The sequence below is a fragment of the Anas platyrhynchos genome, chromosome 3 (assembly GCF_047663525.1).
Source record: "Anas platyrhynchos isolate ZD024472 breed Pekin duck chromosome 3, IASCAAS_PekinDuck_T2T, whole genome shotgun sequence".
Lineage (NCBI taxonomy): Eukaryota > Metazoa > Chordata > Aves > Anseriformes > Anatidae > Anas > Anas platyrhynchos.
The window spans coordinates 116,211,390-116,283,478 of NC_092589.1; the positions used below are offsets into that span (position 1 = coordinate 116,211,390).

At 37.0% G+C, this 72,089-nt stretch overlaps 1 long non-coding RNA gene across 2 annotated transcripts; it reads left to right on the forward strand.

Annotated features, from left to right (window-relative positions):
- Positions 1–30,345: 30,345 nt before the first annotated feature.
- LOC110351728 (uncharacterized) lies at positions 30,346–36,425 on the forward strand. 2 transcript variants are annotated; one of them, XR_002399514.4, is made up of 4 exons: positions 30,346–30,646; positions 30,735–31,005; positions 31,315–31,444; positions 35,325–36,425. It is a non-coding gene; the product is annotated as an uncharacterized lncRNA (long non-coding RNA). The 2 variants fall into 2 exon arrangements; XR_005265057.2 differs by lacking the exon at positions 35,325–36,425 and having other exon boundaries at positions 31,315–31,534.
- The last annotated feature ends 35,664 nt before the right edge of the window (positions 36,426–72,089 follow it).

Genomic DNA, 72,089 nt, shown 5'->3' on the forward strand with positions numbered 1-72,089 from the left:
TCTCTCTCCCATTGTAAACCATCTAGATGGACAGAGTGACAAATAGATAGACAGGCAGCCTGAGCTATCAGGTGTTCAAATCTCCTGTAAAGTTTCTAGAGAGTACGTTTTAGGACTTTAGGCAGGGACCAACTGCATTACTTCTATGGCCTGCATAAATTAGATCAAATTACAGGATTTCAGTAGTGGTTTGTTTTGTTGTTTTTTTGTTTGTTTGTTTGTTTTCAGTCCAGGTTCTTATTATTGTACTTTGACAAATAATTTCAATAAATGCAGGAAAATTAATATAAAAGAACAAGATTTTAAATATATATATATACATATATAAATATATATTTATCTAGTAGTCTTTCCTTTAAGATGTTTTGGACTTGTATTTTATGCATTTTCAGGGTGAAAGCAAAGCTTGGAAAATGCTAATTTCCTCAGCAGAGTGCTGCTCAGAGGTCTCAGACAAAAAGAAACAAGTGCCCTGCAAATCATCAGATATCACTAAGGTTTGAATAAACTTATTTGCTATATCCGTTCAGTTTTGTACTGTGAGAATCCCTCCCTGCTTCTCTAGCTGTCTCTAGCTCTGAACCCCTGGAGCAGGAAGATACTGCCTTAAAGCTATCGGGATTAATTATAACCAACTAATACCAACTTTTTATTTACCCACACAGTTTTACAAAGGTTTATAGCACACCTGAAACAATCCCCAAATGTGAGCACATTTATTATTTAGGAACACTTGCTCAGATTATAATTTTAGTTCTCCTACTCACTATAAAAATGTCTACAGAATGAAGAATGGGGTGTAAGAAGACAGGAGAAACATCCCAGAAGAAGCATCTTACTGGCTCTAGGGCAGATAAAAAATAAATAATAAATAATAATAAAAAAAATCCTGCTAGTCTTTATTTTTAATTTCTTGGCCAAAGCTATCTTTTTTTTTTTTTTTTTAAGGTTTTCATGGATTTCTGTTTGTTTTTTTGTTGTTGTTGTTGTTTTTGTTTTTTGTTTTTGTTTTTTTTTTTCCCTTATTATTATTATTTTTTTCAAATAAAATGTCCAAAACTCCTGAAAATATTAGGACTTTTTAGTTTAAAGTATGGAGTTTGAGTTTTTTCAGAGCAATGTTTCAGGAGAAAAAAAAGAAGCTCTTTATGTTTTTGTTGTTGTTGTTTTTCTGGTAGAAAACAAGGAGGCCCATCTAATGCTTATTTTTCTCCTATTCTAATCATCCAACCTTGAACTCTGTATTTCTTGGGTCTTCACTATTGTGGTGGTTTTACCGTGCTGGGCAGCTAAACCCCACAAACGCTCTCTCACTCCCCCTCCTTTAGATGAGGAGGGGAAGAAGTAAAGCAAAGAACAACTCACGGGTTGAGATAATTTAATTAAAGGGAAATAATTATAATAATTAAATAAAGACTACCATGAACTAAACAATTTAACTAAGGGGAAATAAAAAGGGAAAGGGGAAAGGGAGGGAAAAAGGGAAAATAAAAAGAAGGGAGGAAAACAAACAAACAAAATAAATGAAGGCTATATGGAAGTGCAGAGGAAAGAAATTACTCTCTACTTCCCACAAATGAGCGATGATTGACCACGTCCTTGAAGCAAGGCCTCAATGCACGCAGCCGGCGTTTGAGAGGAGGACCGACGTCTTCCAAACGAGAACCCACCCCTCCCCTCTTCTTCCTGTTTCCACCTTTTCTTGCTGAGTGTGACATCACATGGTATGGAATATCCCTTTGGTTGGTTTAGGTCAGCTGCCCTAGTGATGTTTCTCTCCTCACCTTTTGCCCACCCTCTAGGAGGGTTAGAGAAAGGCCTAATACTGTGCCACTGCTGCTCAGCAGTAGACACAACACTGGTGTGATACCACTGCTGTTCCAGCTACAAGTACAGAGTACGGCACTGTATGGGCTGCTGCCGGGAAAGTTAACATTCCAGCCAGACCCAGTACAACTATACATCCCTGGATGTGTTGCTATCTCCCTGATACTGATTTTTCTATCCTAAAATTTAAAACAGATCAGATGTATTGTGCAATTAAAGTCAGCTGCTCTACTGATGATGAAGAATAACTAAGCTCTGATCTAAGAGTTGGACTTGATGATCCTTAAGGGTCCCTTCCAACTCAGGATATTCTATTCTATTCTATTCTATTCTATTCTATTCTATTCTATTCTATTCTATTCTATTCTATTCTATTCTATTCTATTCTATTCTATTCTATTCTAATGGTCTATTTAAATGTTAAAATATAGGAGCTGTCTTTTTCCCACTTTCTACCTATGCTGAAGCATAATATGAGAAGGTGTGCAACCACATGTTCATCTGCTCCTCCTAGAATACTGGGCAATAGGAAAGACAGGCTGCACGCAGTGCAGCATCCATCAGGGTTGTTGATGATTGTCATAGTAGGAATAAAACATCCCTGTCCTGGAGGTGATCAGGCTGGTACAGTACACTTTCTGATCTGCAAGCATCACATGCTGCTGGTGGACTGTTTGGTCCAGAAGCATTTATTGTGTCGTTCATGAGCACAATTTACAGCATAACCAGCACTAGTCAAGACTTTCTATAACAAAGGTGATCATATATCTCTCATAATAAATTTAAGATTATGCTACTGTACCTATGCATCTATCCACAACTGTACCTTAAAATAATGGGCTCATTTTCTCTGACATCAGGGTTACACATATCTTATTAAAATAAATAAAGGAAGAAAAGAAAAGCAAGCATTTCTTACTTTTACTTTGTTTAGTGTAGACTAGAAAATTCAAGTACTTGATCATACAAGACAGACAAATTATATTTCAAGCATCAGAGGCCATAATCCATCTCCTTTTATAGCCTGACTTTCTCTCCTAGAGCAATAGTTGAATGTGAATTCACCCAGTGTTGTTTTCTAGCCAAACTGTAGTTGCATCCATAATATCACATGCTTCTTTATACTCACATGCCCCCAGATTTCCATTCTCCTTCCTAAATGTCTTGCCTTTGTACTTAAACAACTTAATAAGCCCATATTTTCAGTTGATTCTACACTGCAATAAAGACTATACATTCAAGTTATTCTAGCTGCTTTCTTCTGTAAGTGCATTCTTCCCCTTTATCTGTGTTATCTATTCATTAAATATGTATCTTTCTACTAGAGTTTTTAATCACCACAGGGATCTTTTCCATTTCCATGTGAATGATTTGTTCTTTTTTTGTGCAAAGAGGAAAACACGCTTTTAATGTAGAAAGTACACTGCATGTTGTACGACTGATTACATCTTTCCCCAGTCTCACCCTTCCTGTACATAAATGTACTCACATCACACATCTCAGCTCCTGAAAGGACAAAAAGTTCAAAATGGGTGGGAGAATCCATGCTTAGCAGATGCTTTTCCAGTACTTCAAACCTTACTTAGCTCTCTACCATGAATTAAAATATTAATTATGGCAAGCTCTTTAAATATGAGCGTCTGCATTTAAAAAGAAGGGAATTTAGCACAGAAGAAAATAAGGTACTAGCTGCTGTGGAAATAGTTCAGACTTGTGTTGTCCACAGCCTGGGATTTTTGAGAGCATTCACTGGTGTACATGTGCCTTGGGTGCTGCTTTCTGCATCCTTTTGGACCAGTTTGTCCTGTGCTTAGGGAGACCACTTTCTAAAAATGGCTAAATAGCAATCAAACTGGACTGCTTTGGGACACTTACATAACTATTAGGTCAAGTTTTGCTTGAATTTAGTCAAGATAAAGCTACCCATCTAGTCTAAGCAACCACTCTATTCTTTCTGGGTAGTAATTGTGTGTGCTAAGGTTCTCCTAAAGGTCATAGACTTAGTCTGAGGATGGAATGAGTGATCTTCTGAAAGCTCTTTTCTCATTCAATTGACTGAGACCTCAACTAGACAATTGGCTGAATGCTAATTTCTATATAGCTACAATTAAATAGGATGAATCTGACCTTTGTGTTTTTCTTGTCCCCAAGGCTCAGTGACCCTAACTAAGAGCAATAAGCCCTGGAAGCTAACAGCCACATATTTATGGAGGACTACAATCTTTTTAGCTTGAAGCTCTAGCCACCTGTGATTTTCTGGCCAACTGTCCTCTTGATACGCAATCAAAGAGCATACTTTTAGGGGAATGGACATGTCATTGTAGAATACAAATAATAATAATTACAAAAATCTCCTCTGAGATCTAGAGGAATTTAAAATATTTCTTGATGTTGCTTGTTTGTGGGTCACAGCATTCCTGAGGGCCTGATTCAAAAACTAATTATTCTCTGCGGCTCTAAGGCTTTCCTAAACAAATAATTTATTGGTTGGAAAAGAGAAGCAATATGAAGAAGGCTTTTATATAAGATAGACTCTCTGTGGCATTTAGTCATTGGATAAAACTACTCTTCCAGGGAGGGAATATGAGGAGAAGGAATTTTTTATCTATGTCTGGATGAAAAGACAAGGAACAACATCCTGATATAGCTTTAGCTCTCACCTCTTTTTTGTACCTGCCTTGAAGACAGAGTCTTCTACATTCTTCTACATTCATCTCACCAAATTTAACCCTCTAAAAATTGGCAACTAGTTTCTGTCTGTACAAGGAGATTCCCAAATGGTTAACCATACCAACCCAAGCAATCCCATAATTCTGTTGCTTACAGAAATTTGTTTGGGAGCTGGGAATATTTGAAGGAACAAATTCAACCTCTAAATTGGAGTTAGTTTTCTTGAGGTTGAAAGAATTGGACATCAGGGCAAATTCAGGGGATGTAGTCAATTCATTCTTATTTGGTTTTGAAATTAAGTTAGACATTTTCCCCCTTAAAAAAAAAAAAAAAAAAAAAAAAAAAGTTTAGTTCAGTTTAGAAGTTCAGCTTCCAGGATATATTTTATTGTCCTAGTCAACTGAAGGTAGTAGAGTTTGTGTAGTCTCTTTTGAACACTCCATGATGTTACTTATAACACTTAAGTTTTCCCATTTATTCTTCCACTTTATGGACCATAGAGAACACAATAAGTTCATCATTGTCTCTCACACACTCAGAACATTTGCAGCTCTTCATTAGTGTGCTGAGCACCATGGAAGTTTGTGTTTGTTCATTTAGCTAATTTAAAGTATCCTAAATTAAAAAAGCTAATTTACTGGAACAGTCAAGTTCGCTTATTTTTATTTAGAGTTATTAATCAAAAGAATCTATTATAGCTTTTACTCTGTGAAAGTCATAATCTATTGGCCTTAATCAGTAATTTAGATAATTTTCTATAACTTCCCCTTATGCTTTTGAAATGAGAGATTAGGAACTCAGTAAGAGCATGGAGTATGAAGTTACCCAAAGTTACATCTAAAAAATCCAAGATCTTAATTTAATGATAGCTTGATTTTGGTTTTATTTAACATTTGTTTGTGGGCTTTAGTTAACCTTTCAATTTTATGAACAATTAAAAACAAAGGAAAATAAGCCCTTCCAAAAATAGAAGAATCTACTGAGGCCAAATGGAACATCAACATTTTGCAAAGGACAAAAAAAAAAAAAAAAAAAGAAAAACGAAAAAAAAATACCTTAAGGCTACTTAAACACTCAATTTACCAAATTACCCCTGTTTAGTGTAATGGAATAAATGGCATGCATAGAGGATTGCTGTTGGCAGGATATCATTAGAGCTAAAAAGGTAATGGGCCCTGAATAATGCCCTGAGGAATCCTGGATACTGCAAACTGAAGATGAGTGACCATCTATCAGAAATTAGAGAGAAGAACATATACACAGCAAAATCTGAATCCAAAATCTGAACTTAAAATTTTCTTGCTTTACAGTGAGGATCTTACCTACAACAAATACTTTATTGCCTATTGAAACCAAGAGAAAACTACCATGGAATTTAATGGCATGGGGTAGCAGTGTACAGAAAAGCATTTATGACCAGAATTCATTTGTTGAACTGTAAATGTCTACATATGAAGTGGTCATCCAAGCTTGTCTCTGTAGCCATTTGGGCAAGAAATAATCATTTCTGTGCAATCGACTTCATGTAGAAAAGTAAAATAGTCAAGTTGGATCACTCCACCACCATCGGCAAGTTCCTGTTTTGTTACTGACCTTAAGTTTAGGTGAAATTTAATCCTAGTCAGCATGATTATAGAGTGGGAGAAATTTGTATCAAAGCAGGTCTGAAAAAAATCCTTTGGGCATTATATATGTAAGCCTTAGAAACTCAATACCGTATGGATGTTGTCTTGCACTTACATGCAAAGACAGAGTCTTTGCATTTTAGGCAATTTATAATGCCTAACTTGCCTGTGCAGGAATGATGTTGAGACTGCCTAAAAGACAAACCCTTTTTCTTTGCCTGCAGGGCTTTCCTGCTGCCTCTTATCCTCCACAGTGTGGGAGTATTACTGTCCTGCTGTCACTGAGCTCAGGACACAGGTGTCATCTTTGATAAGGTCTATAATGCAGGTCCTATCATCATGCAGATTCTTTCCATAGAGTATAAGATATGATCTGTCCCATCCACTTAGAAAGCTGAAAGACTTCTCTGAAATACCACCATTATATTTCTCAGTTGCTGAGGGATTTCTTTCTCCTCCTGACAAATACAGTCTTGTACTACCAAGAAGCTGTCCAGAAACAGCTTGCAAAGGTCATTTCCTCAGATTTCCATTGGACTGCATAATCAGCTTTTATATTCTCTTGCTGTCATTCCCTTTTCTTTTGTCCACTGTGGGTATTTTATTTAATTATTTTATTATATTTGTATTATTTTGTTTGGGAAAATGAAGATTGATTCCTAGATCAAGTTCAACTGTAATCATAATTCATTTGGGGTTTAGCAACACAACCAGGAAAGAGGATGAGAAAAAAGATTTGATTTAACTGAAGACTTTACTTAGCTTAGTAAAATGTATGTCTTTACATGAACTTTTCCATCTAATGTAAAAAAAAGATTCAGGTACTTTAAAAAAAAAAAAAGTAACATCTGACTCACATCACTGTCAGAGGTTATCCTCTTTTAATTGAACAAATGAGTAAGCAGGGTATTTACTTTAAACATGAAAAATCAGTGCCATTCCTCTCTTTCACACAAAGGGGTTTGAACCCTTTTTCTTTCACATCATAAGAGAATATTTACATCACTACTGTGCAGCATACTCTGAAGTAGAGCGCTCTCAATCATTCCTCTTGGTGCTATTTCTCTTTTCATAAAGAGATGCAAAGAGATGGGACATCCACTGGAGCATAGGCTGAAAAACAGCTGTCCAGCCTCCCAAGCGATTGTCCAAACACCAGGACAGAGAGTGATGAATATTTGAATGTTTTAAACAAGGTAAAATTAATCCAGTAATGGAATATAGGAAACTGTTACTCCAGAATACTGTAGAATATTGTGATGAATATATGTTCAAATACACTCAAATATCATGGAAAAATAAACTTGCTCCTAACAGTTACTGTGTTAAATAAAAGACATGAGGAAGCATGGTTACCATTTTAATCTGACATTCTTTTTAGAGGAGTTTGAAACAGCCAAAATAATACCATTTCTTCTCGTTTTTGAAAGTGTTTAAGTACTTACTGGTTTTATGCATTTAAGTATTTAAAGTATTTGGCCATAATAATAATATTCCCACTGAATTTCTCATTATTAGCATTCTCTTGTTAATGCTCAGATTACGTATGTACTTCTATACATCTGAAAAGTCTAGATTTGGTGTGGTTTCATTTTTACTCCTCTTTATATGACCAAACTTATCTCTAGATTTCATGTTATAGAGGAGTTTTCTCATTAACCTTCCTTTACACCCCAGGACATTGCCATCATCTTGAAGTAATGTAAGACCTTCAGCTACAAAAATTCTGCATTTCCAGGGAGGTATGGAACAGACCTTTGACTTTCCTCCTCTAGAAGCCTGTTATAAGATGTCAGAACATCTTTTGTGATTATGATGAGCTTTTCCCTAAAGAGAAGATGTTCTATGGAGTTTTGAGATACGGATTTGTGGATGTTTTCAGAGTCTATGTTCTTACTGTCATATAAGGGACAAAGTCTGCAGCCAGCTGAGTTCGAAGATAATCCTGTTAAATCGTGCCAAAGCAGGGGATCATGCCAAATTCAAAGCAAACACCATTGACAAATGAAAAGGAGCTCAGTTCTATCACGACATCCATCCTCATCTGACAGGAGAGGAGCTGGGCCATGAGTGTGGAAGCAAGAAAGAGGCAGGCCAAGGCCAAAACTGGGGCACCGTCAGAGCTCATTAATGTCATGATGACTATGAGAAGCCATACGTTATTTAGACAAACCCTGCGGCTATCCTAATTGACAGCATTCAGCTCAAAGCCACCTTTACTCCCTGTCCAGTGGAGTTCGCCATCATTATAAAATTTATCTCTCTTGATATACCCCTGTGAGGAAGAGACTGGCTACCCCATGTAAAAAACAGGTATAGAAGTAACAAACCATTTGACTTATGACACACAGGAAATCTATATCCAAGACAGCAACTGAATGCAGATCACCTATTTTTTAAATCTGGTGTGTTTACACCCGTACCATCTTTTCAATATGTTATGCATGTTCTAGAAATATTAAGTGAATGAATATTACATGGATTAGCAACAGATTAATAGAATGATAAAAAATCAAAAAGCAATCACAGAGTCTTCGCATACACATTGAGCTTACTTAAGTAAGTGCTTTGATGATCCCTGAACATAAAAATAATTTGAATTGCATCCTGAACATACATACACAAAACCTACCTCTTTCTTTCCTGCTCAACTTTAGTGTGTTCTAGTTCTTAAACAGAGATTGGTGATTTCATATTCAGACTAAATTGTCTTCTTTTAATACATGCCCTGGATTTCAGTCAGAATGATCAATAAAAATGGCAAAGTAAAAAATATTAGCCAGGGTGGGAAAAAGATGTTGGCCATCTTGCGGAAGACTCACAGCTAGGCAGTGCACGGACTATATGCCATTAATTTTCCTTTAAGTGGGATCTAATATTGTTTTTCATATTTTGTTTTTAAACACACATTGATATACTTCAGAGGGTTTTTTATCTAAAAAGACAGATATCATGTAGTCTTTATCCATCAGTGGCTCACAATGTGCTTATTGAATGCTGATCCAGTCAAAAAGGACAGCTTAGTAGGAGAAAATCTCTGCCTGTGTACATTAAAAGTGAAAGAAAGCAAGATACTAACCTAAAAACATTCTTTCAAATTTGTCAGTCAATAAATCATGAAAAAAAATAAAATAAAACAAACAGCTTCTATAGTTTAAAATTATGTAAAGGTAAATCACTTTATTTACATTGATTTGAAAAGTTGATTGGTGAAGACCATCAATGTTAGAAGTCTAAGCATGCAAACAAAAATAAACATCAATTAAGATTCCATTTTTGTGATTCTGTGAAGATCTGAAAGTTCATTTTGGGTTTCCTAAAGATTAAAGTGGAAAAAATATGTTTAAAATAGGTTAAAATATTTGTCAATCAATAAAGAAGATCACAGTATATTACTTCTGATGAAATAGATACAAACAACAGACAACCCATAACGGAGAGTGTAGGGAAAACTAGCAAACAAACTTATTTTTATGTGAAAACATCATGAAATGGCATAAATGCTGGCCCCAAAACTAAAGAAATTAAAAAAAAAAAAAAAAGCCAGCCTTTTGTAAAGCAAAAAATGCAGTAGCAATAAAGGGACACATACTGTTCTTATTATGAAAAAGAATGAGTATAACGAAGGCGAAATGAAGAAATAAATATAGATACAAAGATTATTACACATACAGGTAACAAATTGAAATATTATCTGGTCTACATAACTACATGGTGGAAAAGCAGATTATATTGATCTATATGATTTCATTTATCTATCTACCTGTCTTATTTTACAGGTTCCATTATTACAAATAAAAGAAACATTGGCCCAGCCCCACAAGAACTTTTGAACCATTGAGCTCTTTGCATCCAAGACCAATAGAAAGTTGATTTGTTTAAATCACATATTGAGAGATAAAACCAAAATATTAAGTAAATCAAACTGCTTGTTTTTAATATATGAGTTCTCATTTTGATTTTAGCTTTTTATTTACTTATTTTGCATTTCAAAGTAAATACTCACTTTGTACAAAAAGTAATTAAGATCTTTTTATATGTTAGAATAGATTTTTTTTGACATTGCAGAAATGTCTTCCAAAACATTAAGAGCATGAAATTAGTCAAAATCAAGCTTTTATTATGAGTCAGCAGTAATTTAATGACCTACAGTTATTTAAAACTGTAATTAGAAGAAAATGTGTTTGCAATCTTCTCAGCTATCTTAGAAAGTTTGAGCTAAGAATGATATCTAAGACCCTGAAATGACTGAAATGACCCTCAGCATCCCTACCTTTTTCATGTCTTGTTGATGATGACTTCAGAGCTTCAGTTCCACTATCTGAGAATTAAAAATTACTTTTTCTAAACAGCAACCAATTTGGGGAAATGTCTTTTTTGAGATTAGATTAATAGGACTGAGAGAAAAATGATCTATATCCGTGAGCTCTAGTCAGTCAGGAGGATGAAGTCTCTTTTCAACCAGTATCCCATTGGTGAGATCAGTCACTAAGATACTGGAAACCTGTTCACAGCTTTTCTGTGCCTGAAGGTATGGAGCTAGGTCAGACATCTCAATAATGAATTTGTCAGTGGGTACTCTTGACTATGGCAAGTAGGGACTCTTGACTGTAGAGCAATCAAGCATACTTCTCTCAGGGCAGAAAGAAATATCTTGATTTTATGAATTTTCTTGGAGCCTGGTTGAAAAGCTTCTGTTATATAATTTATAGACATAATTTACCTCTCTTGTATTTTAGCTCAGTATCATGATGATAGTTTCACTGCAGATCATAGAGAACAGAGTCCTTGGACCTATACAGCAGTAATTAAAACTCCCTCAAAAGGTGTGGTTGTCTTTCCAGTAATGAAGTAAATTTTGTGTTGTAACGTTATTTTTCTTGGCATGGTTTCATGTCCTAACTTCACTCACAGATGGAAAAAGTTTTTCCTGTGGATAATCCACTGTAACAAATACTGGATATTCTTCTCTGGGTATTCATTTTGAGATGACTCTCAGATTATTCCTGTTCATTGTACTAATGAGAATAAGATCCTCATAGAAACTAAATGACTATGACAAAGAACAGGTTAGACTTGTGCAAGATGTTGAATTTTGCATTCCAGGTTGGAGGAAATTAAAACTTGATCATCACCTAGAATGACTCATATTGCCATTTCTTTGAGAATGGAAAATAAGGGCACGTTTTAGATCTGTGTGTATCACCCACTTCTGAAATAGCTGGAGTTGTGGGCTGTGTTGACAACCACAGCTATCCTGATGAACCTCTATCTTGAACACCTACAGATGGAATGAATGCCCTTTCAGAGACCCAGAGAAGAAATAAAGCTCTGCATTGGCAGAGAGGTGGTTGTATGGGGATATAGACCTTGTTTTATAATAGACAATGCATCAGTGTTGCAGTTGAATTTCTGGGGTGGATGGGTAGCCAAAATGTCCCATCTACCCTCTGGCACAGAAGCCACCCTGTGTTCAAGAGCTGTTTGTGGTTCCACTTTCTGCTGTTCAGTGCAGCTCTTCTTGTGAGCTTTCTAATGTTTAGTAAGAGATAACAGATTAAGCCAAGTGCAGAGATAATGAAATATAAATTAGTAGGTTTGCCAGCCTTTATCCACAGCACTGTCAGAGTGTATTATCTGGTATATCTAGTTCAGAGCAGTCAGTTAAATTTCCCCTTATCAGAAACTGAGTGTGAAGTGTGGTAATGTTGCTAAGTGCAGAACAAAAATCTCTCTTTTTTTGCATCCCATGACTGCTCCAGGCAACATTCTTGGAAACCTCTGAGTAGGAAGGAAAAGAAGACCCTGAGATATATACACTGTGACAAGCCAGGAGGCTAAGCTCCACCGGTAAACCGTCCTGTGAGCGGCAGTCGCCTGTGGCTGTGACATTACCACACTTTGCTCAGCTTCAGAAAGGGAAATTTAACTGACGACTGCTATGAACTGAAGCCACAGTCTAAACCAGATAATACACCCTGACAATACTGTCAGGCAAAAAAGGCTGTGTTCCCATTGATTTCATCGCATTGGAGACATATTACCCAGGGCTGTGTATGTTTGAGGGTATATGTGAACACTGTGGGAATATCAAAGGGAAAGACACACTGATTTGGGCAGAAACAGGCCTTGCAGAGATAAATCCCTGAAGTGCACTGAGTGAAATACATATTATTTGGCTAAGCAGGCATGGCAAAAATATTGATTGTAATTATAACTTAATGCTCAGTGTTTGTTTAAAGGAGTACAAAGCAGGGAAAATAACATTTCTTACATCTCTGTGTTGTTTCTGATGGATTGGAAGTCTAATTTGCCTACACATCCAGCAGGATACAAACATCAATGACAGACAAAACTCAAAAGGTTCAGAGTTCAGGTTCAGCTCAGAAAGGATCCAAGCTTCTCTTAACCTCTTGGGTCTTGGACTACAGATGCTGCATAAACAGGCTTGTGATCATATGAAAAAAGGTAAATGTTTAGTTCCAAAAGATATATATTAAAAAATACATAATAATAATAATAATAATAGATTAAAATGGTTCTCATACTTCAGAACATATGCTAGCCACTAGTTATTAGGCTTACCAGAAAACTTCTCCATTTTTGAAAAGAAAATAAATTCAGTTTCTATGTTTTTAATATGTTTTTTTTTTGTTTGTTTGTTTGTTTTTTGTTTTTTTTTTTTTTAACTTTTACCTAGCACTTGTGTCCTTGCAAGCTATGGACATTACAGTCAAATGCTATGTTGAAAGTGCATCTTTTAGAATCTCAAATAAAGTGTTTTGTCATAAAAATGTCGAAGGTTCAAGAGGATCAAGGCTTACTGTTTCACAGAGACTTGATCCATGTGTTGGACTGTGGGAGTCAAATTTTTTTTTGAGGGCTTAGTTGGGAATTTCTGGATGGCAGGGTCTGAAGCTTTCTCTTACAGTGATAAGCACATTCCACTCTCCTGCAACAACATGTATTACAAAATAGGAATAGCTTGTCACAATCAGGTGAGTTAATCTTAAGACTTTTAGAAGAAGGTGACCAAGCCTCATGGCTTTTAACTTGTGCCTACCACTGTAATAAGTCATTTCATAAAGAAAAGAAAAAAAAAAAAGAAAAAAAAAAGTTCAAACAAATTAGTTTATTAAACCTTTTATAATGGGAGTATTTATCAAAAATATGAAGCAGGAAATAATAACAGGTGCCTAACTTCATGTAAAGGATATCTTACTACATGTAAAGGTATATACACAATTAATTCACTCTTCATTTCACTGCGGTGAATTCCAGCTGCCTACGCTGTCTCTATCTTTCTTAAGAATTCAACAACTTCAACCGCAGCACTCTGCAAAAGCGATAAATTAGGATCCAAGATGAACTGATGTTTCATTTGAAATGTTTCATGCCAGTTTGCAGCTTCCAAATTAGCATGAAACAGCACCAGAGGAAACAGAGGGATTCTCCTGCAATGTACAAAGAGCTATGTGAACTTTTGAAATGCCTGAGATCTCATTACTGACAACATTTTGACCTCAGAGTTTTCATCTACTGACCTGGAGGCTGCCTTTGGAAGTAGAAATGCAGATTCCCCATTCAGCATGACTCCATGGGTTTATCAAGCTAGATGATTATTTCTTATTTTAATACCCTTTTTTTTTCAAAATGCAAAGCAACAATATGTGGCTTCAAAAACTGTGGAAAAGTAATTAAAAATGATAGATAGGAAAGTCAGATAAATAAGCGATCATCTAGGAAAAAGACAGACAGAATGGAGTCCTTTCTGGGGTGCTTTTGGTAAGCTTTTATGTTTTGTTGCTAAGCCTGTTGAATCCCATCCAGAGATCTGGGATTAAAAGCTCTACAGAGGCTTAAATTACCAAACAAAAAGCAGGGAAAGAGCAAGAGCTACTCGTCTTCTGAAGCTACCTCTCATTACTCTTGTGACCCAGATTTATTGGAAATACTATTCAGCAGCAAAAGGGGGAAAAAAAGTCTGAGATAAGGTAATAAGCAAATACTAAGGAAAAACTTGCTGTTTATTTGGGGGAAAAAAATAATACAACATCCCAGCCCCACTGAGATAAAACATTGTTTAAGTCAACAAAAAGAGAAGTTCATCACAATATAAAATGTTTGTATAAACCTGTGCACATTATTTTAAGAGACTTTATGTCAAATTTGGGAGAATAGTACTACATTCTCATTTTTGGAGTCCCAGAAAAGGCTAAGTAAAAGGCTAAGTAATTTGGAAAGTAATTTCTTAGGACTCCAGATTATAATTTTTATTCTAATAGACAGTCTGGAGACAAAAGGATCAGCAAAATACTTTATTTGAAGAACATGGAAACATGGAAGAGTCAGAGTCAGCACAGCAACAGGTCTTTTTTTTTTTTTTTTTTTTTTTTTTTTAATCTGATGCAGATTTTTAGCTTCTTTGCAGTATGTATAAGACTTATGATTTTAAACACTGATCCCCTTGTTCGTTTGTGGGATTGTTGTATTCTGTTGCAACAAAATAATGCTCCAAGCAATTTCTTCTCTCAGTGTCGTTTTCATTCCATTTTGCTCCTTGCTGGAAATTAGCTGGATGCTGTTGTTTAAACAGCTTTTAAAATACAGAGTGTAAAAGCCTCACCTCCAGACTCTGCAAGACTTTCCTAACCGACTATGACTGAATGGAAAATTCTGCTGCCCTGATTAAACTTATATGTAGAGGTGAATAAAATATAAAAGAGGTCTTGAGCATCATCTTTTATTTAGTGTCTTGTCCAATAAGTATGATCATACTTTTAAGGATCACAGTATATTTTTAGACACCTTGTAAAGCACTCAAGCTTTTGCTTAGAGTACTAAGAGTGTATGGTTTAATAAGCCAGTTGACAGAACATTAGTGACATCAAAGTGTTGGAAAAAACTCTGTTTGCTTGCTCTTCCTTTCATCTGAGTTTAAAATACAGTGCAATCAACAGGATTAGGAGGAAAAAAAAAAAAAAAAAAGAAATATATGCATGCAGACCAAGTGCCTGCGATGAAAGCTATGTGATGAAGTGTTTGAAAACAATGCAGAATTTCAGAAACCAGGATATTTCTCTCCATCTAAATGCAAGCCTTGGAAATACCAAATTAATGCCATCTGGGTATTGTGTGGATAGCAAAGGCACCCAGCATTTCTTCCTTCTGCCATTAACTCTCAGCTGGCCAGGGTTGCTCTAGAAGAGAGAGAAAACATCCAAGCTTATGTGTCTCAGGTCAGACTAATACCCTAGGAGAGATGGTAAATGGTGATGTTCAACAGATCATATCAGTAAATAGACACCAACCATTGGACACATCTCATCTGAATTAAAGTGTCCGCAGGGCTGGTCTCTGCAAATCCTTCAGAGATGAATGGCCACTTACAAAAAAATAATTGATCTGACCTCTTTGAGGCATTTGTTTGTAATGAGATGAACTGATTCCTAAAAGTACCTTTTTCGCTCTATTTTTCTCTTTTTCCTTTCTCTCTATGGGGAGTTTGCACTTATATCTATCTGCATTGTACATGATGAAAGTTAGATGAAACAAATTTGGTCCGATTTCTACATAACCTACTCTCCACGTTTCAAATCTTCTCCCTTGACCGATTATTCTCAGAACCATCTTGTGTCAAATGATGTAATGATACTATCTCTTGGTTGGACATTTCACTCATCAGAAAAGATTGCATATGAAGAGAGCTCTAAGCTAATTGCAAGGAAATCATAACTGGCAAGCCCCAAACCAGGTATAAGGTAATTGAAATACCATCCACTATGCACATTACTATCTTCTGGCTGTCTAAAATGATTCATTAAAAAGGAAGATTGGTTCTCATAACATCGATGGGAATACGAATTTAGGAAAAAAGTTACATCTATAAATTTAGCAAATTACTTCAGTGATGATCTTATTATGCAAAACTTTACAGAGTCTGCAGTTTTGCACCTTTGCTCTTTAGTTCTTCAAAGGATGGGAAAGTCATGCTCTCTCTTGCTTTACCATGATTCTTGTAATAGAGTTTTCTAAGAACTTGTAATACAGGAATTATACACTAACGTTTGTATAATTATCTAAATCCCAGATGCATTTGTTTCTGAGTATTGAGCATTTAGTGACATTCCTCTCAACAGCAGTACTTTTGCTGGCATTTAACTTTACATCCAAATTAGGTCTTTTTAGCATGTAAAAGGAGTGGAGGCTTTTGACCCAGAATTTGGGTCCAAATTCCACTCCAACTATTATAATTTAAGTTACTTACAAAAGAGTATCTGATCATTGGTGTATGATCATAAGAGCTTCGCTTGCAGATCTTCTGGGCTGTTGTTAATAGGACAGTCTATCTTTGAAAAAGAGAGTCTTCCCTGTTTACACATTGCATATGATCTCTTCTCTGCTGGTCCAAAACTTTGCATGAAGTGGGAGAGCAGTAGGATTTCCTAATTCACTGGTAAGCTAAGTGCTCGTATCTGTTACTTTCCATATAAAACACTTAAAATACACTCAGCTGTGAATGTAAAGCCAAAGCTGAACAGTGAATTCTCCTGAAGGCCTGATTTTCCAGGCAGTTTTTTGCCTATGGAGATGTTTCAGCATTAATTTTGATCATATTCTCTTTCACACCCTCTATCTAAGGTACTAAAAAGGGAATTCACAGGAATTCGTAAGGTGCCATAAGCAATGTTCTCAGAAGTGTAAAAGAAATGAATACGATAATAGCTTTCAAACTAAGTTCTTCTCAATGTGTTTAGTTCACTGGGTGTTAAAGAACATTTAGTAACAGTTTAAGGGAGTCAAATGAGGATGTAATCAGAATTCATCAGGTAAGACACTATCCAAACTGAAAGTTATACACTCTTTATGCATGCCGTAACGGTTTCTTTCCCCTCCTGACCTTCTCAGATGAAAGCTGGCTGGCTTCTTTAAAGCACGTTTTTCAGGGACCTTTATCAGAGCACTGCAAAAGATGGTATTGATGACCCTCCACCACTCCCCACCCTTTTTTTTTTACCCCTTTTTAAGGCTACTATTTAATATGTCAGCCCACCCTGCATAATGGGAGCTTTCAGGGTCTCTGTCAGCATGGAAGCTAAGTACAGGTTCCTAATATTTGTAGCACACTAGGCATGTACTCTGCTTCAAGTACATTTCAAATCAAGTAAATTCTAGCCCAGTTCAGAGGTGGATTGCAGTGCTTGTTGCACAGCCTCTCTTTTAGGTGTGCAATGCAAGGGTTTTAAACAACTTATTAGTTGACTGCAAAACTTGTACTTATTTCATCACTCATCCTTGAAAATCAGCCAGTTATGAAAAAGTTCTGTAGAATTTCACTAAAAAATAAAAAAAAGATTTTTTTTTCTTAGTAGTTGTTAAGTGCTTCAAAATGAAAAATTATTTTTCTTTTCTTCATAAGATTCATTACAATCTCCTACAGGAGCTTGATCTTTGTGTTAATGTGCTTTTTTTTTTTCAGGGCAATTTCTATTAAATTCTCAGATGGAACACTTCCAGGTGTTTTTTTCTGTTTCACCTCTATTTAATGCCTTAAGACAGTTGCAGACAGACTGTCTTCCAAAGTTGGAGGTACCTCAAGAAGCTATTAATTTAATTCTAGAGCCATTGTTGTATTCTATCATCAAATTTTTGATAAGTATCTCCCTTCAGTTATATCTAACATGACAGATTTTCTGAGTGCTCTAATTTACTTGAATTTGTTGCATCTACAAACAGTGCATGAGAGGAGGGAGAAGAATGGCAAAATATGTTGTAAATGCCTGGAAATGATAAGTAGAATGAATAGGTAATGCTGCAGCCCTCTCCCTGATTTTGTTTGTTTTGTTTTGTTTTTGTTTTCAACAAATATTGTGAGAACATAAGTTGATGAAATTTCAGCTTAAATGATCAACATCTAGAATAGAAAAGATTTTTATGAGCATTTTTTTTTACAATTTTCAGCTACAGAAGGAGAGAGGAGGAAGAAGAGATGACGATAGAAACTTATATCTGACATTTCTTGTTTATTTTTTGGTTTTATTTGTTCTTCTTTTTCATACCATGCTTCTGGGACTATGACTCTTGAGATATATCTATTTAGAGTAAACTGAACATCTGAAAAACACTCTCTCTGATTTTAAGATCAGCTGTCATAGTCTGGCCCCATTCAAACCATTAAATCAAACCCAGTTAAACCATTTCCTGCTGCCCCATACAGGTTGACCACAGACAAACCTTGTTTTGAGAATGGTCCATGAATTCTATTAGGTCTGTGAATAGGAAATTCTTGTAAGTGTGGTAGCCAAAAAAGTGTGCTAGGTGTTTCTCTAACAATAGGGATATTTTAATTCCATGTGTTTGTCTACTTGATAGAGTCAAGTTTGCTGGTATTGTTGCAACCCTGATTTCCTGGATGATCATCTTTTGCCTTGATAGCTTAGTGATTAAACCATTCCTTTAAAACTTTCAGCTACTCAGAGTAGGTTATGGGTTTCTCCATCCGGTCAGTTATTATGAATAAATGAACAGCGTCAGCTCCTCTTGTGCATTTTATGTGTGCCCACAATCTGGTGACTCTCATGGAGGCTTTTTGGTGTCATCAGTGACAAGTTTACTGATGACACCAAGCTGTGTGGTGCAGTCAACATGCTGGAGTGAAGGGACACCATCCAGAGGGACCTGGACAGGCCTGAGAGGTGGGCCTGTGCGAACCTCATGAAGATCAAGTCACAAGGCCAAGTGCAAGGTCCTGCATCTTGGTTGGGGCAATCCCAAGCACAAATACAGGCTGGGTGGAGAACAGATTGAGAGCAGCCCAGAGGCAAATGACCTGGGAGTGTTGGTTGATGGGAAGCTTGACATGAGCCAGCAAGGTGTGCTTGCAGCCCAGAAAACCACCTACCCCCTGGGCTGCACAAAAAGCAGTGTGGACAGCAGGGAAAGGGAAGTGATTCTCCCTCTGTACTCTTCTTTTGTGAGACCCCACTTGCAGCCCTACATTCAGATCTGGGGTCCCTAGCACAAGAAGGTCATAGACGCGTTAGAATGAGTCCAGAGGACGGTCAATGGTTGATTAAGGGGCTGAAGCACATTTCCTTTGAAGAGAGGCTGAGAGAGATGGGAATTTGGGGGTTGGACCTGACAATCTCTTGAGGTCCCTTCCAACCCCTACAATTCTATGATTCTTTGATTCTGTGAATCACAGCCTGGAGAAGAGAAGGCTCCAGGGAAACCATGCAGTGGTCTTCAAGTACCTAAAGGGGGCCTGCAGGAAAACTGGGGAGGGACTCTGTCAGGGTGTGTAGTGGTGGGACAAGAAGTAATGTCTTTAAACTAAAATGGGATAGATTTAGATTAGATATTAGGAAGAAGTTTTTATTATGATGGTGGTGAGGGACTGAAACAAGTTGCACAGAGAAACTGTGGATTCCCCATCTTTGGAAGTGTTTAAGGACAGCTTGAATGGGGCTTTGAGCAACGTGATCTAGTATAAAGGTGTCCCTGCCCATGGAATGGGGTTTGGAATTAGATGAGCTTTAAGGTCATTCCAACACAAACAGTTCTATGATTCCATAATTTATTTGTCACTTAAGGACAAACTGTGAAAGACCTTTCCTGAGTTTTTCTAGGACAGATAGGCAATATATATGATCATGCATCAAACACATTCATTTTCTCTGCGTCTCAAAATAACACAAACACCTTTGAACATGTAACAGTTAGTGGAGGGATACAGATGGATAAATACTAAGGCACATCTTGGTAATCTTACAGGTCTTCAGGCTTTATGCATTCCCTTTGCAACCTATTAGTGTTCTGTCTACTAACATTAAATAAGCCCTTTTAAGGAATTTACCATAGATTGTTTTGAATCAGGAACTTTGAGATTTGAAATGGATGCTCTTCAGAAGTATCTACTGAAGTAGATATACTTCTATCTACACTTTTATAGATGCAGTTCAGTTAAAATAAAATAGTATTTCTACTAAAAATTCTGATTGAAAAACAAACAAACAAACTCTATGCCTATGCTGCAGCTAGACTGCAGAACAAGATAAGATTTTTGACATAGGACAAAATAATATTACTGTGAAGGAATAAAAAAAAAAAAAAAAAAGCCTAGAAATACGTGGTAGACTGCGTCTACAGTTTGGGGCTAATACTGACAATTTTGCATAGGATTTTATTCATGGACATCTCTTAATGTCCACAAGAATTTTCATCTTGGAGGAAAAATGAAATACATTTCCAGTCTTCTACTTTGGACAATTGTCAATTGAACTGAGAATTGAATTGAATTGAATTGAATTGATTGGATTGAATTGAAATGAATTGATTGAATTCAATAGAGGACGAAATGTGTATTTTAGTTATTTAAAACTTTAGTGGGTAGAAATATACCACTGTGCTTTAAAATTGCAATTTTACTCATGATTTGAATATGCAACCAAATCTTGTTTTCAATCACCAGTTTATATGGTCCTTCCAAACAACTTGTCTTCCAAAAAATAAAAATAATTCTGTTTTTATTTTTTAGTTCGCTGGCTTAACAGAACACAAAATTAAAAGCCAATTAGTCTTTGATACTTTCTTGTAATCCAGAGGACACAATAAAATACAATTAATTTATTTAAATAAAAATATAGATTCACATACATATATTCCGCCTTCTCACTGCTTTGGAAAAGGGTGAATGAAGTCTAACTTACTATACAGTGACAGACATTTTACTCCCAATTTGTGCCAAGTGTGTATGGGTGTTGGGATTCAGATGGAAACACTCAACATCAATAGTATAGAATTGTTCTTGTTAGTTAAACCTCCCCTTCTCTTTCTCCTGCTCCAGCTGTTTAAATATGAAATCTGCACTTGGAACAAAGCCAGATGACTCTGATGAACAAACTGCAGAATTCAGGTGAAAAAATATTTCTTACAAGCTGAAAGAAGTGGTAATTAAGCAGAAACATTTACATACCACTGAAAGCAAGCATATTTATCTTTGGAAAACTAATAAGTAGCATATTTATCTTTGGAAAACTAATAAGTAGTTCTGCATCTGCGATTTTAAAGTCTGAAATTTATCAGAAAATTATTTAAACTGTTCAGAAAATTTATTTAAACTATTGTCCAACTTTAGTATTTCACTGTGTGAAATCTTGATAGCAAAATCAAAGGTGTTTGTTATTATTTTCTCTATCAGAGTCATTGGTAATTTTATTAGAATTATATAATCTATTGAACTACACTCAATAATGTGTAATTTAAAAAGCTTTGTGCTAAAAATATTTTAACAACTCCCCATTGGCTCCTGAATATGTAAGAGGACTGTTTGCTAGTTCAATTTTATGGAAGGATTAATTTTGCTATATATATTATTTTTAATATATTGAAATTATACAACTCTATAATGACAAATGTTACATTTAAAATATTTTTACATTTAAAATATTTTTTCTTAATGTCAGCATCATCTGACAGGTGTCAAATCAGCTTTTATATGTAATGTGCTTAAAGTGAAATTGTTGTACTCATTTTTTAGAATGCCATGGGACAAACAGAGATTTATTCAAAGGATTTTTATTTATTTATTTATTTATTTTTAGCAGTAGATCCTATAGTAAAGACATTAATAAAATCTGAGTTGTTTTTGTTTGTTTGTTTGTTGGGGGGGAAGGAGGTCTGTTTTGCTTTACTTGCTTAGCCTTTTTAGGACTACATTTGATTTTGAGAGACCACAATATTCTAATACGTAGTTCCTGTTCTGATGCTCATGCTTCAGATTCCCAGCCAGGAGCTGGAGCAAGGAATGCTCTGGGGAAACTCTGAGCCTCACTTCAGTGGCTTCTTGGGACTCAGGTGAGACCTGAAAATGTCTCTAATGGGCTGTAATAGTTTGTTTGTTTGTTTGTTTGTTTTCTTTTCAAGAACCATGCTGTGCCTTCTCCACTATTCCTTCTCCTTATGATTCTTTCTTCATCACCCCTTCTTTTGGCTTTTTTATAAAATCTTTCTTTTCCAGACACTGTCTGTATTTCTGGTTTATGTGACTAAGTGATGGCAAACAAAATAATCTGTATCACACTCTGCATTTATGGATAATGAAGATGTATCATATTATATGACTGATTTATTTATATAGGGCTATCGATTTTCTCTTTCTCTTCATGAACCAGAAGGTGGCATCTGATTACTGGCTTGTAAATTTGCATGTCTTCTATCTTCACTGCATCAGCCAACTTTTGTGATTTCTTTTCTTTACATATCTATCAACATGAACACACAACACACAAACAGGTGTCTACATTCTTCAATCAAACATATATATTAATAATAATCAGTTTCATGTATATTCATGTAATATTTAACCTCATATTGAACTTTTGTTTCTTTGTTTAAAGATCTGAACTCACTGTGTTGAACTGAACTCATCTATTTATTAATTACAGGCAACACAGTCCAGGGACTTGATGCCCATTCTTCATTCTGGAAAAAGAAAGCAACAGAGGTCAAAAGGCCCCAAAGGCAGACAGAAAAGTCGTCACAATGCCAGAAATGCTTAGATCTCCTTGCTGTCACTTGCAGACCTTTAGCTCTAAGACCAACCCAACACGGCCAACATGGTAGCCTAATTCATATGATTAAGCAATTTGTAGACTCTTGCTTCACTTCCCCAAGTGTCTGACATTACTTTGTATGGTAGTCAGACCTCAATGAGCAATTAGTGTCAATTAGAGTTCAGCTTTCCTTATGATAAAAAGCTTGGTACAGGTGTAAAGAGAGCTCTCAATATAGTCTGTTGGCTTAATAGTGCAAAAGCTGACAAGAAATACATTTTAAATAGTTTTAGAGGAGTTATGTCATGGTAATTGCTAATTGTCAGTATTCAGATGGTTGGAACATTGTGGTCTGAATCATCAGAGACTGTTTGCTTTTGGATTGTTCTTTCTGTGACTGAAGACATTGCCATACTTCCTATAATATACAGGCAAGATAAATTTGCACAGATTACAAAGACAAGCTGTACCCTGGACAGCTGGAAATGCTAATAAATGACACACAGACACTCTTATTTCTCCCTAATCCAACAAGCAGAAAGCTTGAGTTGTGAAAGATCATTTAGAAAATGCCTAGAAAGCTAGAGAAAGACACAGAGATTTCATGGGTAAGCCAAGAGACCAACTTTCATCTCCAGGGAAGGAGAAAGAATTACCAGTTCACGTTGTGTATCTGAGGACTGCAAGGTGACAGGAACATGGTGAAATAGCAGTCAAGGCTGGAAGATGAGAACTGACAGGAGCGAGCTGTTCAAAATCAAAAAGAATACAGCTAAAGGTGATGGGATACTGATTTATTTAATGCAACAGTAAAGAAACAAGAAGAAATATCTCGGGTGATAGTGAATCTGTCTGGGTCAAAATCACACAGGGGGAAGAAAGATGAAAGAGTTACCAATGCAGAATTCTTATAGTTCCTTATAGATTGTCAAGAGCAGCTATGTGAATACAGACATTTTCATGATGATTTCATATTCATTCTGTTTTATAAAAACATACATGTGCATATCCTTGTAAATGTAAACATATATATTCTACATAAAAGTGAGGTTATAAATTATATGATCCATAAGTTTCTAAGATTAAAATGTTACTAGGAACTAAGTCATTATGAAGAGATTCTTGCCCCCAGATGAAGGATGAAGAGCAAGAAAAAATTACCAGGAACATGCAGTTCTTCCTTTTAGAGCTGGCACAGTCCTTAGCAAATTTAGTGAGCAAATTTGACAAGAAGTTTGGAACAGGAATGCTACAAAAAGCAGATGCAATACAAAGGATATTTTCTGACTAAGATAAATGTGATTATTGAGGTAAACAATAAGTTCACCTTCTTACACCCGTGTTTGTTCCATTCACCATTTTGCCTCACTTCATATTAATCTTTTAACACAGTTTTAATTTCTTTTATATTTCTCACTTGGTTTCAGTTTTGCAATTCAGATTTTATCTTCTGTGAGGCAGCCTTTTACATTGGTCAACCACTTCTTAATCAATTTAGATTTCTGATCTTGTCTCTGATTTTGATTAATAACTTTTTTTTTTTTTTTTTTTGGGGGGGGGTCAGGTGGGGTGGGCAGTATTATAAAGGAAAATAATTGGATGGAGATAAATGAAAAATGCTGTGACACAAAATATAGCTACTTTTTAGTCAAAGCATGTTCAATCAATAAAAAAAGAGATATTATAAACTTAGGAAAGTCAAAAGTTTTAATCTTTATGAATAATAGCCTTCAAATGAGAGAATTTGGAGCTCAGCTGAATCTCAGCTGGAAAGGGGTTTAATGTGTTTATCAAAATCTTTTTCTGATATTAGTATTTACAGTAATAAAAAAGTAGGCTTAGTAATTCAAAAAGGCTTTTCTGTCTTCAGTTTTGCTATATGGGATAGAAAGAATGAGATTAATTTTTTCATGTTAAATGAGTCCAAAGTAAATGGTCCAAAGTACCTGCAGCTAAAACCATACCAGAATTCCTTCACAATCAGTGGAGACAAGCTTAGGAAAGGAAGCACTATATTTAGCTTAGCTGTAGATGCCCATGTTTGGTTTTGGTATCCGGTGATACTACGTCACAAGCTCCAGAAATGGATCCATTTACGGATGACAAAATATCTGTCATCAATGTGCAGTTTAAAGAAAGTATGTGCATGTGTGTGCGTGTGAGTATACAGAAACATATCTGTGTGCATAGATATGAGTATAGCTTCCATCAATTAATCCAAGGAGGAAAATATATATACATGGCTATGTAACTATTGTGTCGCATTCCTTCCACTTTCCACTACTGCAGTGTTATACAAAGGTTTTATTTACAAAAGGTAGTAATTTTGTTCTAGCATGCAGAACACCTGGCTCCCTAGAATATCATTACAGAGAAGGAATGCTTTTATTGTTTTATGATTGTTGCTATCAAAAAACAATAAGAACAGTAAATGTGTTAACTTTTATCTAATTGTCTTTCTACGGCTGGTTTGACAGAATAAAGCACCAGAACCTTCTGGAAGCAATTAACTGTATTAATAAAATGCATTTGCTATGTATTTGCTGATCTTAGCACAGAGCACACGAGCATGTACCTGAACCATTATTGTGCTTCATCAAGCACTCTTACACTTCAACTGGGCCTCACTGTTTGCTGTTTTTACCTGATAAACATAAATGGAGGAAAAATGAAAAAAAAAATAAAAAAAATTGTTCAACTACATGAATTAACAAAGAATGAAATCATCAGACTTCTTTCTTTAGACTTTGGACTAAATTTACCCATGATCTATGTTTGGGAAGGTCAATCACAGTAAGGAATCTGCGACCTATGTTTTCATCTTTTGCCATGTTTTACATTGTTTTTTTACATTTTTACAATGTTTTACATAGTTTAATCAATGGAACTTAACCACAGTAACAGGAAACAAGCATTTTTTTTCCCTTTGTTTGTTTGTTTTTAATAAGTACAAACACATTTTATCTTAGTGCAGATAAGTTTCCTGAATTGTCTGGAGCACTGAAGTGCACTTACTGAAGTAGATCTGCAACATCCTGCAGGCCTTCCCAGTGCCTTGCCACCCAGCAATGCCTAGCTTTGATACACAAGCTTCTGCTTTGAGATTTTTTTCAGAATGACAGAGGAGTACGTGTGGTTGCATGTGTATCTGGTTGTACACGTTGAATAAAGAAGGAGAGCTTTTCCATACAGAAAGCCTAATTGTGGAAGTTAAACCTATTCCTTTAAAACATTTCCATACTGTGAGCCTTTTGCAGCTGCAAATAGATTAAAGGGGTGTTTAAAGGTATAGCATTAAATGAGTACAAATAACTGTTTTACGTAAGTTGCCTGGGGTACATCAGTAGCCTTCTAAATGATCAAAAGGTATAGCTGGAGGCAAGGTCCAAAACCACCTGCTTATATAAAAGACTTTCATATGAGGTAGCTGATATCATACATTTACATTGATCTTCCTTTAAACACTGTAATGAAATCGGTATCAAAATTATGTTAAAGTAATGTTATAGCTACCTTAAAGAGATGGGAGCAGGAAAAGTACAGCTCCACCCTTGAATTGCCCCATGTGTGACAGCACTAAGATCATGCATTACACCTGTATCAGTCTGCAGGTCAGCAGGGCTAAGCTGTCTTAAGCTTTTTAAAACTGATTTTGACATTGATTAAGCAAAGCTCTGAGGAGTTTGCTTCCCTTTAAGCACATGAGCACTTCCACCCATCCCCATGATCATCTTCAGCCCCCAATTGTTGAACTGGTTTAAGATCTAGGTGTAAATATGAAGGTTTGGCTGAATAAGGTAGATACATCTTGCTGTTGCCACTTTGGTGTATTTTCAAGAAGAAATAAGAGCAAAAGTTCATTTGAAAACAACTGACAACTCGTCTTTTAAGCCTGACACTTCTGAAAATTTCACACAATTATTTAAAGTACTTTACAGTTCTGCGTATCTTAACTAGGCCTTTGCTTATGAGGGTCTGTATATTAAAAATAATAAGAAGAATAAGAAGAGAAAGCACTAACATTTGCAGCTTTATTGTTCTCTATCCATTGTTCATATATATATATGTATATATTTTCTCAATCTTTACCTTTTGATTCAATCAATATATCTTGGTATTTGTAGCGTAAACACTCCTAAGCAATGTTGGCCCTTTAAAAAACAGTCAGCATTTATGCACACCATAAAAGACTTCTTGGGTAAGGTCAATATTGTGATATAGCATCAGTTGTGTATCAGAATGGCTATTTGTTGCCACTCTTGGTGTAGTAAACAGACACTCAGAGCACAGCAAATAATGGAAAGAACTGTGTTTTCATGACTAAGGGTATGGCAGAAAAAGTAGGACATATAATCTGGAGCTGGAATAACTTCTAACTGCCTAAAACGTAAGTGTCCACAGTAGAGACCAAGCTGGAGAGATGAATTTCATCATGTGTGGCCACCACTGGCAAAAGCAGGACTGTCTATTACTTGTCTACAAGTAATAGTATGCAAAAAGTCAAAACAGTTTTATTACTTGTCTGCCAAGAGAAGCTTTAAACCAACTGACTGCTTGTGCTCATAATATGACTTCTCTGAGCAATACTTCAATTAAAACTGCTGCCCTGCGTCATGGTTTGCAGGATTAGGGGTTGTTCTGTGCCTGCAGACCAGGTTGCCACCTATTTCTTATGATATTACTGAGGTATTTCTTAGCTACTGCAGGTAAAAAATAAAATCCTGAGCTCAGACCTGGACCAGATTGATTTTTCCTTGCTTAAATTTGCCAGTACAACTGATATCTTATTTTCTTCTTTCAAACTAAAATGTGTCATTCACCTTTAACTTGGGAAAAAAAAAAAAAAAGTTAAAAAATAAATAAAAAAGAGAGCCCAAGGAAAAGTCCTAAAAAGAAACCTGAAAGGAAATTGATCAGTTCCTTCTCCCCCATGAACACAGGCTTAGAAACAGAAAGCTTTTAAAGTGCTCTTATTGTCAAGATACAGAACTTGTTTAAGAAAAAATTACATCTTTGTGTTCTGAACGTATTCCCTAACTGGATAACTTCTTTTCCAAAAAAAGTAAAAAGTAAAAAATAAAAAATATTTTTTAAATTTATTATGCTTAGACCATATTGCTTACAAAATAGATGGAAGTTCCCACAATTATATGCATTACCTTTTCAGAGAAAAAAATAGTGTTTACAAAGTCTAGCGAAAAGAAAAACAACAACAGCAACAAAAACAAAACCACAGCCAACCTCAGGGATTAAAAGCCCTTTTCAAGACACCATTTTTCTCTCCAAGGTGCTGAGCTGGTGTCGATAAAAGACCTCTCTTTGAGAATAAAATGCAAAAAGTCAAAACAGTTTTCCATTTTAGAGGAATCTTTCCAGTGTGTTTGCCACCATTTCAATGAGTTCTTTTCCTCTCTGAACAGTCAATACAGAAGCACTAACTGTAATAAAAATTATAATAATAATAATAAGGAATAGTAACAACAAAAGTGTTATTTGGGCTAGGTGTATAAAAAATGCAAAATAATTTATAAAGTTAGGCTAAAAGACATTAATAAAGTCTCTGAGGTAATGATGTGGAGTTCCTTGGTGAGGCAGAAACCTAAGATGGAAAGGTCCTGTAGGCAGCAGTAATGGCTGAACATACTAAATGTACGAAGATGTGAACCTGGCTAACATATATATATATACATTTTTTTTTTTTTTCAAATGTACAGATCAGTGAGGCTGAGTTTGTGCAGAGTGTAATGCAATCCATAGAAAAAGGGACCTGAACAGATGAGGGGAACCCATCCATATCTACCCTGTTAGGTTTGAGCTTGGTTTGAAGTCCAGCAAACCAACAGGTAGAAAGTGCAGGCATAGCCTGTGGATGGGGCTGCCTGGTTCCTTAAGAAAGGCCATGGACATGTTCATAAAGTGCAAGATCTAGGAGGAAAAGATGAAGAGGAAGCACCTAGTCCTATCACCTGTACAGTACCTTTGTAAGCCAACATTGATGCTTTAACTACCTCTTGAATAATAAAAAGGGTTTAAAGCGCATAGTCGAGTACTGTCACACACATTATGAAAATGTTAGAATGGGCCTTGTCATGATTTCAACACTGGCCAGCAAGCACTGATCCAACAGCTCCCAGCCACGGCTTGAGAGTTAGCACCAGCCTGGAAACTTACTCTACAGCCAGTTTGGGTGCTACAGTCTTTGGGGCAGAGGAGAATTAACAGTGTCTCAATGGAAGCAACTCGTTACTGGTACAGATATGGATCACTTGCCTTCCACGGCTCCATGGCAGCATCTTCATTTTGTACTAGAGGCTTAGTTCTTGGAGCAACAAAGTTTGCTATCTGTTTTACTGGAACACTGAGATGTTGAACCATCATCCATGAAAAGATGAATAAGCATTTTGTTCCTTGGGTGAAGAAGGGGCAGTACTGACAATTTTGAGGATGTATATAGAAAAGATCTTCAGAGTCCAGGGGAAATTGTTCTGAATATTCCATTTCTTCTCTTTTCTTTATAAGTCCTGTTTAGGTAGGGTCACTTAGAGCATTCCTCTCATTTATTCATTTTCCACTAATTCTCTATTTTCTCATCAAACAGAATTTTTCTTTTCCTTTGCCCTTTTCCTTTTGAAATGCTTCTTCCTAGAAACAGGAGATGAATAGATAAGTTCCAAGGCCATTTTGTGTTTGCTTAGTGTTTTACCAATGTATTTATAATACTTCCTTTATAAAACTGCTTTGTAAAGTATGAGGTAGAGAATTGCGATATATAGCTCATGTTACCGGATGATGTTTCCCCAATAAAACAAAAACATAAAAAAAAGCAAACAAACAAAAAACAATGCATTAATGAATAAATATAAACTAAATACATTAAATTTATATCAAAACCAACAGTTACTTGGAACTGGATTGTTCTAAGCATTATTCTGATTGCTGAAACCTTAATTCAGAAGTTTGTCTGGAAACATGCAGCACACACAAATGGCATACAAGAGGCAAACAAAAAGATCTTTCACTAAGATAATTTTGTGCTCCTAAATAATTAATTTAATAAAAGCACACAAATATATACTAATCCCCAGTGCTCCTGTCCTAGACACTAGCAAGCAGATTTTTTATAATCATCTTGTAGTTTTTAGGAAATGTCTGCAAGGGATGCACCTGTTTATAATTCACCATCAGATTCCTATAAAGATGACTAAGAATAAAATAATAGATTTCAACTCATTAAAACTCAGGGGTAAATTAAAAAAGCCTGAATGAAAAAGCTCTCTTACAACAAAATAAAAATAAAAATAAAAATAAATTAAAAAAAAAGGAGCACAGTGTTTCTTTGAAATAGACATACTGGTAGAGAGAGCACAATACATAGTGAATTTTCAAGTCCTGAATCTGCATTTACTCCTCACCAAGTGGCACATGAACTGGAAAAATAAAATAACCATTAGGGATGGTACCATGAAGAACATTGAGCCAGAAAATGTCATCTATCATCTTCCTGCCAATGAATGTTGAATTCACCATCTCCCTTTGTGATATAGGGTATATGAGACCAAAGCAAATACCTGTTGTCAACACCTGGAACTAAAAAGACCACCTGCCAGGACTGATTGGCATGACTCGCCTTTAACAAAAGCTGCCTCAAAAAGACTACAGGACAGAGACAGGCAGGCAGAGTTCAGAAGAAACTTAAATAGCACCACATGCTCCCCATGACAGATATATCTGAAACCTACTCAAAGCCACCTCCCCTTGCCTTTTAATTCACAAGTTACTGATGTCTTCAGAAGTGGAAAAAGAAATTAAGAGAAGAAAGGAAATAGCTTTTCTTCTGCTTTCTTCAAGAATATCACATAATGTTTTTGGCTTTGGTTAGAGATAATGATAGCTGTAAATTGAGTTAATTAGTTATATTGTCTAACCAAACGTGGTTAGACATTTCACAGAAACTGGGTCTTGGGTTGAAGAGTATGTTGGACAAACACGTTGTGTGTAGCAAGTCTGACAGTATTTCAGAAGACAAGTCTTAATCTATTTTTATTTTTTTTTCTAAAAGTTTGAAGGTGTATCTGCCAAAAGAAATGCACCAGGAAAATCTGCATCTCAAGAGGAGAGTGGCTACAGGTTCCGTTGTCCTGTATTTTGTCATCTGCAAGAGAGCACAAAAACAGACTTGCAGCCTGATACCAGCTTCTTCCCATGGAAGCCTTTCTTAGAGTACTACAACTCCTAGTTCCTGACCTTGCTGCCATTTGCTCACAACATCTCTTTGACACTAGTGTCACAGCTTGCTGAACCCTGAAATGTCATTAAATCTTTGTATAATGGTAAGTTCATCAAGTGCATCACATTCAGTTTTATATTGGCTGCAATGACATTTATATTGGCTACAATACGACATTATTGAATGCAACTAACACTATTGAGCCTGCTCAGAAACAAGCCTAACCTACTAAGATTGCAATGAATTAAAATAATAATAACAATAATGTAGAGTGAAAATTTTTGGCATAAGTAATTGATCAGATTGGTTATATGGAAGGCAGATCATGTTTATAGGATTTAAGTTGGAAGTGGTTATGACAATTTCAAAATTCAACCAGAATTTTCTCATCATCATTGGATTCTGTGTATAGATCTCTACATATTTTCTACTGAAACTGGACCATTGCTCAAGAATGGCAAAATTCATGGGGAGGACAAGGAGAGGACAGAGATGTGCAGTTCAAGCACTTGGCTGGAAGCAGGAGACTGGCTCCTTCTGATGTATGTTTCATTTGTAGAAAATAAATGTCTAATGCTAAAGAAATATCATTTCAATACCCTCTGTCTGGTTTAGAAAACCCATATCATAAATATTGCAGAATCTCAGTGTGAACTCTTAGTTCTGCCTCACTCCAAAAATCAGGATTTTAGCCACCCACTTCAACACCCAGTCCCTGTGTCAAATGCTATAGATACCAGGTGGAAATCTAATACTGAATTTGTGTCCCAAATCTGTTTGTAGTACTAAGTTTTTAAGAACACCTATTTTCCTGTTAGGTACTTTTAGAACCAAATACATTAAGTAAATAATCAGACTGTCTGACTTTACATAATCTGTGAAAAATGTTTATTAATAAAACCCAAGCAGATTGCTGATATGCATATAAAGTATTATTTATTTTTGAGAGTAATTCATTTTTTTTTCTTCCAATTTATCTGTTGTCTTGTTTTTATTCTTTAAAATTATCCGAACACCTGAATTTCCATTAGCAAATACCTGCAGTGTTTCAGAGCAGAAGATTTTGTTTTATTTTATTTTGTTACAAAACTTAAAATTGTATTGTTAAGTTTACAATATCTAGTGACTATTTTTACTATTTTTATTATAATCTTTTTGTGTGTGTTTGTATTCAGAACTGAAAAATACACTAAACAGCAATGAGTATGTTTTTATGGATATCCAGACACACAAACAAAAAAGCATAAGATAGAGCCTCAGTGAAAGCAATGAAAACATTTTCCTTTCAAAGCTTTCATTTGGTTGCTAGGAAAATATTTATGAAATGCAGTTTAATGCATTTGCTGAAAATTAACACAGAGATGCATTTGCAGCTAATTAACCTATTCTCAAAGAAAGCAATTGGGAAATGCTTGATTAATGTTTAAGGCATTACATACACAGAAAAAAAATGTAGGCAAAACTTCATCATGGCACCCAGGAGACCACTGCGTGACACAATCTAGAGTCTGTGTGCAGCTCACTCTCCACAGGAACTAATTTTGAAGCACCAGAATGCTCTGAATTGTCTGTAAAACACTGTAGAAGAAACTCAACACAGAACAGAAGGCATGCTTTCCTTAGGAAGAATGCTGATAAAATTTTAATGAAGTAACATGTTGTCATGGGGATTTGTTGCTATTCATTAATTCATTGTGCTTTTCCCCTATAGTTTTGTTGAAGTTGAGTGACAAATTGTCAAGTAGCAGTCCTAGAGGTTTAAAGTTTCTCATTGATAATCTAACTTTCCTGCAAATTGTTTTAAAGGATCTGGTGTTCGCGGAATACAACTTCTGAGGTATCAGAGAGGGAGATTCATTTGTGTGGGGAGAGACAGGGGATGGGCTCTGTTTACATCTTTCCTCGACCACCTCACTAGCAGTCTGACAGTAATATCCAATGCACAGACACAATTTTGAATGTGTCTAAATATCTTCAGACATGCTTGTGTTATCAGCATGCCCATATTTCCAAAAAGAAAATAATCAGTCTGAAAACTGTATGTCCTTTCCCACAAAGGGTAGAATGAAGAAACTGGACTGAAGCCTATGATGGGTATTACTGCTCTCTGAGTCACCAATATAAAATAAGATTATCTCATGGCCAGGCACTTGCATATGAGATATATGGTGATTCTGCTGAAATCTGTTTGCATGGGAGAGTTATTGAAACAACTCCCATCGGGCTGGTGAGTGACTATGGGAATCTTCAGTTGCAGGAAGAGAAACACATAACCACATAACCAGCCAAAAAAAAAAAAAAAAAAAAAAAAAAACCTGTTGCTGACATTTCACCAACAGCAGGGATCATATTCAGCTCACAAAACGGTGAGATTCATAGGGAATTAAAAAAAAAAAGAGGTTTACTGGCCTTCATTTGGTGAGATTTAATGACTGACTCATGGCTTTGGCTCACAGGAACTGTGTTGTTTCCTCATACAATGTATGTCTGTATACCTGAGTATTCTTCCTGTCTTAAAATTTATGTATATTCATTCCCAGCACAGTCTTCTTCTTTAATGTTTGATGGCAAGATAGAGTTTCTATATATAAAAAGTTGCCCTAAGCCTAAACTACCTGCTATGGAGAATGACAACAAGCAGCTGTTTCAGTTCAATTGGATCAATGTAGATTAGTGGTTTCTCATGTGGGCTATTCCAAAGGTTTCCTTTCCTTTCCTTTCCTTTCCTTTCCTTTCCTTTCCTTTCCTTTCCTTTCCTTTCCTTTCCTTTCCTTTCCTTTCCTTTCCTTTCCTTTCCTTTCCTTTCCTTTCCTTTCCTTTCCTTTCCTTTCCTTTCCTTTCCTTTCCTCTCCTTTCCTTTCCTCTCCTTTCCTTTCCTCTCCTTTCCTTTCCTCTCCTTGTCTCCTCTCCTCTCCTTGTCTCCTCTCCTCTCCTTGTCTCCTCTCCTCTCCTTGTCTCCTCTCCTCTCCTCTCCTCTCCTCTCCTCTCCTCTCCTCTCCTCTCCTCTCCTCTCCTCTCCTCTCCTCTCCTCTCCTCTCCTCTCCTCTCCTCTCCTCTCCTCTCCTCTCCTCTCCTCTCCTCTCCTCTCCTTTTATGGTAAATACTTTCAAGATTTTCATGAATGATCGGTTACATTTTGCACAATGAAGCAATGTTCATGTAGTAACACATTGTCAAAGTATAATATTTTCCTAGGCTACCTTCCAGCTCTTTTCCAGATTTGATGACTCTGGTGCAATTGAAATAGCTAGGGTCTAATATCAGACATGATCATGTAAAGTCCTGGACTCCAGGACTGAATTCTCCACTAATATAGCTAAAACTGAAGGTGGTGAATTTACATGCTTTGAGGCATTGCTATTTTCCCAGACTTCATAAAATATCAGCAGTGAATGTGCATATTTCAGTCATGTAGGTGATATGTGGGAGATAAATTTATTAGATCCATAGCAAGATCTATTACATTCTGTTGTTCTGATGATAGCACCCATGAGTTTGAAATAGCTATAAATGAAAAAGTTTCTCTTTCCAAGGATCAACATATATTTCTCTTCCCATGTTGATATCCATGACAAATCTTCACAACCACAAGACACCGGTGCTCTAAATTGTTCAGGCTACCAGAAGCAGTCCTAAAACATTAAATTTCATAGCAGTTGTGTTGGATTTCATCCCCATACTGTGTTGACTGGCCTGTTCCCACATCTTTTTACAAGAAATTAGAAGACTAGCTTAAAAGAAGTTACCTTGCCAGGGAAAAATGCCTGCTAGGGCCTGAGTCAATTCACTCATCTCACACCCTATAATTTTCTGAAGAGATGGTAGAACATTTGAACAAGTTACTGCTGGTGCTGTACCACATCTAAACGAAGGAAATAAAGGTGTAAGAGATTCTCCTGGCTCCATAGCCATCATACAGTCTTGCTGGTCATGCTGTGCCTTACTTCAATACAGGGTGACTCCAGATTTAATTAATCTCTATTGTTTGATTTCTTCTGACATGTTTTCTTGCTTCAACATGGTTAGAGTAAACCTGTGATTAACGAACAAATAAAAAAACAGACTCTGGAAATTATATATATATATATAGGAAAAGAAGACTTTAAGATCCAAAAAATTAGATTCTGAGTTGGTATAATTGGTGCAGTCATAGTCATTGGTGCAGTGTAATTTTACACCAAGTGAGAATCCAGGACAGAGCCTGCTTTGTTAGTATTAAGAGGGGGAATTAAGCCAAATTATCCTGATACATACTGGATCAGAATCAAGCCTCCTGTAATCCTCCACCTAGATTTTCTTCACTGTCTCGCCTTCTCTATCTAAATCCCCTTTAAATGCACTTGCTTTTCATTTCAGTAGGACTTTAGCATAATTTGCACTTTAATTCTACCTTTTGCTAAATGATCTTAATGTCCTTTACAGGCATTAATTGATTAAGGCTCTGCCTGCTCTTAAGAATGGATGCTTTTATCCTCAGTTTATCCAGGGGGATATTGAAACATATCCAAGTCAAGTAACAAGCTCAAGGTCACAGAAGGGAGGTGAAAGAAACTGGGAATCAAACCTTCACATCTGGATCTGCAGTGCTGCAATCTCTGTACTCCATTGTGTTCATCATCCTGTGTGTGCATGCAGGGCTGAATCCAGCAAGTTTTAGTGAAGCCTTGCAGCGCTATATAATTAATTTGTTACGAATGCCTATAAATAAAATAAACTCTGAAATGATCTACACTTCTCTGTTGTCAAAAGCATCCCCATCTCTCTCAGTCCCTGCTCACTGGCTGCTGACATTATTTCTTGGTTAGTGTATGACAGTTCAGTGCCTTGAGTGTTCCTCTCGCTGTAGGGTTAGTAGGATAATTGACAAACCACAGGGACCAGATCCCTGGATTAGGATGACCGGACTGTCAAAACAGCCATGACAAACTCTCACATCAACTTCTACTGCAACTCAGGTCTGTGAGGAAAAAATGCACCTTGGCACGGCCAGAAGGGAAGTCTTTAGTTTAAATCTTTTCCCACTGCACAAAAAGCTACAGGAGGGGGAGGAGAGAGCATGGATCTTTCTGTTTAATTCATAGAAAACTCTGTTACAGCAAGTCACAATTAATTAGAGTACTTGAGTAAACATTTTGGGGTCCTATTGTGTTTGCTTAATGTGTTTACTGGAATGCATGACAGATGTCACTTCTGTTTCTTATTAAAGACTGACAAATGACTGTATATTCAGTGCATGTGAGTACATAGAGGGAATGCAACCCTCGCATGCACACACACACAAATTGACTCACTTTTGCAAGGTTAATATTAGCATGTAAAATTTGCGGGCACTATCTGTGTTAATTAGCACAGAACCTTTAACAATTTCAAGTGTTATTGAAAGTCCACTATTATGATTACTGAATAATATCTTCAGGACATATATACTGTTTTTACATTTAAATGGAAAAAGAAAGAACACTTGAAACAGTAGTCAAATCACTTGCTTTACTTCTGTCACTTTTATCATTTTTCCTAGATTTTCAGAAATTCAATCACACATCTTTGAAATGACAGCCAGAGAGGCATCTGTTTATAAAAAAGAAAAGTGTTCTCTTTATGCAAAACTACATTGCAAATTGTTTAAAAATATGCAAATACAGAAGAAGGTTATTTACTTAGTTCTGCCAGCTAACATATGGGATTGGGACACCTAGGATTTAAAATCTTTGTTTTGGTTTGGCTTTGTTTGGTTTATTTTAAATATCAGACTTAAATATTGTTTTCAGTGCGCTACTTGGTCTTTGGAGTATGACCAAAATGGTTCTATAAAAATTAATCTTTTGTTTGTTTTGTGTTTGTGGTTTGTTTCTAATTGAGAAATAATTTAAGAAAGAAAAGTAAAGTTAGAAGATTCCACAAGTAATTCTTTACTTAATGTCACAGAATGCAAAACAGCAAAAGAGCCACTATAATAACAAGGATGAGAAACTAAAGATAAATGTAGGAGGAATTGACATTTTCTAAATGAAAAATAAAATGATGATTTTGGTTTACATTCCTCAGATTTTGGTGCCTCTTTTTTTTTTTTTTTTTTTTTTCCCTCTCCTCTGAGAGGCAACAATATTTTCTGGTGAGAGAAAAGAAGCTGATTATTTTTCATTCAGATATGAAATGCTTCAAGATTTCTGAAGACAAGTCTTTTTAATTAAATACGTCTCTATTTATTTTTATTTTTATTTTTATTTATTTTTTTTTAGCTATACAGTACAGTCTATTTACTGGATTTTTTAAAGATGTTTCCTATTCTATCTTTTGGTTAAAGAAGATACATGTACATACACACACACACACAATCATGTTTATTTATGTAGTTGCAAGAAAATATAGAATTAAAAAAAAAAAAACATATAAAAGCAAACAAACAAGACAACAACAACCAACAGATTTGGATACCTTCTACCCTCAACGGTGCACAATGTAATTTCAAATAAATCTACATGTATTTAAAAATTTCCTGATATATGCCCAAGTGACTCTCTAACTTCTTAGGAGACTTCGTATAGAAAAACAGAATGAAGGACAAGAGTGATCAGCATCTTCTAGAACCACTTTTAACAGTCTTGAGTTGAATGAAATGCCATTAGCTTCAGGGAAACTTTGCTGAAATCCTGTGTTGTAGAAGAGTCTCTCTTGTTTAGAGAGCCAGATAAAAAGTTTATTTTTGGCCTTAGGCCAGTCCTGCTTATTACCTGTGAAACTCAGTGTCAGTGGGAGGTTTGAATAAAAACTCTTTTCTTTGTCCAGCCTGCTGGTTCCTTTACTAACATTGTTCTCAGTGTGGCAAAGCAAATCTGGCAGTAGAGTCAGCAACTTGTAGTCATGCATTTATATTATACCAGCTGCTTCCTTGCCTATGGCAGATATTAGGCCATGATATCAAAATATGCCTTGGTAATTTTTAAGACTAGAATTACTGCAGAATTACAATTCAAAGGTTAAATCACGATACAACTATTCAGTATTTACCTAATATTTATTTTTTTAGTATACAGATTTGCATGTATTGTCCTTTAAAGTGATTGCAAGGGAAAGCAAACTAATGACAGATAAGGGAAAGGTAGGAAAGTACATTTGGAAAAGTTAAAAGCAAAGAGATTGCAACAATCTGAAGGGGAATGCAACACCAAGGTAGAGCAAAACCTCATACTGTGACACTTAGCTCAGATTTGTTCTTCAGTTCCAGGAAAAAAAAAAAATAATAATTACCTGGAAACTTACCTTTCTTGCTTATTATGTTTTCACAATTGCTGATGTCGATAACACCCCTAAAGGGCACAAGTTAATGCTGAAATTTTCTAGACTCATTATATACAGAAAGATATTGAAACTTTGTAAGAATGTTTGTTCTCATCAATTTTTCAGTCATAATAATAAGAAGGGAAACTTAGTGGCATTTTCCTCCTCTAACAAACACTGATATTTTTTGTTACTTGGTACTGTAAAAATGCACTATATCAAAATCAAAATGTTAAGCATTTTTTATATAAAACAAACTCATTCTCAAGCAAAATGTCTGGAAGTTTCGTTTTGGAAACAATGACCTGAAATGTATGATTGTTTTTTCCAAACACTACTTTTTTTCTGCTCAAGATTCATCTGTGAAACTCAATTAAATTCATAAGACCTTCTGGTAATACTAACTGCAGTTCTCACAACTCCTCTGTAATAAGAGAGATCCAAAAATATTTGCATCAGTAAACTTAAAATATCAAAAGCATGTTCCAAAGGGATAATTTGAGCTTTGTAGATAACTTCTATACTCTGATTCAACATTTCTGGTTTAAGTAATTGTATATGATTGGAAAAATCATAGTGCTGCCAAATTCGTGTGGATACAAGCAAATTTGCCACATAAAAGAGTGACATTATTCAACATGGCAGAAACTGCAGAGCTAGAGTTTTAATATTTTTTCCTGCTAAATACTACAAGCTTTTCCTGGTTAAGGCTTCCTCCAGTACAGTAGAACTGAAAATATTATGCTAGAAGCAAATTTTCCTGTCACATCTCTTCTTTATAATTTATTTTTTTGCAGCAGTGTTCTTCACTACTCAGTTCCTAATATAACCTTCTGTTAACAACCAAATTTTAAAATAGCCTTCTGTTAACAACCAAATTATAATTGTTGGAGATGGTATGTGTTCAATATCACACATTTCTGAACCTTCTAGTATTTTGTACAATTAGCAGCACAGTTTTAGAGATTTTTCTTGTAGCTGTCAAGGAACACCAAGCTGGTGGAGTTGCAGACACCTTAATTTCAGAAACAGATGAACCTACTGTTAATAACTGAGCAGTGACAACCCACCTCAGCATTAGTTTACTTGCCAGTGAGATAAACTGGTAAGGTGTAAGCCATCAAAGCAACTCCAAAAAATTTCACTTCAACAGAGACCTTCTCGCCCTTACGGCACCAAGAGGAGGTGATTTTCCTGAACTTTTTCAGAAGATAAAATGACTGAGACTTCTGAAAGCACAAGTAAAGTCTGTTCAGTGTTAGTAGTACTAGGGAGTAATACATTGGATAATCTTCTGAACAAGGTCTAAACAGGAATAATAATTAATATATTAAAAGAAAAAAAAAAAAAAAAAAAAAAAACACCTTAAAAGAGACTGAAGTTCCTTATCTGTTTGCATGTAAGAAACCCACAGAAGCCAAGGACATTATGAAGAAACAGAGCCATTATTCTTAATATGGTGTAAATCAGGACAGAATTACTTCATGTAATTATTGAATCACAGAATTATTCAGGCAGGAAAAGACCTCTAAGATTATCTAGTCCAACCTTTAACCTGCTACTGACAAGTCCACCACTAAACCAGGCTACCAACTTCCCAAATTCTATATCTACACATTTCTTGAAGACCTTCAAGGAAGGTGACTCAACCAGTTCCCTGAGCAGCCTGTTCCAGTGCTACACATCTCTTTCAGTAAAGAATGTTCTCCTACTATCCAACTTAAACATTCCCTGGTGTAACTTGAGGTCATTTCCCCTTGTCTTGTCTCTCAGTGCTTGGGAGAAGGTCCTGATCCCCATCTTGCTACTACATTCTTTTGTGCTTCAGGAGGGAGAGAAGGAAGGAATCATAGAATTGTAGAATGGCTTAGCTTGGAAGGGACCTTAAAGATCATATAGTTCCAACTTCCTTGCCCCATGGGCAGGGATGCCACCCACTAGATCACACTGCCCAGGGGACCTCGTCCAACCTGGTCTTAACATTGGCAAGATGAGGCATCCATATCTGGGCAGCCTGTTCCAGTGCTTCACCACCCTCTGAGTGAAGAATTTCCTTCTAACCTATAACCGAATTCTCCCCTCTTTTAGTTTAAAACCATTCCCCCTTGTTCTATCATTGTCTGTCTGAGAAAAAAGTTGCCATCCATCTTTTTATAAGCTCCCTTTAAGTATTGAAAAGCTGCAATAATGTCACCCTGGAACCTTCTCTTCTTCAGTCTGAACAGCCCCAGCTCTCTCAGCCCTTCTTCATAGGAGAGGTGCTCCAGTCCACTGGTCATCTTTGTGGCCCTCTTCTGGAAGGAAGGCAGGAAGGCATGAAGGAGAAAGGAATGTTTTCCATGAAAATTATTTTTCCAATCATAAACAAAACAAAACAAAAACAAAACAAAAGCAGCCTTGTGTTTTTGAAATTTACCTTTAAATTTATGGCACATCTTGAATGTTTAAACAAGAGCATCCATTCAAAGGAAGTTAATGAGAAGCATCTAACCCAAATTCTGTTTCCTTCATTGTCCAATCTGAGCTGGAATATCTGTATCTGAATGAGGTGGCTCAAAGTATGATTTGTACCTATCTTGTCCCTATACACTGGCTCATTCAAAGAGATGTGCAACTGGCTGTAGCAAAAGGAACTTTTAACTCTGACAAAGAACCTAGTTTTATTCTGGAGTGGTCTGGGATAAAATATGAAGGTAGCTGTCCTTCGCATCTGGTCTTCCTCTAGAAAGTCTAGATACATTTAAACTCAAAGATCATGTTTTCTTTTCATTTTTCACCTCAGTGTCTTCAAAGTAGAGTCAGAATTTTGTTAAGGAAATAATAATAATAGCTGCATACACAAATTACATATACACATAACATAACAATAAATATATTTTTTAAAGGAAAGAAAAGAAATCAACAACAACAACAACAAAAATGACCTCCAGCTTAGGATTCATGTCTGAATATAGTGAAGGCTTTTGATTCAACTTCTATCAATTTCATACATTTGTTGAGATTTGTCAAGAAGACAAAATAGGGTGAATGAAGATGTCCCCCATTAGGTTCCCTCTGGTAGCCCATAAGGTTTCATCTTCAGCTTGGACACTGTGGACAATATTTTGGCAACTTTGGACCAGATCTCAGGTACTTTGTCTAGCACAAGTCAGTGTAAATTTTTGTCCTGGTTTCAGTTAGGACAGAGTTAATTTTCCTCCTAGTAGCTGGTAGGGTGCTATGTTTTGGCTTAGGATGAGAAGAGTGCTGATAACATGCTGATGTTTTAATTGCAGAGCCGTGCTTACACCAAGCCAAGGACTTTTCAGTTCTTCACTCTGTCCTGCCAGCAGGCAGACTAGGGGTGCAGAAAGAGCTGGGAAGGGACAGACCCAGAGCAGCTGACCCAAACTGGCCAAAGGGGTATTCCATACCATCTGACATCATGCTAAACAATATATAGGAGTGGCTAGCCGGGATGGGGGGGCGGCTGCTCGGGGATAGGCTGAGCATCAGTCAGCGGGTGGTGAGCAATTACATTGTGCATCACTTGTTTCGTACACATTATTAGTAGTATTATAGTATAACATTATATTTTTATTATTATTATTAATGTCTTAATAAACTGTCTTCATCTCAACTCACAGGCTTCACTTTTCCATTTCTCTCCCCCCATTCCAGAGAGGGAGGGCAGAGGGTGAGCGAACGTCTGTATGGTGTTTTTCTGCTGGCTGGGTTAAACCACAAAAATTTTCTATTAGAGGTCCAGTACTTCTAATAGAAGTTATTATTCTGGATATTTGAACTGCCAGTCTATTCCAATAGGGAGTTGGAGCAAATGCTTACTTTCTTTCAGCGTACAGGTTGGCTGAAGGAATTTGTTAGTCACCCTACATTTAAAGCTATGTGACTTCCATATCAGATAGGGACATTTGTTTGAATTTGCTTATACTCCTTGATTGCATGTATTAGGTATATCAGTTATGCATTTTCCAGATCACGTTATCTTTGTTTACTTTATATCTACTCATATTTAACTATTGTTCTGTGCATCTTTGTTTACATGTCAACAATCAGAAATAAATAAGGCACATGCAGCCACCTATAATATAAGCATTTTTTACTGGTTACTTGTTTGTGCTGTACACCTATAAGCTTTATTGTACATTGAACCAGTGAGTTAAAATTGCAAATACCTACAGATCTGAGTCTGCCTTGAGCAGCCTTTTTGGTTCTGATTCCTGACCTACTTTAGAAGGTTTATTTATTTTTTTGCTGAAGGTAGCACCCAGCTTTTCAAAACAACAAATGCTGATCTGGAGAAATATTTCTAAACAGTAACTTAGTTTGAGAGCAGTCAGTACCTGTTGTCTATGCAAGTTCTGGGAATGAAGGATTATATCAAACCAAGGATCAACAAATTTGTTTCTCTAGGGAAATACACAATGACCTGAAGAGGAATGTATGTGGGGAAATGTTGGCGATGCAGAAGGAAGGAAAGAATGAAAACTAAAGAACCTCACCCATTATTACTGCACATTGACATATATATGTCCCAACTTGCTGATGACAGCATAGTCACAGGACTGTTTAAATAACAGCCACTGCAGCTAAAGAAAAACGAAGTAATGGTAACGAGGGTACGAGGTGAGAAGGCATGAAAGTTAGATCCATGTCCCAGGACACAATTAACTTGCTTTGCAATCTTAACCAGTGCTGCGTGCTTTCATTACTTCCTCCAGATTTGTCTGTCTTTCCCATTCTTTTAGTCAAATGACAATTCCTAAACTTGCTAGATATGCATATGGCACAAGAAAACGTTATTATTTGAGTGTACAATAATAAAAATTAGAAAGACTTTTCCATTTGATGCAAATTCTGCCATTTCTTTATGTCCAAAAAAAAAAAAAAAAATCACAAAACAACTCCTTGTCAATGACTTTCTCTCTCTTTTGTCAGACTTTCTTCTATCAGTTGTCATCCTAAAGTTATGTGTGCAATACTCAGAAGTCAGAAACAATAGACACAAGTAAAATACAGCTCCTTTGGGGCCCCTTGCTGGTAATTTCAATACCTATCTCACATTTACATGTTACAGTGGAAGGATTTCAGATAACTGATTAGACAGTGATTCTGCTAATAGCAATGCAAAATAAAATGCTATTCTAACAAATATGCCATTTTTTTGGAGATTAGGGCTTTGCCTACAAAACATTATTATAAATATATTATTCAATTTAATATTTATCAAATTATACAGGGAAAATAGAACATCTCCAGCAACAGTGTAGTCATGCCCCTGAATGCCTGCAGTTCTACAAAGGGGAAAAAGCTAGCAGATTTCAGAATAAAATTTCAAATAAGCTTTAACTTTTACAGCTTTGAGTACCAATAGGTAGACTAAAAGCCTGAAAAAAATGCCTGAGGGAGCAAACAGTTGCTTAATGAGGATACATGGAATAAAATTAAAATGCATCCTTAGTAAAGATAAATTCAAAATGTAATGTTAGCAAAGTCATATTATTTAAATCAAATTCCCATCTATAAAGTGACTACGTTTGGTGTATCTGGAAAAACATAATGAAGAAAACATACACAAACCCTCTAACGATCTCCCAAATCTCAAAAGTTGGCTTCAAAATTATGGAATAATTCCCACAGGGAATATGCAGGTAGAAATGTATAGTGTAGAAAACCTCATCTCAACTTAGTGAGTCTTCAAAGCTGTCTCCCCAAAAGGGCTGGATGTGCATGTTTTGGCTAGTGAGAAACAGATTAGTTTTACTAAATATTAATAAGCTTTTCCTATACCCTTCAATATTTGTTACATTCTTATGATGCACTTCTTAGCTGTTAGAGTGTCTTATTGATCTGACACAGGTATTTCAGTGTGCAGTCATAGTGACACTGAACACACAGATGTTAAAAAAAAAAAAAAATAATAATAATAAAAAAGACCTGTCAGACTCAGAGTTGAGTTGACAGACATATACTTCATCAGCAGACACATAATGCTCATTCAGTTCATCCCAATGCCCATGTCATTTACAATACTACATTGGGCTGTGCTAACGAATTATCAATGATCTTCAGTTTTGACGAGTGAAGACATTGCTTGCATATTGAGTCCTTGCTGTGTTTGTTTGAAAACTGACAGAATATATGAAACCTATCTCCTCCTGCTCTGTCTTACCAAACCACCATCTTTCCAATAGCTACCTGAGAATAGATTTCCAATTGGGTTAATTACCTTTAATTGTGACACTTACCCTCAAAAGCTCTCTCACTGTCTGAGATGGACATTTGTGGAATAGAAAGCTTTTTTAATGGAACTAAAGGCTTTTTAAACAAAGCTTCATTGCAGACCTTCCTCAGATTCTAGTGAAGTCTATAATGAAGTTTTCATTGCCTTCAACAAGTGTGCAATGAGTACTGAAATTGTGAGTTCATCAGCATTCACTAATCTTGCTCTGAAATATTTGCACACTTTGGACTGTGCTTGTAATTTGATTTGTTTTTCACCCAAGTAATTTAGACAGTTAAACATTTGGTATATTTAGTTATTCTGTTGAAATAAATAGGATTTAAATGCCCCAATGTGTCACTGATTTCTTAAGAAAGTTGTCTCACATCAGAGAAAATGCCCACGTACTAGTCCTTAGCAGTGTCCAATAGGAGATGGTTACAGAGGAATATAAGAAAGAGAATATAAGAGTGATCCTTCCCACAACACATTCTTGCAGCCTCCAGCCGTTATTGGTGTTGAGTCTTTTTGAACTCAGGATTTCATCTGAAGTATTGTTAATTTACTTCATTCCTCTTTGAACATGCTTACAACAGCCTATGGCAGTGAGTTCTCCAGTTTAACTGTGAAGTGTGAAAGAGATAGTATTTATTTGTTTTAAACTTGCTGACTGGTAATCTCCTTGTGTGTCCATCTTCATTTATTATAAAAATGAATGATCATTCTCTGTTACTTTCTCCATGCTATGAATGTTTGCCACATCCTTCCTCAGTCATTTTTTTTTCTTGTTGAGGAGTTCTCACCAAGAAAATGAACCTTTCTCTTCTGATTACCTTTGAACACCTTTCTTTCTACTATTTCCAGGGATCTAGATTTGAACAGTGAGGAAATTATCTGCATCCATTATTCAAATTATAGGTTTATATGACTATATGCTGTCTAAATCCTATAATTTTGAAGAAAATGTCCACATTACACAGGAGTGAAACAAGAAAAAAGAAAACTAATTAATGGCTGTTTGGTAGGTGTTCCAACATCTCAACTGTTTTGTCTCCTTGGGTGTCAACTATAATTTCAGAAATAGTTTTGGGGTTATGTGAGGTTGAAGTTCAATGCAGGGTATCACACTTATTCTTAATAATGACACAGCTGAAATACATAAGTCTGCCACTTCCTGACAAATATCCTATTACATGATACAGCAAAATGTGTTCAGTGTATATGGAAAAAGACATGTTGGAGCAAGTCTTCGTCCTACATTTGAAGTGACATTTTTTAATATAAGAAGTTGGTTGTGAGATTGAGAAAGATTGCTGGGAACAATTCTTTGTATAGTAAAACCCTTCTCACATAGCTGAGACAGCCTTTAGCACAAAAGCATGCAGCATGTACTGCTCCGAGGCTTATTAGAATTCTGGTGAACAAGCTTCTACAATTAAGATTTTATTTTAATTAGTTTAGATATTAGCAAAATAGGCCCCAGCAGCCTTTAAATGTCACTGAGTTTCCCAGAAGGCCAAGGGTGTCTCAGCCATCTTCCCTCCTTTGTCCAAAGGGCCTCCGGGAAACCAAGAAAAAGCCAAGAAATATCAAAGACTCGAGTATACTGTGGTCACCCACACTAATCAGCATTGGGTCTGTTAAGTGTCTCTTTGACTTACATTACCAAACCTTTTAAAAGAACCACATTTTAATAATTTTCTGAAATTGCCCACTAAGGGCAGCTGTAACATTTAGCACATTATTCTATACACTGCACTGAGGTTCATCAATCAATCAAAACAGAGTGCAATGTGCATGTTTTATGCTACTTCAGAAAAAAAAATGTTGTTGTTGTTGAGAACTTTTCAAAACACATTACTACAAGTCTACTGGGATGGTAATTAGTTAGAAAGAAGGTGACCGGTGCAATTGTGTAGGGAGAAAATATTATTAGGTAGATTCTGACTGTGGAGCAGCTTTATTTTGTTAGCTGAAGTGGTTGATTTGTTCCTGTGAAGCTTGGAGATTGAAGGGTCATTGAGGAATGACCCTCTTGCTAAGGCTATCGGCTCGGGCAGATGCGTTCTGCAGTGGAGCTGGAGATTGAGACAGGCAGGGTGTTTTTTTCAGCATCGACTCCACTCGAAGCAGCTGAGGGAGCTGCCAGGACCCGGCAGCCCTCACAAGGGAGGCTGACAAGGTGTAGGCGGAGCCAGCAGCACCCCCTTACCAGGCTGCCCCTAGGAAGCACGGGTGACCAGGAGCATGGGTGACCAGGGCGGGCAAACAGGGCATGGCACAGCAGTTCCCACAGGCAGGGCTAGCAGGGAGGTCCCCTCACCACTTTCTTGCAGTGGTCTTTCCCTTCAGTACTGGTACTGGTAGCCTGCTTGTGAGAAACCTGGCCATGGTATCAACCAGGCAGAAAACCATGGCCTCTGCATCTCTAGCAGCCTCTCCAGCTGCAGTCACCGATGTGGCTACTCGGATGGAGGACTCAGGGAAACACACCGCAGTCCAGGTCTTGGGCTGCAGAGTGTGCAGAGTCTTCTCTCTGTATTCGACAGCAGCAGCGAGGGGTATGTCTGTGGGAAGTGTGCCCAAGTTGAATTGTTGCTCAAACACGTAGCAGAGCTTCTGGAGGAGGTGAGCATCAGGAGTATCAGGGAGTCAGAGATGCAAATTGACTGGTGGAGGTGTACTCTACCCTCTCTGAGACAGACTCAGGAGCTTGCCGCAGTACAGGTGCCTCCTGCTGCACAGAAGACGAAAGTGTCCTCATCCCACCAGGCAGTAAGAGGGGACCTAGGCTACAGGGGGGGGGAGAGGCAGGTTCCTGTTTGGGGTGGTAGGTGAGCCCTGTCCCTGCCCACCTCACCTTCCTGTCTACCCTTATGTAACAGGTACAAGGCTCTAGAACACCATAGTCAGAACAATGAAGTAGAAAAAAGCCCATCCCAGATGGAGAGGGTGCCTAAGGCAAGGCAACCTACCCCCCGCATTGCTACATCATCTGGTAAGAAAGACAGAAGGGTTATTGTCATGGGGGACTCACTTTTGAAAGGGACAGAGGGCCTGATATGCCGACTGGACCCAACAGACAGGGAAGTCTATTGTCTCCCTGGGGCTTGGGTGAGAGACTTAGTTCAGGAAGTCAACTGCCTGGTACAGCCCACCAACTACTACCTGCTATTGGTCTTTCAGGCTGGTAATGACAATGTAGCAACAAGAAGTCCAAGAGCAATCAAAAGGGACTTTAGGGCTTTGGGGTGACTACTTAAAGGATCAGGGGCACAGGTTGTGTTTGCCTCTGTCCTTCCGATAGGGGGGATAGATGCTGACAAGCAGGCTCACTACTTTACCATGTGGCTTTGGGACTGGTGCAACTGACAAAACTTTGAGTTCTTCGATCATGGGGAGGTCTACATGACACCAGGCCTGCTGTCACCAGATGGGATGTGCCTCTCTCAGAAAGGGGTAAGGATTTTGGCTCAGGATTTGGCAGGGCTGATAGATAGGGCTTTAAACTAGAGTTGAAGGGGGAAGGGGATAAAACCAGGCACACCGGTGATGAGCTAAGGGATGGTTTACTAGAATCAGGAGCTGGACTGCATGGAACTTCAGGTTGGGAATGTCAAAGTTGAGAGCCTCTGGGTAAGGATTAAGGGAGGAACAAATAAAGGGGATGTTGTTGTGGGAACCTGTTACAGACCACCCGGCCAGGATGACAACACCAATTATTATTCTTTGAATTATTCTTTGCAGAATCACAGAATCAATTGTCTAGGTTGGAAGAGACCTCCAAGATCATCTAGTCCAACCTCTGACCTAACACTAACAAGTCCTCCACTAAGCCATATCACTAAGTTCAATATCTAAATGTCTTTTAAAGACCTCCAGGGATGGTGACTCCACCACCTCTTTGGGCAACCCATTCCAATGCCTCTCAGTAAAGAAGTTCTTCCTAATATCCAACCTAAAACACCCCCAGCGCAACTTTAGCCCATTCCCCCTTGTCCTGTCACCAGGCACTTGGAAGAATAGACCAACCCCCACCTCACTACAGCCTCCATTAACATACTTATAAAGAGCAATAAGGTCTCCCCTGAGCCTCCTTTTCTCCAGGCTGAACAAACCCAGCTCCCTCAGCCGATCTTCGTAGGACTTGTTCTCCAGGCCCCTCACCAGCTTCGTTGCCCTTCTCTGGACCCGCTCAAGCACCTCGATGTCCTTCTTGTAGCGAGGGGCCCAAAACTGAACACAGTACTCGAGGTGCAGCCTCACCAGAGCTGAGTACAGGGGGACGATCACCTCCCTAGCCCTGCTGGTCACACTGTTTCTTATGCAAGCCAGGATGCTGTTGGCCTTCTTGGCCACCTGAGCACGCTTAATTTTAGCCCAAGAAAGAAAACCTCTTTAGTGTTTCTCCATAATAAATGTTGAAAGCAGACCACTCATCTCCCAGCCTGTAGCTCTGCTTGGGGTTGTTGTGCCCCAGGTGCAGGACCCGGCACTTGGAATCATTATGGAGAAGATGATTCTTGAAGTTATTGATGTGCACCTGGGGGACAATGAAGTCGTTGGTCTCAGCCAACATGGGTTCATGAGGGGTAGGTCCTGCCTAAAAAATTTGATTTCCTTTTATGATAAGATCACCCATCTAATTGACCAAGGGAAACCAGCTGATGTGATCTTTTTGGACTTCAGCAAGGCTTTTGACATGGTTTCCCATAGGATTCTGCTGGACAAAATGTCCAGCATACAACTTAACAAAAACTTCATATGATGGGTGAGCAATTGGCCGATGGGCAGGGCTCAAAAGGTTGTGGTTAATGGGGCCACATTTGGCTGGTGGATGGTCACTAGTGGGGTCCCTCAAGGCTCCATTTTAGGGCCAATTCTCTTCAATGATTATGATTAATATAAGATATTAATATCATATCAATTTATATTATAATATTATGTTATTGTATTATAATATAATTATAATTATTTATATTTTATATGAATATATAATATACATATATGCATTATGATAATTATAATTTATAATACAATATCATATTATGATATTATTATATTATGATATTATGATGTTATATTATAATATTATATTAATTTATATTATAATATAAGTCCTCTTCAATAATTAATATAAATGATTTGGATGTAGGACTAGAAGGTGTTTTGAGCAAATTTACCGACAACAACAAACTTGGAGTAATTGTGGTTTCGGAAGTGGGCGGAAAGGCCTTGCAGAGAGATCTGGACAGATTGGAGAGCTGGGCGATCACCAACCACATGAAGTTTAACAAAGACAACTGCTGGGTCCTGCACCTGGGACGGGGCAACCCTGGGTATACGTAAAGATTGGGCGATGAGACACTGGAGAGCAGCCCTGCAGAGAGGGATCTGGGGGTTGTGTTTGAAACTAAGAAGTAGTTCATGTGTTCAACATACAGTCATGCAGTGGTCTTTGGAGCTGCAAAGAATGCTGATATATATTGTAGTATCAGGTAAGGACAGAAGCCAAACCTGAAGCATTTTGGTCCACGTGTCCCATAAGGAATGGGATGTGTGTGCTGTCCCCAAGTCAGGCTTATGCTCTGTCTAGAAGTTTTATTCTTGCTACAGATCACAACTACGCCAGAGAACATGCCAGCAATAAAACAGGATGGATGAGAAACAGCTATGTCATAGAATCATAGAAGCATAGAATATCCTGAGTTGGAAGGGACCCTTAAGGATCATCAAGTCCAACTCTTGACACCGCACAGGTCTACCCAAAAGTTCAGACCATGTGACTAAGTGCACAGTCCAATCTCTTCTTAAATTCAGACAGGCTCGGTGCAGTGACCACTTCCCTGGGGAGCCTGTTCCAGTGTGCAACCACCCTCTCTGTGAAGAACCCCCTCCTGATGTCAAGCCTAAATTTCCCCTGCCTCAGCTTAACCCCGTTCCCACGGGTCCTGTCACTGGTGTTAATGGAGAATAGGTCTCCTGCCTCTCGACACCCCCTTACGAGGAAGTTGTAGACTGCGATGAGGTCTCCCCTCAGCCTCCTCTTCTCCAGGCTGAACAGGCCCAGTGCCCTCAGCCGTTCCTCGTACGTCTTCCCCTCCAGGCCTTTCACCATCTTCGTAGCCCTCCTCTGGACACTCTCCAACAGTTTCATGTCCTTTTTATACTGTGGTGCCCAGAACTGCACACAGTACTCGAGGTGAGGCCTCACCAGCGCAGAGTAGAGCGGGACAATCACCTCCCTTGACCTACTAGCGATGCCGTGCTTGATGCACCCCAGGACACGGTTGGCCCTCCTGGCTGCCAGGGCACACTGCTGGCTCATATTTAACTTGCTGCCTACCACGACCCCCAGATCCCTCTCTTCTAGGCTGCTCTCCAGCGTCTCATCGCCCAGTCTGTACGTGCAGCCAGGGTTTCCCCGTCCCAGGTGCAGGCACTTGCTCTTCTTGAACTTCATGCGGTTGGTGATCGCCCAGCTCTCCAACCTATCCAGATCCCTCTGCAAGGCCTTTCCACTGTCAAATCACTCTCAGTCCCTGTTTTGTTTAGCAACAGCGGTGACTAAGGAAAATGGGCTACACTTAGTCCACCCCAATTCTTCTGGTGATATAGTGGGTAACACAGGAGGTTGGAGTCATATGGGCAGTGCAGTCTAGCTCTTTGTTTCTTATTCATTTTCTTCTGCTCCATTATGGGTCCTTCACAGACCACAGCACCTCAGGGGTGTTTTCTGCCCCAGGATGTAAAGAAACAAGAGATCTGTGTGCTGTTATTTTCACCCTGAAACAGTTTCTGGACTTTCACTGACCTCATATTGTAAGCCTGGTTCTAATAAGAATCTGTGACTTATGCAGTTCATCTGAGCATGTGTGTATGTGCATGCTTTCACATTTATCAGTTTGTCCCTAATGACTTTCTAACATATTTGTCATGGTCAACATAATTTGAGAGACTGGCAACTCTTTCAATGACATGAAATTACCAGAAATGTCATTGGCTAGCTCAGTAAAGGAAAAAAGGAATTTTTTTTTTTTCCATTTAGATTCCATTTAGAGATGGCTGTAGTTCAAACTTATTGTACTTATTGTGTATATTATAGTCTGCAGGGAAGAGGAACTACATAGCCCAGAATGGAAAAATCATGGTGTTTGCACTATTGGACCTCAGAAAGTCCCAACTTGTCACTTCAATCCGTAAGCTTTATTATATGTACTGTTCTTGAAAGTAGAAGTAGTTGGCAAATATCTTCTCTGTTAAAGGGAGTTTATCCAGGGTCATATCCTGAAGTAGAGCCATTCTGAATTAACAAGGAAAAGTGTTTTGTTTTGTTTTGTATTGTTTTTTCCCTTCTGACCCCTTTCCTTTTTGTAATTTAAATGAAAGGTTGTTTTTATTTTGTATAAAGATTTCTTGGTTTTAACTGCCATTCTACCCTCTGATTGATGGACAAGTTATCCTTTGTCTATATATCTATGCTTACCTCATCATTGTAGGTTTTCAATTATCTTATAAACTAGCCTTACAGTAGGATAGTGACTCCAATTCTTAAGGACTCTCTTCTGATTTGCAAGTAGGAAAATCTGCAGGAAGTGAATTATCTGACACTATGTAAGAACTGTAGGTCTTCGTACCAAATCCTCTGTCCTATTTCCTAGTACTTGCTCAGGGCTCCCTCTTTGTTTACATATATAGTCTGGATTCTGGCTTGAGGCATTGCACAGCTGATCAAGGCATGTGCAAAAGTTGTGGATCCTTTTGATTAGCTCAGGTAGGTGTTGCATGAGAGTTGCCTCTGACTTCCAGTCCTCCCTTTACTTTGTTCTCTTTTGTGTGTGAACTTGGTGTGTATTCATGAAGCAATGCTGTCTGGACCTGCAGTTTTGGGATAATACTGCCATCCACCCAGAATCCATTTGTGTTATGAAACAACTTGGAAATGTGAAGATACAGTTTTGCACAAGTGCCTTCTCTAATTCCTCACCTACTTTATACTGGAGGAGAAGTCAGCCCAAGGGATGAACAGAATAAGTACCAGTTGTGAAGGCTGCTTGGAACTGCCTTTCCTAGAGTTCAGGTCAATCTACAGCCCAAAATCACACAACACAATTTAGTAGGACAGATGCCACCAAACTTATGTAATTTTCTCTGCTCCAACTTCTAGTCAAGAATCTTTACAACTGAAACTATAGTTCATCATAAGAGCAAGAAATGTCTTCAATGCAAGTCTTTCTTCTCTTGTTCTTTTCAGTCACTTGGCTTTTGTCTAAGAGAATATATTTGATAGAGAGAGGAAAAGCAACTGAGATATGTTACATTAAAGGGCCTATCATTGACAGCGTTTTATATTTAATTACAGCTTTGATTCCTGTTCAAGAATAGCTATAAGGCATCTTATTGTTTACAGTCACCTCTGTCTCATTGACAGCAGGAAAACTTTCACTTTTTTTTCTCCTTCTACCGTCATTTTTTGCTTCTGTGAAATGAGTGGTGGATCAAGTCTGTCAATTCTGAAACTTTTATGTACAACAGATTTTTATTTTTTTAAAGGATATTTCAACCACAATTTACTTTCCAAAGAAATTATGACTTATCAAGCATATGAAATTTGCCTTTTATATTCTTCTGCACTGAAGCTAAAAAATACAGTTCCCACTCATGCAGCCTGCTTAACAACTGGAAATCTTTTCCCCTATATGACAGACACCTTATTTATTAAAAAGAAAACCCATCAATTATGCATAGCTGTTTTACCTATGTGAACTATTTTGTTGCACAGGAAGATCTATACAAGTGTGGATAGATCTAACAAAAGTGTGAAAATTGGGAAAAGAAGCTAATCTGTTAGAAAAGGTTAAAAGCTATAAACTCATTACTAAATTATGGTAGATATAAAAATGATTAAATAAAAAAAAAAAAAAAAGATTATGGGCTAACATGCTTGTGAGAAAGATACACAGTTAAGAAGACAGAGATGCAGTCACAGAAACATAATCACAGATTAGAAAGTATCTGAAAATACCCTTATGAATATTTTCTATGTAAAATGAGTCATCTCTTTTAATTTTAAGAAAAGAATATAGTCAACTGAAAGCACACATAGCTGTAATTGTAAACACATAATTAGAAACTGTAACAATGAGTTAAATGCTAAGAAACCACATCTGCTCCCCAAGTTGTTTGCTGCTAGAATTCTCCCCTTCTATATGTTCCCAAACAAAGACTGACCAGGGCTTGTTCTCTGTCCTGGAGACCAGCTGGGAGGAAACAGCTTGCATCCATATGCTTATATACCCTGAAAGTAGAGTGGCTGCATCCCACCTGTCACTTGGAAATGGTTCCTATATTGTGTTAACCCCTATATTGTATATGTAATAGCTAACAAGGACCAAAACCATGGCTGGAAGCATATAGACAAGTCAGATTGATCACAGGATGATACTCAAGCCTCTTTCTTTGTCTTTCCTGGTGGGAGAACAGTAGATGAATAGGGCTTGAGAAAGAACTGGGTGGAAGGATCGGTTCGGAAAGAGCTGCTTATATTTCTAGTATAGAGAACTGGAGAAGTCACTGTAAAACACGAAACTCAGATAAGCAATATACAGAAAAAGCATGACAATGATACAGGATACTAGATGTATCCAGACGTAACCAAATACTAGATTACTGAAATACATTCTAATGCACAGATACCTTTTTAATTACACTGTTATTTTTCAAAATTTTAGAAATGGCATATGTATTTTTTTCTTCCTCCTTTCTCTAGCCAACTCATTGTAATATACGACATATACATGCCAACATCATCGCAGAAGAATTAGAGATGTACTGTGGCATCAACTCTTATTCTAGACTGTACAACTCAGTGCAGAGGATATGTCCTTTCATATAGTCTGCCACATCATATGGTTGATAAAAGCTTCCTGCAGCTTGTACTCTTTTCCTATCCCCCAAAACAGTGAATTGAAAAAAGTCATTCTTCTGTCCTTATATTCCTGTTCCTACACTGCCTTCCTTGTATTCTCAGACCCATCTCTCAGTGTGTTTTAATATGAACAGGTATATTAAGAGTCAAATAATGTATTTAGATAAGTTATAAAGATTTCTGTATATCCCAAGGAGCAGGCATAGGGAACTCACAGTGATTTTGTTTCTTTTCTTGTGCAGCAGTAGGAGTTTGAGTGACTTACACCTTTATCAGAACTCAGTCATGATGTGGTTTTGTGTTTTCTTAAGGGACCTTTAGCTATCCCTTCTTTTTGGATGTCTATTAAGAGTGTTCTTACTGGTTTTCTCTTTGTGGAAATTGCATCTGTGGGTTACTTTGCCCTACTTTGCAGCTACAAGAGCAGCAATCCCAGTTACCCACAAATAAAAGGAAAAACAAGAAATGTTAAACTGCTGTTCACTATGCCTCAGCTAGACCTTTCCTTGCAAAGGGGCAATGGGAATAGTTATTTTTCCAGTGTTGCACTGTCAGAAGGAACAGTCAGGCAGAATGTAATGCTATGCTGCTTATAAAAACCTTTATTCCTAGATGAGTTTTTTTTTTTTTTTTTAATTCTTTGCTTTTCTTCTCTTCTCCTTTTTATTTTTTTTTCCTTCTCTTTCTTTCTCTCTCTCATTTTTTTTTTATTTTTTTTTTTTAATTGTATATGAGAAGGTTTTATTATATCCTGTTATGGTGCAGTAAAGCCCCATGCAGAATTACAGCCATAACCATCTAAAGAGTGAAAGTACCCTGAAAACATCCTTAAAACAGTCTTTCTTTGCATAACCCATACTTACTTTTTTTGTCTTTGGGACAGAATGGGATGAAGGTCACATCATGCAGCATCTATAATGACAGTGAATTGCATAGAAAGCAGTTTTCTGTCTACTCAGACATATAGACAACTTCACTTTGTCTTTATTGTTCTTTTGTGTCATGGTTGTACCAATAAAAACATGACCTTTAATTCTTTTTCTGGTAGTTTTAAACTCAGAGACTAGAGGACTTTCCAGTGGTGTATGAACAATGCCAGCAAACTTGAAAATAAAAAGCATTAAACTGATGATGCTGTGGGGAATGAAGAAAGTTCTGTCTGTTGGTCTCTTCATGAAGAAGAGATCTTGGGAAGTAACAGGGTCGGCAAGGCTCTATTCATGTGTCACGCCATCATTTTAGTATTTTTTGGACATTTTTCTTAAACTATATTGAATTTCTAGTATGGAGGATAAGAAATGTTTTTATTTTAAAATCTGAAAAAGGGCACCAAAGTTTTTCTGAACGTGCTTTTAAGTGTGAACTTATCATTACTAAAACTCACCCTTTATTGGTTTGATAGTGAAGCTGGCGGCTCAAGAAAGAAGGATTTCTTGAATTGCAGGGAAAAGTAACTTTCTTCTGACAGAAGAGTTGAGCCTTTGTAATATTTACGTATATATTTATGTGTGAGACATATCTGAACTGTATAGCAAGAGAAAGAAATTGAAAGGGTGCTCTGCTGTAACTGAAGAATCAGGGGACGTGAGTCTATGGGCTTTGGCACACCCTTTTCCTCTGCTGAATCATACCAAAATTGCTAAGCTCCCTGTCACAACTTTCATATTACTCAGTCAAATCTGTAAGAGAAGTATCATTTTCTATTAAACTTTTAGCCCATTTTTAGAATTTTCTAATTAAAAAAAATAAGTAAATAAAACAACACCAACCCCTCTTCCATTATTAGAATCATTAAGTGTGTGAGAACAAATAAATAAATGTAAAGAAACAAGATTTCAAAGAAAACAACCTGCTTTTCCCTAGGAACACAAAACCAAAGAATTCTTCATCCAGACTTACTGTTTTCTTCTGCTCTTTGAGGCAGTTCACTGTGGGCTTGGGAACATACGTTCCCAGGGTTTCAAATACTCTCACTGATAAGAGTCTCCAAGCTCACAGATCTACTTACAGTGCTGGCACTAAAGCTCTGGAAGATTAGCCCAATTCTGAAGTTGAAGACTGCCTATTACAAATCCCTCTCAAGGAATATAGGAGATATTTGAGATTTTTTTTTTATTATTATTTATTTTTTTTTTAGTGGGAAGAGCAGAGAAACTTAAATGAACAAAGCCAAACAGTAATTCCAGTAATTCCACCTTTAAATCAACTAGTACTTATAAATCTCCTCTGATTAAAGATAATTCCAGCATTTTAAAGATGAAAGTCTTGCTGGTTTCTTGATTGGTTTTTAAATTCTGGTTTTATATTGTACTAAACTCTACACCATGGGGGGGAAAAAAAATCAGCATGTGTCACATTGAGGCATACTATCTCATTTAAAAATATGGAATGAGAATTGCTTTTAGATTTATTCTGTAAGAAAGATCTATCTCATGACATCAATGACAGAAGATACAGTTCTCAATCAAGGACTTGTCATGATAAAATTTTTCCAGGGAAACATACAGTTAAGGATATTTTGGGGTGTTTTTTTATGAGACACTTTAAAGATGTGCTACCAAGATGGGGTGCTTACAATGCCTTGAAATGAGGACCTGTTGAGATGTCACAACTTGAGATATCTGAAATTTCCAGTTATATTTGAAAATCTCATCTATGTTTGTAGCATCTTGTCATTCTTATATGTGTACTGCTTTGAGGGATTTTTTTTTGTATGTGTGAAGAGAAGCTAATTCCAGAACTTTGCTATATCATTTTCATTACTCTGCTGTACAATGTGAATATTTTCAAGCTTTTCCTTTATTCTTTATAGCAAAAGTTTTAGGAAGTTTATATAAATTAATAAAATCCTAGGCTCTATGAAGCCAATCTTGCTTTGAACACTCTTTTATTGATCTTTCAGGTAAATCTACTGTGAATGTTATGAGCCAAACCCAGATCACCAACTTCAAACAGAATTGGCGGTACCTGTAGAGAGTTTTCCCTGGCAGACAAGCTTTCACTAAAGCCAGCAGAGCAGAGGTGAGGATAAAAAACTTGCTTAATTAACATTTCAGATGTATTGCAGTTTGAGTGATTTAAGGTAGCTTAAACTATCCCTGTTGTATTGTGGAGGATGTCATTTTTATAGGATATAGATCTCAGTCATACACTACCGATTAGGCAGGTTAAAATGAAGAGAACGATTTAATTTACTTATGCTTCTGGTTTTGTTTCCCTCATTAGAAGACTACAGCTTCTTTTCACCAGTTTCCTGAAGTGAAGATAGTTGGGAAAGTCACAGAAGGCTTTTATTATTTGCTAAGACTATTTTTCATTATTCTGAGAGAGAGAGAAAGATTCTCGTCTGTCTGCTGTTTTGTATAGTGCTTTTCCCTAAAGTTTGCATCCAAGACCCACCAAACGTAACTGAAAATATCAAGTCGTCCCTTCCCTTCCCTTCCCTTCCCTTCCCTTCCCTTCCCTTCCCTTCCCTTCCCTTCCCTTCCCTTCCCTTCCCTTCCCTTCCCTTCCCTTCCCTTCCCTTCCCTTCCCTTCCCTTCCCTTCCCTTCCCTTCCCTTCCCTTCCCTTCCCTTCCCTTCCCTTCCCTTCCCTTCCCTTCCCTTCCCTTCCCTTCCCTTCCCTTCCCTTCCCTTCCCTTCCCTTCCCTTCCCTTCCCTCTTTCCTTTTTTTTTTTTATTTTTTCCTCCCATGTGCAAGGCAACACATTCAAAAATACTGTCCCACAGTGATGCTGGTGTGTCTTGAATAAGAATGGTGAAAACTGATTTTTAGAATTCCAACTTAAGATGTCTACAAGTGCCTTCTCACACATACAGACTATTAAGGAAAGGAAACAGAATACTAATCTGAAAAGTAAATCAATCTTGTTATAAATTTTGTGAACTTTTATTGGTGACAGAGTCCAAAAAATCTCATCAACCTCTCTGTAATATATATTACAGTAATTGCATCCAAAGAGACTTCATGTAGTTTTTCTCAGTTCTGGACTCAAATCTCCTGGAAATTGAAGGTTTAGTTAGAAAGTGGACAGTTGACAGAGATTTGTGTGGTATCACAATATTGCTAGGATTCATGGATGTTCACCTGAATGCTCAGCAAATTTTCCAAATCCAATTAACCAAAGGGACCATTTCCTATATAATAAAAATGATGAGTGTGATAACAACTGTTTCACAGCTTGAACTATCGCTTAAACTAAGGATGAGTGAGCCAGCTTGGCTATAAAGAAAAATAAATAGCTATGCTTGCCATTTACACTATACTCACTTCATCCTGTGCTAGAAGCATAGTTGAGCAATTTATATTATTGTGCAACAATGTCAGTGCAGCAATTGGTACCTGAAAATAATTTGTGATCCCAGTGATATAATGCAGTGAGATATACATAGTGTAAATGAGAATTAGGATGGTCTGAAATAAATACAGATTGGAATAGATGTAAGATTTTTTTAATGATCAGAACTGTATCTTGTTATACAAAGTTGGAATTGTTTCCCTGTGGTTCGTATGTCTGCATATATTCACACATAAATGTTGTTGTCATTTCATTATACAGTACCAGCAATGAACATTCAAGAGTGGATTTCCATTACAGACTAGGAGAAGACACTTACAGTTCAAATTATTATTGCCTGAACAGTTAAAAAAGGAGGGGAGGAAAGGAACAGGGAAACTAATGGCAGCCATGTTGTTATCAAGTTCAAATTTAGGATGAGTAAAATAAACTAGAAAGGACTGTATAAACAGAAAGACAAAAGAAAAGCTAGAGAAGGCTAGAAGATCTGATAAACACCCAGCACTGAAGAGAGAGGGGAAGTAAAGCGATTATTGTCTCCTACCTGCATATGACACTAGAAAAGATAGGATCTATCTCTACAGAGGCAGAAACAGATATAAAAACAAAGTAAAGCTCTTTTAAAATTATTTTTTTGTTAGAAACAACATAGGCTTCTAAAGCACCTGCATCATTTCCTTCCCCTTTCATAAAAGGAAGATAGATAATGTTGTCTATAGAAAAACTGGCATGTTTCTCTGGCACATCAGAGCAGCAGGTGGAAGGTAAGACAGGGGAAAAAAAATTCCTTGTGTATCTCAGGAAATCCTTGAAAGAAAGGAGGGAGAGACTTACAAGAATAATTGCCTCTTTAATTCAGGACAACAATCAACAAGGAAACCTAAAGCAACAGCTCTCATAGTGTGACAGAAACCTTGATAACTAAAACACAGATTTTTTATCCATTCTGAGAGAGACATGAAATGACTGAGAATGTCTGGTTTTGTGAAGCATGACACTTCTAATTCTGAATGTTGGTAATTACAACAAAGATGCTCAGAAATAGAATAACATTCTTGCAATAAACTCAATCACAAACTGTCAGCTCAGTGGACCAGTAATAGTTTCCTATCATGTTTTAGTTTCCTGTTGTGTTTGTAGATGTGTTTTAACATTGGGAGTAGCTATGTGTGATATGGATAAGAGTGAAGATGCAGTATTTTTAGTGATATTTCCCATGCAGGTTTTCCTTGGTGAACATCCCTAAAAGCCACTGAACATGGGTAATCTCATTGGCTTCACCTACTCATTAAAGAATAGGAATTTTCTCTGAGGGACAAAGCACAGTCCAGATTAAATCTGGAAATTTTCAGATGAAAGATGAATTAATTTATCAAACTGAGATCTTCTCATAAAGCTATCGGTCCTTATTTGACTTATGCTGATTTAGAGAAAAGAGCTATAATCACATTTGCAATGGAAATATGACTGGTAATATTGTGATTTGAGGATAACACTGGTGTTAACTTGATCAAGAAAGTATCAGTCACAAAAAATGAAACATCAGGGTTATAAAATGATTAAAAAAAAGACAGCAATCTGGAGATAGAAAAAAAATAAAAAAAAAGCCAAAGAAAGGGAAAAGTTCGATTTCTCAGATAAGCAAGTTGTATAAGGTATTATAAGCCACAAGCTGCTGTAAATATCCCTTTTCCTATAAAATTCATAGACCAAAGGACCTCAGGTTTAAAATATTTCACTTGCAGAAATTGCTAGCAGGATCAGGACCCAATCTTATAACTTGTAGAAGAATATTTAGTTCTATGGAGACACTGCAAATGTGTCAAAAGAAAGAGTCTACTGATGCCACTTTTAACAGTAAATGACACTATTATACTTCAAGATAGACACCAGGCCCCAAGTCAACACTATTTCAGAGATGAATTACTGAGAAGAGTGCTACAAACCTGTCTTACTCTAAACAGAAATTAAGGTGACAGGGTACTCGTGGGACTGAGACAAGTTAAAAGGAACTCTATTGCAACACTAGAGTTAAAGCTGACTCTTCTAATTTTACATTCTTTGCATTACGAATAAAAAATAAATAAAAAAGGAAAATAAAAATTAAACAAAGAATGAAAGAAAAAAATCTACAGTCTATTTTAAGATTGCACAACTCACATTGAACTGAATATGTTTAAACAAGTACATATATGAAAAGCCCTTCCTAAACCAGCCCAGTGCAGAACATGATATACGCAAAAAGAAGATTCAATCATTAGTCCATGCTCTAAGCTGCATGTCAACATCTCAGTAAAAGATGTAAGGCTCCAAAATCACATATTCAAGACAGAACCTTTTGAAAAGCAACCATTCAAAACTGCCAATAAACTGAAGACAAAATGAGATTTGATAGAGGTGACAGAGCCTACACCATCAGATTAGCTCTTTATTTGTCAAAGTGAGCAAAATAAGTGGTACTCACTCTGACAGACTCACTCATGACCTTTATTCTGCCAACTCAAATGAAAGGGAGGACATTGAATGCAATTTTGCAATCTGGAATTGTTGCTCAGGAAGCTTGTAAATGGTGATTTGAATAGAAAATGAAAAATCTGATCATCAAGACTTTGTCCTGGGCTGAGCTGTCACTTCTCGGCTTTACTATTTGCCTTGTCTTGTGTTCAGACAGGGGTTCAGTCATCAGCTCATTGAGGAGCATTCGGAAGACAAAAAGCCCACCACCTCCAGATATCTCTTCAGTATGACACTGCAGCCTGGCACCATCATGCTTTGGAATCCACATTTCTCTCTTGTGTTTGCTCTTTCCCTCCTACATTGCCAAACTCCAGTGGGAAGGATGTTACTGAAAATAGTGCATGTTAACACTCTGTCCATATGGGGCTGAGATGGCAAGAGGTGAGAAGGGATATTTGGTAGGTGGAAAAACCTTGTTTCATGATGGCTATCAAGGGAGAACTATTAAGGTCCCTTGTCATTTGCCTCAGTCTAAGAGTGTGATGCTGATCAACAGTATAAGTTGCTTCTAGATATTCCATTTTATTATATAAAGTGATGATTTAAATACTATAATATGTAGGCACAATACTGAAATACTATAATGTAAGGCACAAAATATCAGCATTTGAGCAGTATGGGTAGGGAGAATGGTTGAGGAGAACATGGTCAGCCATCCATAGATAGTCCAGTTCTACTCCAAAACAAGGTTCTGCCAATGATTGCACTTTAATTTAAATAGCTAACTACCAAGCTCTGCAATTTGTACTATTTCTGTAGTTGATCTTTACATAAAAGAGGGCAGTGGCAGGCAAAGGCAAGTATTTAGAAAATATGGCTGTTTCTCTCCTGCTAAACAAAACAGTTCCTGAGAAAGATCCAGTGCTAGACCATTGATCATTCCTACTGCTTACCTAATATCACAGTTTCTGATGTATTTTTGGTTCTAACTAGCATACTGTAACTCATCTATCTTTTTAAATTAAAAACAGGGTCTGAGAACTGGCATGTGAATTTTAAATAGTGCTTAATTATTAACCTGAGCTAAAGCACTGTTTGTTTTTGTTTGTCTGTTTGTTTTGTTTTGTTTTGTTTTGTTTTTGTTTGGTTTGGTTTGGTTTGGTTGTTTGTTTTATTGTTGCTGTTTTATTTTGTTATGTTGTTATTGTTGTTTGCTTGTTTGTTTATTTGTTTTCTGGCTCTCCCATATCCTCCTTGAAAAGCCCTGGCTATAAATCAAAAATAATTCACAATATAATTCCTAACACTCAGAACTGTTTGCATCTGTATTTTTTTAAACTCAGATTTCAAACCTTGTTCAAGTCTCAGCTGTGTTAATTTAATTCTCTTTTGTGTTACTAATGAGTTTTTGTAGCACATGTCTTTACTTGGGCTTTGAGGTTCCCTTTCTCTTTTTCAAACATTATGTAGCGCATTCGAATCATTGCTAGACATGAAAGAGTTTCAAGGCATTAAAGAAGGTCAAGATGCAGTGACTTTCCCTGTATATCTGTTGCCTGATTGTCTGTGACCTGGAATATCCATGGTTGGATTTGTGCTCTCTGAGAATTCTTCTCCCTCTTGCCTGCTGAGATATGGATTCCATGAACATCTCTCTACAACATGTGGAGAGTCCTGTTCCTGCTGGCTTCTCACACCAAATCTCTGTGCCAAATATAGAAGGATACACATTGTTTTGGAGACATACCTCTCTTAGCTTCTTCTCCTCTCCAAGTGGTTAAATCAGAGCAGAGGGACAAAATGTCACACACAGATTAAGAGCCAAAATTTATGAGTAAAAGGAGGAGCAATTCTAAGATGCAGAATATTTCTGCTCAGACTTTTTTTTTCTTCCATTTTTTAAAATATATCTCAAAATATTTGTGATCTGCATACATCCTCTCATTCAGATTTTTTATCCATAACATTTATGTCTGGAATCATTTCTGTTCCACTGTCTGTTTTCTTGATTGTTCCCTCTTCTCAGTGAGGACAGGTATTTCTATTCTCAATCCAGACTTTGCCCTTGGAGTAGTTAGTCTCTGAAATATGTCACTGTCTATCACACAGGGACATATGTTTTTCCATTTAATTTTAAATGATTTAGGCAAATCTCAAATTCACACGTCTTCAACAAAAACTTACAGGCCCAATATGTTTTGGGTTAGATGTTTCTTTCTACTGTTAAGAAAATAAAAGTGAAGCTCTTTGATATCAATCAGATGCAAATTCTGTCAACTCACTGAAAATATTTTGAATGTATTTGTTTCTGTGTAGAAACTACTAAGATTTTTAAATGTTTTATGACCAGTATGTCGTTCCTGTTTAAGAAATGAAAACCATTTTATTCAAACTTCCTCCATTTTTCTGTACCATTGCCTGACATAAGCTGGTTGAGGTTTGTAGGTTTTACTTTGTAATGATAATCAGTTTTATCCAGTTCCCTTCTGTTACTCACCCCAACAAATATGCTACTCTGAAAATAGAGTGGATATAGTTTTAAACACTGAATTAAATAAGGATTATAATTGATGTGAATATGGGAAAACAATAGTTGCATTTACTTGTACTACAGTAAACTAAGTCACTGTAGATATAGTTGAGCTACCTTTATGTCTGCTACGGTGGAGTTCAATAATATTGTAATCTTGGCAGTAGAAGAATAAGTACAGTCTGAAGAAATATAGCCAGGATTAAATATTTGGATGGTTAACCCATACAACACTTCTTTAATACAATGGTACCAGTATCAATATGCAAATTTCCCTGGGAATTTCCCTGGGAAACTTGGTCTTTAACCACACCGTGATGTACATCTTTGGCAAACCCTGTTTTATATCCCTAAAGATATATATTCAGAAATACCATAGATTTAACCCCTGGATCAGAAAGTGCTTTAATTTTGGCTGTTTTGACCACATAGCAAGCAAGTAATAGGCCCCGATCTCTAAATTTGTAATCTGTCTTAATTCAAAAGAATAACCTAGGAATAAAAGACTCTATCCCATTACAATGTCCTTGTTCATTATTTGACAGAGCACAAGAACTTGCTTTGAGATGCTGCCTGGTTGGAGATGAACCAGAAAGGATGGTAATGTTACTGAGACACTTATTTTGATGCCATCAGTCTGCATTCTTGCTGTCCTAAAATCCTGCCTCTACAGGGACTAAGAGAAATTTTGTGGGGTGTTCAATGCCCTCTAATCTCCTTGAACTTGCAGCTGGGATCCACTTCACCAAACAATGTACGTTTATTGACAGGTAGTCTGACAGCTTTTTAAAGCTGCTTGGCAGCTTGTTTTTAGCAACATGTTTTTATGTTCAGTATTATCACATTGCTTTTAGATTTGTGTGATACTAAAAGAACAAACCTCCAAGCCATCAATGTGGGGTGCAAAGCAGGACTAGCTGTAAAAAAAAAAAAAAAAAAAAATAAGGAAAATATACCTTAGGGTTTCATTCAAGCATCTTAACAGTTATGTATCCTGTGCAGTTGCTTTAAAGGGGATTTTTATTTTATTTTTTAACCTTAAGCTTGTAGATGTCTAAGGTAACTAAGTTGAACACTGTTCAAATATCTCTTCAAATATCTGTGAAATGTTATCCAAACCACTTTCCAGGAAACAAGACAGAGCAAGACATCTTTGTTGGAGTGTGATGTGTTAGTCAAAATACTTACTATTCAGGAATACAGCTGATTGCAGTTAACGGAGAATAATTGCAGTGCTCAAGTTCAGTAAATGCAGTAGGTTGTATATGCTGCTTTTCTCCATTCAGAGCCTGTTCGTAAACCAAATTGAGATATCATAAGAGGCAGCAAAATATTTAATGGTGTTTAAGTAGGTGTGCTGAGAGTACAGATGGTCTTGCTTGATTTTTGTTTTTACATTGGGGTCAAACAGTTTGATGTATAGTGACAGTTAATACATCAACTGTATGGGTTCTATTAATTCTTTTTTAAACTGAGTGTGCTAGCTTTATATGCCTTTGCATATTGTGTTCCAGGGAATAAAATATAAATTATAGCTTATACATCCTCCAAAATTTAGCTATTGGTAATGCCTCTATCAGATTAAATAAAACTGTCAGGATTGTGCAGTGAATGGGTTCTCATGTTGGCAGTAACAGAGATGTTTTATTCTGCATTGGCTTTCAGAAGCAATGCCTTCCAATAACCTCAGCTGTAAGCAGCCAAGACAGTACTAAATAAATGTGGCCCAGTTCAAAGCAAAACAAAACAAAAATTGTCTGTATTCCCAGTTTCTGTGCCTGTCCTTCAGAGTTATACCAGCAGCAATAGCTGTTCTCACTACATGTTGTGTCCAGAAGAGGAGAAACAACTGGAAGGTCCCAGCAGCAGCTGGCAAGTAACAATGATTCCAGGTGGATCTAAAAAACTAGTGATACCGCCTGGGAAACTCTGAAAAACATCTTCCTTTGCAATGATTCTATTCACATCACACTCATTTTAAATTTTTCCTTTGTTCTTGGCACAGAAGGAACAGATGAGGTCCTGAGAAATAGCTCCATTTTGAGTCCAGCCCCTGCTAATAAAGGCAGAGAGAAGAAATAAGACGGGGAGAATTGCCCCTCTGTTGTGATTTCAGTTAGGTGTTCATTCATACTCTTCAGTGGTGCAGTTTCAGTAGTCTGAAAAATATTTTTGTAAGAATCTTAGTAGACCCATAGGATAAGATAGGTTAAAAACAACATTTTACAGCAACTTGCTGAGTTCAGTACCAACATCAGAACAGGGCCAAATTAGTTCAGGTAGCTCAGGTCCTCAACCAGTGAGGTTTTGACAGTCTCCAAGGATGAAGATTTCACAGTCTCTTTGGGCCCCTGTTCCAATATTTGATCACCTGCACAGTAATGTTCCTAACTTCTAGCTGCAATTTCTCTTGTTGCAACTCAAGTTTATTGCATCTCTCTCTTTCATGTGTGCATCTCCAAAGGAAGTCTAGCCAATTTTCTCTATGTTCTCCTATTAAGTAGTTCAAGACAACAAAAAGATCTCCATTTTACACTCTCTTCTTAATGTGCTTCCTAATGTTGAACAAATCTTGAGCATGGGGCTAAAAACTTGTAGGTTTCCCCAAAAGTCCACTTCTGAAATTTTCTAAACCTTCTTTTTTCACTTGAAGGTTAGTTCATGCCCTATTCATGTCAGTCCCTTTCACAGCCAGACATGTCTCCCACTAAACAGATAAAATGCTCATGACATGCTCAGAATGTTCTCATTAGGAATGACAATTCTATGTTGAGCCTTGATTGTCTGAAGGGCTCAAGGAAATTTATTTATTTGTTTATTTATTTATTCTTTTCCTGAATGCACTGTTAGTCAGATATGTTTGGGGATGGCTGGATTCTTTTTCTCAGTCATCCTCAGGTACATTAGTGATGATGATGCTCAGTACTCAAAGGTGGTACAGACAACTCATGTTCTTTTTCCCTGGTTGTGTCCAGGAACTAATTTCATAAATAGGTCTGATGGGCAAAGGTCTGAATCTTGTGAATGTAGCAGGTTGTCTTTACAACAGTAGTTGTCTTACTGTTAGAGTACAATAAAAGTGCAGTTTGTCTTCAAGTATAACGTGGAAAAAGTTACATTCAACTGATTTCTATCCTTTGCAACCTTAGGCTCCTGTCATACCTTGACTTCTCTTTTTCTCTGCCAATGACACACAGACAATTCCTGAAATTTAAATGCTATCACTAACTCAAATCTGAGGTATGATACTGGGTAACACTGAATGTCCAATGATAGACAGAAGGTCAAAATTTAGTGGGATCCCTTGTGGTTTTATACTCTATGCAATGAAAGCCATTAACTCATTTTGCGATATTGAAAGATGATGGCCTCTGGCATATTAATCCTTCAAATAACTCTGACTTATAGCCCCTTTGGCTATAAAGCCTTATACTTTTCCTCCAATACCATGGAACTGGAAAGTGCACTTAGCCTGAAAGTTTCCAGATTAACTATGAAGGAGAAAAAGACTGCCTGTAGGATTGTTCATGCCGTAACATCAAGCATTGAAAATACTCCTGCTGAGCTTGAGTAAATTTGTTAAAATTCTGTTTTGAATTGATTTCATTTGAGACAACTAATGAGATGTAATTATATAATGTCTTAACAATGCAAAGCCAGTTAGCTAAAATCCATTGGGGGGGAGAGGGGGCATCTATTTTTAAAAACAGCTTTTTGAATGGCTTACCAGATTTCCCATGTTGTTTATATTTAAAAAACTAATTTGCCAGCCACAGAAATGGATAGAGAAGTTAGACAACACATTTAATAATTTGATAGTTAAACTTAGCTGAGATGTCATGAGTGTGTCATCACTTGCTGAAAATCAAGCCTCTTTAAATCATATGCACATAGAAGCTGTAAAACAATAGTTAATTATTCCAAAGGAGAACTGATAGTAACTGTCTTCCTTTGAGAAATATACTTGACAGTTTTGTAGCAGAAGCATTAACATTAGATTTTTCACCTAGCAGAAAAAGTTACTGCTCTTCAACAAGTTCTGATGTCATTGAATAACTCTGTGCTTAAACTAATCCATCCATTTCATAAAAATAAAATAAAAAATTAAAACCTTCATCAAAATTTTCCTGTGATAGCGTATCTGTCAAAATCTTTGTTATAAAAGTTAATTCTTCTCATTATTAAGGTATATGCCTTTTGCTTAATCTGAACTTGTCCAGTTTAAATTGTATTTTGTATTTCTTGCATTAAGCCTGATTCAACATTGTTGCATGATAGACAATCATGCCCAGCACATCTCAAGGCCTGTCATAATTATGTCATGTTACACCATAATACAATAGTAATTCTATCTTGTTGTATAATTTCTGAAATCATTAACTGCAGCTACAACTTAGCAGTCACTGAACTACTCTATTTGTTTGCAAGTGCTTGTCTCTTTTTTGAGCTGTAAAGAAACAATCTGACACTTTGATATTTTAAATAAGAACAGAAAGCATGTTTTTACCTCATTAATTGAAGAAACAATTGGTCTCAGTATTCAAAGAAATTGAAGTAAAGTACCTTCTTCTCTATTAACCACTGGTTTAATTTGGGATTTTCAGTGAAGCAGACTAAAGTTACAACACTCCTGAGAAGATGGACTCACAGTTTCAATGATCATTTTTTGGGAAAGCTTTGTGTTGTGTTTACATTTGGGGAGTCACAGTGAAAGAAAAGTATTTATTTTGAGTCAGAGAAAGAGCTTCTGAGCTCTGATGAAATATGCATTAGAGTGTATACTTGATATTCACTTGTATTTTTTGCTATTGTTGCTGTCAGGTTTTCCTCAAGCAAGGACACATCTAACAGAACCAAAAAATAATAGACTGCTTCAGCAGTCAGAGTGCAGATGCCTTTGAAGAAGTGTATGGGTAAGGTCTAAGTAATTTCACCAGGTCCCCTCAGTTTCCATCTCTGACATCAAGTATGAAGATATACAGGTCACTACTGGTAGCATGCCAGTGCAACATGACCTGGCCTAGTGTCTTCTGTAGGTGCGAAAAAGGAGAGAATAAAGAATAGACAGTTTTTGTATTCTTCATCTGAGGACCCATGCAAACAAGGAAGACAACCTTGAGTATTTTTCCAAGATCTGTTTTGAGAAGTCAAGTAAAATGGATATTCACTTTTTGGTTGATGAAGTCCCACCAGCAGATAAATAATATCAACTTTACTGTTTGACAAGTCTGTAGCTACTAGGGAACTGTAGTGCCCACAACAGCAGCTCACCTGACTGATGGGCTGTGGTCAACATTGCTTTGCTGGAAGCTTTAAGTAGAAATGGGGGACTGAGAATAGGATGGTTCAGAGGCAGTTTCATTTTGCAACTTAAGCTAGAAGTACACTAGGGGTGGCGAAAAAGAGGTAAAGGGAGTAGGTATGAATTCACCAACACTTTTTCCTTGCTAGAAGAGACAAGAGCCAGCAGCTTAGAAATTATGAGCTGCAGAGCAAGGGATCTTTAGGTCTTCTTTGTACATATTTATTTACTTATTTATTTATGAAGTGCCTATCACCATATTGATAAACACTCTTTGGAACCACTCTGGAGGCAGGGTCAAGAATAGGAGTTGGCTTATTAGTACCTCAGCACTTCTGTTTCCAACTGATTTAAAAAAAAAAGAAAAAAAGCCACAAGACTGCTGATGTTTTGGCTCTTCCTGCTCCTTCTGAACAGGAAAAGTTTGTGTTTGCTAATGCAGGAGTTGACAAATCCTAGAAACAATTGTCACCATTTTGGTTCCACACTGAATTAACAAGTCTAACCTCCTCTAGTTCAGAACAGTTCCTGTCTCATCTGTCTTCTCAGGAAAGTTGTTTGGGCTCATCCCTGGGGCTACAAAACTATTCTTCAACAACCTGAACTGATACTGAAATGGTTGTTTAGAATATCAGTGCTTCCATCTGGGCACACTGAAAACTTTTTAGGCTACTGGGTGGTCCTAGAATGTAAATACAAATGCGTTTCTCAACAGTTACTCAGAAGTCTTTGCTGTTGCCCTTAGATTTACCAGCTAGAAGCACCCTGTACATTCTGTAGGATTTCAGATCGTCTCCTTGTATGACTAAATCATTATGTAAGAAAGGTGTCTGCTGTCTGTGGGAACCATCCACATGCACTGGCCTCCATTTTACATTTTCAGTTGGGTACCCCAAATCATTTCTCCTGTCTCACATTTTGACCTAAAACCAGGCTACATTTGACTACAATGTAAACCATTTCACCACTGAGAATAGAAAACTTGATTTACATAGGAAGTCTGCCCACCTATTTTGCCAATGGAAATGTAATCTGAAGACTTTGTTATGCAGTTTACAGTCTTCTTGAACACATTTGATGGAACAAACTCTTTGGATTCTTGAGCAGTCAATGTATATGTATGCTCTGACATGAAAGGCAACCATGTTTTTCTTAAAAAAAAAAAAAAGTTTGGACAGTCTTCCATTCAAATACCCTTTTTCCTGGATGTGGAACATAACTGTAGTTGCAGATATATAGAACCCATCATATTAAAATTTAGTAGAATATTTTTATCTCTGTTACTCTTTGCCAGATTAATAGTGACTCCTTTGCTATTTTTAAATCTCCGTCATGCCTTGCTTTACAAATTCAGTTCTTTTATTGACTTAGAGGATCAGAAGTTAAAATGAGATGCAGGCAGCAACAACACAATATGTCTGATCATCTTTGACCTCTTGCTTGATTCAGGAAATAAGCTAGCAAAAATACTACTTTTTGTACCTTAATGGTTTTGTTTGTTTGTTTGTTTGTTTGTTTTTAACTTGGGGCTTGAAGCAAAGATGTCAGAATGTTTCTCAGTGTAAAACAGAAAATTTCTCCAGTGTGAGAAAAAAAAAAAAAAAAAAAAAAAAAGATTTCTAGCCTTCCAGTGACTCTAACATATTTGAAGGTTGAAGGTGTAACATGACTGATGTAGAGAATCTGTCATTTGTTGAAGGAATGGGTCTCCCCTTTCTGCCTTTCTTAGTCTTCTGAAGAAAACTTTACCTTTCAGGAAGAAGATGACTTTTTGTGTGTGTGTCTGGTTGAATTAAAAGAAAAACAAAGGCTGAGTCTTGTGGAAACAGATCAGTGAACTAAAGGTTTGTGTGGAGGTCACAGGTACATTATGAATAGATTTTCAGTAGTTCCAGCATTCAGCACATACACAACACTTCTTTATTAATATGCATTTTGAATTCTGAAGTAACTGAAAGTGCTGGATGATGAATTACTGTGAAAAGAGTTCTGAAAACTATTGAGTTTTACTGACAACAAATCTTGACTACATATGCCAATCTCTTTCAATTTCTTTACCCAGAATCCAGTTCCTTCAACAACACCTGTTTCTCCATGTTTTGAGGTCTAACAGAAAGCCATAACTTCTCTGATCTGGAGACTTTATTTTCAGATATGTCGAACTTGTTTAATCTTTTCAAGGTTTTCAATGAAACCCAATGTTTCTTGTATTATTATTTATTACACATTAAGTAATAATATTTAATTTTAGCCCTTCCCTTCCCTTCCCTTCCCTTCCCTTCCCTTCCCTTCCCTTCCCTTCCCTTCCCTTCCCTTCCCTTCCCTTCCCTTCCCTTCCCTTCCCTTCCCTTCCCTTCCCTTCCCTTCCCTTCCCTTCCCTTCCCTTCCCTTCCCTTCCCTTCCCTTCAAATTTTAATATACTGAAATACGCCACTGGGAATATTTTATGTAAAGGATAGAATTGGAAAATTTTGATGCTCTGCAAAACACAGATATCCATACTAACCTATGGGAATCTGTCAAACTACATGAGCTAAAACTTTCTTGACCTTTCCTTTTGGACCAAGTTTTAGAAAGGCATCCAGGTCTCTATGATCCGATGGTGACAGCTGGTATTCAGATGGGGCAGAGGCCTCAGTGCATGACACTTTGAGGAGTTTCTCTTGACTTTATTGTGGTTTCCCTGCTATGTAGGTTGCAGAGCCTGAAAGGCTGCTCCTCACAGTTCTATGGAAAGCAAGTGAGGCTCTTTCCAATTAGTTTTGTTCATTTGTTCACTACTGAAACTTTTTTTTTTTTTTTTTTTCAGGAGCACAGAATGGGTTTGCAACTTAAAAAAAAAAAAAAAAAAAAGCGGGTGGGGGGAGAGCAAAGAGGGGAAAATGCAGCTGCCAAATTGTGATTTAAACTGAGATTGGCATCAGCAGACATTTCCACATCAGCCTGTAGCACATCTGGTCCAGACCAAACAAATAGAAGATTTATTCTGTCAGTGAGATCATTTAGCATTCCTTTTTATGCTTCAGAAAGAGCCTGTACCTGTCAGTCACCAAAGCACTAGGCTTTTGGTGGCTGGGCTCTGTTGCTCTTTCTGACTAGCCTTGATCTGAGACTTCTAAGAAGGCTTGTGTTCACCCGCTCCACCTGGGAGACCGGTACCCATGCCAAGTT